Below are 72,089 nucleotides of genomic sequence, written 5' to 3'. Positions count from 1 at the left end.
GGTTAATAAAGTCCGAGGAAATAAAGTTAAAATCCGGAGCACAACGATATGGAAATAAATAAGGAAAATGTTATAAAAACACTATTAAAATGATGTTGTGTATACAGTACATGGTCTATTGTATAACAAAATCCACCTCCTATAACCTCGCTCTATCCTATGATCGGGACTGCAAAAAGAAGTAAACGCAACCATAAAAGAAAGAATAATACACAATGCAGGATGAGCTTTTCTGAGGCAGAAATATCCCACAATGGCGACTCTTCCTCTTATCCCACAATGGCGACTCTTCCTCTTATCCCACAATGGCGACTCTTCCTCTTATCCCACAATGGCGACTCTTCCTCTTATCCCACAATGGCGACTCTTCCTCTTATCCCACAATGGCGACTCTTCCTCTTATCCCACAATGGCGACTCTTCCTCTTATCCCACAATGGCGACTCTTCCTCTTATCCCACAATGGCGACTCTTCCTCTTATCCCACAATGGCGACTCTTCCTCTAACCATAACCAGGACCTGATGGCCACATTGTCCACAGAAGCAAGTGACCTGGTGGCAGGAATCAGGGATCCCCATCACCCAAAGGACGTAGAAGGAGAGCGGGGTGTAAGCGCCAATGACAAAAGCCACCATCTACATTCTCAGACCCCACACAAGTAAGATCCTCTGTGATCAGCTATAATTTATCACCGCACAGATCCAGAGTTTAAAGGGGTACTCCGGTGCTAAGACATCTTATCCCCTATCCAAGCAATAGGGTATAAGATGCCTGATCGCGGGGGTCCTGCCGCTGGGGACCCTCGTGATCTTGCACGCAGCACCCCGTTAGAATCAGTCCCCGGAGCGTGTTAGCTCCGGGTCTGATTACTGGCGATCACGGGGAACAGGGACAGAGCGTTGTGATGTCACAGCTCCGCCCCCATGTGCCATCACGCTCCGCCCCCTCAATGCAAGCCTATGGGAGGGGGCGTGGCAGCTGTCAGCTGATGACTGGCGATCTCGGGGCCGGAGTATTGTGACATCACGGCCCCGCCCCCGTGTTATGTCATGCTCTGCCCCCTCAATGCAAGCCTATGGGAGGGGGCGTGACAGCGGTGGGACCCCCACGATCAGCCAACTTATTCCCTATCCTTTGGATAGGGGATAAGAGGTCTTAATGCCGGAGTACCCCTTTAACCCCTTAAGGATCTGGGTTTTTTCCGTTCTTGCATTTTCGTTTTTTGCTCCTTGCCTTTAAAAAATCATAACTCTTTAAATTTTGCATCTAAAAATCCATATGATTGCTTTTTTTCTGCGCAACCAATTCTACTTTGTAATGACGTCAGTCATTTTGCCCAAAAATCGGTGAAACGGAAAGAAAAATCATTGTGCGACAAAATTGAAAAAAAAACGCCGTTTTGTAACTTTTGGGGGCTTCCGTTTCTACGTAGTACATTTTTCGGTAAATATGACACCTGATATTTATTCTGTAGGTCCATACGATTATAATGATCCCCGACTTATATAGGTGATTTTGTCGCACTTCTGGAAATAATCATAACTACATGCAGGAAAATTTATACGTTTAAAATTGTCATCTTCTGACCCCTATAACTTTTTTATTTTTCCGTGTATGGGGCGGTATGAGGGCTCATTTTTTACGCCGTGATCTGAAGTTTTTAACGGAACCATTTTTGCATTGATCGGACTTATTGATCGCTTTTATTCATTTTTAAATGTATAAAAAGTGACCAAAAATGCACTATTTTGGACTTTTGAATTTTTTTGCGCGCACGCCATTGACCGAGCGGTTTAATTAACAATATATTTTTATAATTCGGACATTTCCGCACGCGGCGATACCACATATGTTTATTTTTATTTACACTGTTTTTTTTTTTTTTTTTTTATGGGAAAAGGGGGGTGATTCAAACTTTTAATAGGGGAGGGGTTAAATGATATTCATTCACTTTTTTCACTTTTTTTTTTCAGTGTTATAGCTGGGACCTATAACACTGCACACACTGATCTCTTATACTGATCATTATTATCCCATAGGAGACTATAACACTGCACACACTGATCTCTTACACTGATCATTGTTATCCCATAGGGACCTATAACACTGCACACACTGATCTCTTATACTGATCATTGTTATCCCATAGGGACCTATAACACTGCACACACTGATCTCTTATACTGATCATTATTATCCCATAGGGACCTATAACACTGCACACACTGATCTCTTATACTGATCATTATTATCCCATAGGGACCTATAACACTGCACACACTGATCTCTTATACTGATCATTATTATCCCATAGGGACCTATAACACTGCACACACTGATCTCTTACACTGATCATTGTTATCCCATAGGGATCTATAGCACTGCACACACTGATCTCTTATACTGATCATTATTATCCCATAGGGACCTATAACACTGTACACACTGATCTCTTACACTGATCATTGTTATCCCATAGGGACCTATAACACTGCACACACTGATCTCTTATACTGATCATTGTTATCCCATAGGGACCTAGAACACTGCACACACTGATCTTTATCATTGATCACTGGTTTCTCATAGGAAACCAGTGATCAACGATTCTGCCGCTTGACTGCTCATGGCTGGATCTCAGGCACTGAGCAGTCAATCGGCGATCGGATAGCGAGGAGGCAGGTAGGGACCCTCCCGCTGTCCTGTAAGCTGTTCGGGATGCCGCGATTTCGCTGCGGCTATCCCCAACAGCCCACTGAGTTAACCGGCATGGTTTCACTTTCGCTAAAGGGTTAATAGTGCGCGGCGCCGCGATCGGCGCTGCGCACTATTAGCGGCGGGTCCCAGCTTCACTATGACGCCGGGCCTGCCGTGATATGATGCGGGGTTACTGTGTAACCCCGCGTTATATCACGGGAGCAGGACCAAGGACGTACCGGTACGTCCTTGGTCCTTAAGGGGTTAAGCAGAGGCCTGAACTCTGGTCCAACATTTGGATTTAGATTTTTTTTTTAACCATTCTGGACATTAATAAATGTGCAAGAAATTTAACGTTACAGAGACACTTTTCGAAATGTGATGGAAATGTTCAAAAGGCGGACGTGTCTCAGTCACCTGATAGGAATTATCTGATGTGTTGATTTTGTGGAGCAGAGTTATATACTCTCACTATATGGATTACAACTTCTTATATTATCCTGGTTTTTATCCTATAACATCCAGACCTGGTGTTTTGGGACAGACACCTAGAATCAGTCAAAAAAGACTTGGTTAACCCCTTAAGGACCCAGCGTTTTTCTGTTTTTGCACTTTCATTTTTTCCTCCTCACCTTTTAAAAATCATAACCCTTTCAATTTTGCACCTAAAAATCCATATGATGCTTATTTTTTGCGCCACCAATTCTACTTTGTAATGACGTCAGTCATTTTACCCAAACATCTATGGCAAAACGGGAAAAAAAATCATTGTGCGACAAAATGGAAGAAGAAAATGTCATTTTGTAACTTTTGGGGGCTTCCGTTTCTACGTAGTACATTTTTCGGTAAAAATGACACCTTCTCTTTATTCTGCAGGTCCATACGATTAAAATGATCCCCGACTTATATAGCAATGAAGAAATAGATGGTCCAACGCAGGATAATGTGCAATAAAAGCCAAAATGTATTGTAGATTCAAGCCATAGGATAGCAGGACACAAGGTTACGTGTTTCAGCCGGAAAAACCAGCCTTAATCTACAAAAAATGTTGGCTTTTATTGCACGTTATCCTGCGCTTGACCATCTATTTCTTCATTGCTATCTTGTTAGTTCACACGGTGCCGTGCGGCAGGCGTCTGGCTGGAAGGGTGAGCTGAGTTACCATATATTCCCCTACTTATATAGGTGATTTTGTCGCACTTCTGAAAAAAATCATAACTACATGCAGGAAAATGTATACGTTTAAAATTGTCATCTTCTGACCCCTATAACTTTTTATTTTTCCACGTACGGGGCGGTATGAGGGCTCATTATTTGCACCGTGATCGGAAGTTTCTAGCCATTTTAGTACCATTTTGTTTTGATCAGACTTTTTGATCGTTTTTTTATACATTTTTTTATGGTATACAAAGTGACCAGAAATATGCAATTTTGGACTTTGGAATGCGGCAATACCACATATGTTTATTTTAATTTACACAGTTTTTTATGGGAAAAGGGGGGTGATTCAAACTTTTATTAGGGAAGGGGTTAAATGATCTTTTTTAACTTTTTTCCCCCCAGTGTTATAGCTCCCATAGGGGGCTATAACACTGCACACACTGATCTTTTACACTGATCATTGTTATCCGATAGGGGACTATAACACTGCACACACTGATCTCTTATACTGATCATTGTTATCCCATAGGAACCTATAACACTGCACACACTGATCTCTTATACTGATCATTGTTATCCCATAGGGGGCTATAACACTGTACACACTGATCTTTTACACTCATCATTGTTATCCCATAGGGGACTATAACACTGCACACACTGATCTTTTACACTGATCATTGTTATCCCATAGGGGGCTATAACACTGCACACACTGATCTCTTATACTGATCATTATTATCCCATAGGAGACTATAACACTGCACACACTGATCTCTTATACTGATCATTGTTATCCCATAGGGGGCTATAACACTGCACACACTGATCTTTTACACTGATCATTGTTATCCCATAGGGGACTATAACACTGCACACACTGATCTCTTATACTGATCATTGTTATCCCATAGGGGGCTATAACACTGTACACACTGATCTTTTACACTCATCATTGTTATCCCATAGGGGACTATAACACTGCACACACTGATCTTTTACACTGATCATTGTTATCCCATAGGGGGCTATAACACTGCACACACTGATCTCTTATACTGATCATTATTATCCCATAGGAGACTATAACACTGCACACACTGATCTCTTATACTGATCATTGTTATCCCATAGGGGGCTATAACACTGCACACACTGATCTTTTACACTGATCATTGTTATCCCATAGGGGACTATAACACTGCACACACTGATCTCTTATACTGATCATTGTTATCCCATAGGGGGCTATAACACTGCACACACTGATCTTTTACACTGATCATAGTTATCCCATAGGGGGCTATAACACTGCACACACTGATCTTTTACACAGGTGACTGCAAAGCCATAGCTGTGCATTGATCAGTGTTATCGGCGGTTGATTGCTCAAGCCTGGATTTCAGGCTTGGAGCAACCAATCAACAATCAGATGCACAGGAGGCAGGTAAGCCACCCTCCTGCTGCGTCCTAGCTGATCGGAACATCGCGATTTTATTGTGGTGGTCCTGATCAGCCCGACAGAGCAGCCGGGATGCTTCTACTTCAACTTTTAGACGCGGTGTTCAGCCCAATCGGCGATGTCCGGCATTAGGGTGGTCCTGGTTGCTTATAGCAACCGGAACCCACCAGGTATGATGTGCGCTCACCTCATGAGTGTGCATTATATCTGGGGACGCGCATATGAACATTAATAAATGTCCATTTGTGCTAAGTGTTTAAAGGGGTACTCCGGTGGAAAACATTTTTTTTTTCTTTTTTAAATCAACTGGTGCCAGAAAGTTAAACAGATTTATAAATGACTTCTATTAAAAAAATCTTTACCCTTCCAGTACTTTTTAGCAGCTGTATGCTACAGAGGAAATTCTTTTCTTTTTGAATTTCTTTTTTGTCTTATCCACAGTGCTTTCTGCTGACACCTGATGTCCGTATCAGGAACAGTCCAGAGCAGGAAAAAATCCCCATTGCAAACCTATCCTGCTCTGGATAGTTCCTGACACGGACAGAGGTGTCAGCAGAGAGCACTGTGGACAAGACAAAAAAGAAATTCAAAAAGAAAAGAATTTCCTCTGTAGCATACAGCTACTAAAAAGTACTGGAAGGATTAAGATTTTTTTAATAGAAGTCATTTACAAATCTGTTTAACTTTCTGGCACCAGTTGATTTAAAAAACAAAAATGTTTTCCACCGGAGTACCCCTTTAACCTCTTAAGGACCCATGACGTATGCATACGTCATGGTCTTTTTCTGGTCTCCGCCGCTCACCCGGCGGAGATCGGAAGCGGATCTCTGCTGAAATCCTTCAGCAGGGATCCAGGGCAGATGCCGAGGGGGGTCCCGGGACCCCCACATATCGGCGATCGTCACAGATCGCTTGCGAAATCAGGCAAGCGATCTGCTCCGATTCCGGGTATTCGGGTCACTTGTGACCCGATGACCCGCAAAAAAGAAGGTGATCAGCGGTGTACGATACACCGCCAATCACCTTCGGTTGCTGGGAGCGGTGACAATACTGTCACCGCCCCAGCAATGCTGCTATTGGCCGGCGATCGTCCGGCCAATAACAGCGCGGCAGAGGAGGGGTTAACGGACCTCTCACGCAGCTCTGCGCGCTCGCTGAGATCAGTCAGCGGGCAAAGCTGTGTGAAGAGGACCGGGGCCCCCCCTCTGTGCTCCAGAGCCCCCTCACAGAAGACGATTGCCCCCCTAGTGCAGGGAAAGTGTGTCCCTTAGGGAAAGTTAGGTAAACTGAAAGTAAAAGTAACATAAAAGTTAAAAAAAATAAAAATCCCCCCCCCACCTGACCCCCTAATAGGCCCCTAGGGCCCTGTGATCAGTGTCACCCGGGACCTATTAGGGGTTCAGGGCGCTGCGTGCGCCACCCCTTTTTTTTTGGCCGCAGCGTGTTTTTTTTTTTTTTCCATTATAACGGTGTGTGAGTGATAATCACACACCGTTATATAAAGTATTACACCAAGCACAACACTAAATACTTCCCTGCCCCCCCCCCCCCCCGCTCACACCCCCTCCCCCCGCCATCGCCCCTCCCCCCGCCACTGTAGAAAAAGGCGATGGCTCGCCGGGCATTTTCGGCAGTGGAGGCTTACGCTTTTTTAGCCTCCGACTCCGAATCTGCCAGTGAGGACGATGAAGATCCTACATTTTTGTGTTCTTCATCGTCCTCCTCATCATCTAGCAGTGATGATGAGTCCCCTGTACGGCGGCGGAGACCACGCACCCCCCATGATAGTGACCCAGTGGCCGACACTAGTACGGGTGGCAATGCTGCTCGTAATCGGAGTCCGGCCCCTCAGACAAGTGCATCGGAGCCCCCTTCCGATGACCCTGTCTGGAGCCCCCAAGAGGGTTATCAGCCACGGATTCCTGAGTTTGTTGGCGACTCAGGAATCCGGATTGACACGTCTGGCTTCACTGATCTGGACTTTTATCAGTTTTTTTTCAGTGACGGCCTGGTCAATCTAATGGTGGAGCAAACAAAGTTGTACGCCCAGCAGTTCATTGCCCACCACCCAGATTCGTTTTTGGCCAGGTCCAATTAAAGGCGCGCCATTGATGCAGCGGAAATGAGGACATTTTGGGGCCTCACGCTGCATATGGGCCTGGACAAAAAAACATGTGCTCGTCAATACTGGAGGGGGGACGTCCTCTACCAGACCCCGCTTTACAGTATGGCGATGACACGGAAGCGGTACGAGGCGATTCGGAAATGCCTGCATTATGCAGATAATGCGGCATGTCCGCCCCGAGGGGATCCCGCCCATGACCGGCTTTTCAAAGTGAGGCCGGTCATCGATCACTTTGGGGCCAAATTTTTGGAGGCCTATGTACCGCTCAGGGACCTCTCGGTAGATGAGTCTCTCATCAGTTTTTCGGGGAGACTCATCTTCCGCCAGTATATTCCCTCGAATCTGGCGCGGTATGGCGTGAAGCTCTATAAACTTTGTGAGAGTACCTCCGGGTACACTTACAAGTTAAGAGTGTATGAGGGACAAGATTCCCGTATTGAACCCCCAGATTGTTCCCCCACTCTGGGTGTTAGCGGGAAAATCGTTTGAGACCTTATGCACCCATTGCTGGATAAGGGTTACCACGTGTATGTGGATAACTTTTATACCAGCATCCCTCTGTTCACATCCCTTGCCGCCAGATCCACGTCCGCTTGTGGGACTGTGCGGAGGAAACAGAGAGGCCTCCCTCTAAATTTGGTCAAGACGCCTATCCCCAAGGGTGAGTCCCGTGCCCTGACCCATGATAACCTGTTGTTGGTCAAGTATAAGGATAAGAGGGATGTCCTTATACTCACCACTATTCATGGTAACGGCAGCACCCCTGTCCCTGTGCGAGGTACCGCGGGACCGGTCCTCAAGCCCGATTGTATTCTGGACTACAATCGGTATATGGGGGGAGTTGATCTCTCAGATCAAGTCCTCAAGCCATACAACGCCATGCGGAAAACACGGGCATGGTACAAAAAAGTTGCGGTCTACATCGTACAGGTTGCCATGTACAACGCTTTTGTACTATCCCAGTACGCTGGCAACACAGGGACATTCCTCCAGTACCAAGAAGAAGTCTGATCTTTGCTGACCGGGAAAGATCAGGCCGGAGTTCCCAAGGGTCTGGAGTTGTAGGCGCCAGGATCGTCCCAGGCCAACACTTTCCAGGTGAGATCCCCCACAGTGGAAAGAAGGGACGATCCCAGAAAAGATGCAGAGTGTGTTACAGGAGGGGGATTCGGAGGGACATTAGGTACCAATGTGACACTTGCCCAGATAATCCGGGCCTCTGCATAGGCTGCTTCAGGGAGTATCACACTTCCATGGAGCCCTACATTTTCCCTTTACATTTTAATTTTCCATAATTTGACCAATGTACAAAGTCCAGAGTACATTCCAAATTTTAACCCCCATAAACCACTAAATTGCCCCAAAAAACTGAAAAAAAAAAATAAGATAAGACCTCTGGGGGTGTTTTTTTTCAGAAATGGGTCATAGGTCACTGAGTCACTATCATCGGGGACTTTTTTTTTATGTTGCCTCAAATGTGCAGCGCCCTCTCTCCACCTGAGCGGGTGCGCATTTAAGGCAACAGGTTAGGGACGGCCACACACATCACATTCCCAGAATGATGACTCAGAGCATAGGGTTTGGGGCGGGCATATTTTTTTTAGTTTTGGCTATGCTCTGGGTCATCATTCTGGGAACATATCCTGTTTTATTATTTTATGATTTATAGTTTTCTGGCCCACTGTACCCCATATTACGGGCCTCTGTACCCCACCTGTCTACCCCAGTTACGGCCCGTTGTCCCCCATAGTGTTCCCCTATTTTAGGGCTCAGTGCTCCCCCCCATTAATGCTCCTTGAGGGGGGATCCCACATCCTGGCTGCTATAATAAGCTCAAGGCCCCTGACTGACTTCCCACTCCAAGACCTGGTGTGCACCCGCAGATCGAAAATCATAAAAAATTAAGGTATGTCCTTATTCCAAAGAAATGTATTTACAAATTTTGGGGTGTCTTTTCTGCTATTAACCCTTGTAAAAATGTAAAATTTGGGGGAAAACCCACATTTTAGTGACATTTTTATTTTTTTTATTTTACATATGCAAAAGTCGTGAAACCCCTGTGGGGTATTAAGGCTTACTTTACCCCTTGTTATGTTCCTCAAGGGGTCTAGTTTCCAAAATGTGATGCCATGTGTTTTTTTTTTTTGCTGTCCTGGCACCATAGGGGCTTCCCAAATGCGACATGTCCCCCCCCCCCCCCCCCCCCCACATTTCAGCAAAGTTTGCAAATGTGACTCCTTCTCTTCTGAGCATTGTGGCGCTCCTGCAGTGCACTTGACTTCCACTTATGGGGTACCTCCATACTCAGAAGAGATGGGGTTACAAATTTTGGGGGGTATTTTCTTCTATTAACCCTTGCAAAAATGTGAAATTTGGGGGGAAACACACATTTTAGTGAAAAAAAATAAACACATTTTACATATGGAAAAGTCGTGAAACCCCTGTGGGGTTTAAAGGCTCACTTAATTCCTTGTTACGTTCCTCAAGGGGTCTAGTTTCCAAAATGGTATGCCATGTGGGGTTATTTTGCTGTTCTGGCACCATAGGGGCTTCCTAAATGCGACAGGCCCCCCTAGCAAAATTTGCTCTCAAAAAGCCAAATATTACTCCTTCTCTTCTGAGCATTGTAGTTCGCCCGTAGTGCACTTCAGGGGAACTTATGGGGTACCTCCATACTCAGAAGAGATGGGGTTACAAATTTTGGGGGGTATTTTCTGCTACTAATCCTTGCAAAAATGTGAAATTTGGGGGGAAACACACATTTTAGTGAAAAAAAATTTTACATATGGAAAAGTCGTGAAACCCCTGTGGGGTATTAAGGCTCACTTAATTCCTTGTTACGTTCCTCAAGGGGTCTAGTTTCCAAAATGGTATGCCATGTGGGGTTATTTTGTTGTTCTGGCACCATAGGGGCTTCCTAAATGCGACATGCCCCCCTAACAAAATTTGCTCTCAAAAAGCCAAATATTACTCCTTCTCTTCTGAGCATTGTAGTTCGCCCGTAGTGCACTTCAGGGGAACTTATGGGGTACCTCCATACTCAGAAGAGATGGGGTTACAAATTTTGTGGGGTATTTACTGCTATTAATCCTTGCAAAAATGTGAAATTTGGGGGGAAACACATTTTAGTGAAAAAAATAAAAAAAATTTACATATGGAAAAGTCGTGAAACCCCTGTGGGGTATTAAGGCTCACTTAATTCCTTGTTACATTCCTCAAGGGGTCTAGTTTCCAAAATGGTATGCCATGTGTTTTTCTTTTGCTGTTCTGGCACCATAGGGGCTTCCTAAATGCAATATGCCCCCCAAAAACCATTTCAGAAAAACGTACTCTCCAAAATCCCCTTGTCGCTCCTTCGCTTCTGAGCCCTCTACTGCGCCCGCCGAACACTTTACATAGACATATGAGGTATGTGCTTACTCGAGAGAAATTGGGCTACAAATATAAGTATAAATTTTCTCCTTTTACCCCTTGTAAAAATTCAAAAATTGGGTCTACAAGAACATGCCAGTGTAAAAAATTAAGATTGTGAATTTTCTCCTTCACTTTGCTGCTATCCCTGTAAAAAACACCTAAAGGGTTAAAACGCTGACTGAATGTCATTTTGAATACATTGGGGGGTGCAGTTTTTATAATGGGGTCATTTGTGGGGTATTTCTAAGATGAAGACCCTTCAAATCCACTTCAAACCTGAACTGGTCCCTGAAAAATAGTGAGTTTTGAAATTTTGTGAAAAATTTGAAAATTGCTGCTGAACTTTGAAGCCTCTGATGTCTCCAAAAGTAAAAACTCATCAATTTTATGATACAAACATAAAGTAGACATATTGTATATGTGAATAAAAAAAATGTATTTGGAATATCCATTTTCCTTACAAGCAGAGAGCTTCAAAGTTAGAAAAATGCTAAATTTTCAAATTTTTCCACAAATTTTGGGATTTTTCACCAAGAAAGGATTCAAGTTACCAAAAAATTTAACCACTAAGTAGAATATGTCAGGAAAAAACAATCTCGGGAATCAGAATGATAACTGAAAGCATTCCAGAGTTATTAATGTTTAAAGTGACAGTGGTCAGATGTACAAAAAATGTCCGGGTCCTAAGGTGTAAAATGGCCTGGTCCTTAAGGGGTTAAGGACGCAGCCCATTTGGCCCTTAAGGACGCAGCCAATTTTTACGTTTTCGTTTTTTCCTCCTCGCCTTCAAAAAATCATAACTCTTTTATATTTTCATCCACAGACTAGTATGAGGGCTTGTTTTTTGCGCGACCAGTTGTCCATTGTAATGACATCACTCACTTTACCAAAAAATGTACGGCGCAACCAAAAAAATACTATTTGTGTGGGGAAATTAAAAAGAAAACCACAATTTTGCTAATTTAGGAAGGTTTCGTTTTCACGCCGTACAATTTACGATAAAAATTACATGTGTTATTTATTCTTTGGGTCAATACACTGAAAATGATTCCCATGATAATATACTTTTCTATTACTGTTGCGCTTAAAAAAAAATCACAAACTTTTTAACCAAATTAGTGCGTTTAAAATCCCCCTATTTTGAAGACCTATAACTTTTTCATTTTTCCGTATAAGCGGCGGTATGAGGGCTCATTTTTTCCGCCATGATCTGTACTTTTTATTGATACCATATTTGCTTATATAAAACTTTTAATACATTTTTTTATTATTTTTTGGGAGAATAAAATGTTATTAAAAAAAGCATCTATTTTGGACTTTATTTTTTATTTTTACGTTCACGCTGTTCACCGTACGGTATCATTAACATTTTATTTTAATAGTTCAGATATTTACGCGGCGATACCAAATATGTATATAAAATATTTTTTAAACATTTTTTGAGGGTGAAATAGGGAAAATGGGACAATTTACATTTTTATTGGGGGAGGGGGTTTTTCACATATTTTTTACTTTATTTTTTTACTTTTTTTTACTTTTATTTTTACAGTTTAATAGTCCCCATAAGGGACTATTTATAGCAATCACTCGATTGCTAATCCTGTTCAGTGCTATGTATAGGACACAGCACTGATCAGCGTTATTGGTCATCTTCTGCTCTGGTCTGCGGGAAGGCAGATCAGAGCAGAAGACTCCTAGAAGACAGCGGAGGCAGGTGAGGGGACCTCCGGCTGCCATGCAGGATGATCGGATTGCCGCGGCAGCGCTGCGGGCGATCCGATCATCCATTTTAGTGTCCGCAATGCTGCAGATGCCGTGATCTGTATTGATCACGGCATCTGAGGGATTAATGGCGGACATCCGCGGGATCGCGGGTGTCCGCCATTACTGGCGGGTCCCTGGCTGCGATCAACACCCGGGACCTGCTGCGCATGATCCGGGCATCGCTCCGATGCTCGCGGTTATGCTTAGGACGTAAATGTACGTCCTTGTGCGTTAAGTACCATGTCACCAGGACGTACATTTATGTCCTTTGTCGTTAAGGGGTTAAGCTGAATGATCAAATTATAAAGCACAAAGTCACAAGAATTTAAAGATGGAGAAATTAGTGGATTTGATGGAACTACGGAACAACCCTGATATAATCATCCGCCATGCGGATAGGGAGGGTTCTGTTAAATGCAGATTTATATGGTAAACTTCAGGGGGTACTCCGGCGCTAAGACATCCATCCAAAGGAGAGGGGATAAGATGCCTGATCGCGGAGGTCCCGCCGATGGGAACCCCCGTGATCTTGCACGCAGCACCCCGTTACAATCAGTCCTCGGAGCATGTTCGCTCCGGGACTGATGACTGGCGATCACGGGGGCCCCGTGATCGCCAGTCATCAGACCCGGAGCGAACATGCTCTAGGGACTGATTCTAATGGGGTGCAAGATCATCCAGCGGCGGGACCCCCGCGATCAGGCATCTTATAAGATGTCTTATGAGATGTCTTAGCGTCGGAGTACCCCTTTAATACTCCCCGTCCTATGCAAATATTTATAGAATTTACTGGGAGGAATAATTCATATTTTTCTCACATTAACCCTTTTGTCCAGTACATTATTAAGAATGATCTCAATTTAAAATTCCTGTCTTCTTATTGTGAAGAAAGTATCTGGTTTGTGGACGTTACTCTCCAGTAATGGAAATAGGGTCAAAGTCTCCTCATACAGGGAAGAAGCAGCTGGTGATACTATATTACAAGCCTCATCCTGTCCCCCCGTATAGTCAGGAATATTCCCTATGGAGAATGGATGAGGTGAAAGAAGATTAATAAAATAAAAATGGAATCTACTCTGTTGTGTCACAGGTTGGAGAGTAGAGGATATAATGAGAAGAATCTTCTGGAGGCCGAGGATAGAGCCATGAGTCTGGATCCCAACAGGTTGGAGAGTACAGGATATAATGAGAAAAATCTTCTGGAGGCCGAGGATAGAGCTATGGGTCTGGATCCCAGCAGGTTGTAGAGTAGAGGATATAATGAGAAGAATCTTCTGGAGGCCGGGGATAGAGCCATGGGTCTGGATCCCAACAGGTTGGAGATTAGAGGATATAATGACAGGAATCTTCTGGAGGCCGAGGATAGAGCCATGGGTCTGGATCCCAACAGGTTGTAGAGTAGAGGATATAATGAAGGAATCTTCTGGAGGCCGGGGATAGAGCCATGGGTCTGGATCCCAACAGATTGTAGAGTAGAGGATATAATGAGAAAAATCTTCTGGAGGCCGAGGATAGAGCTATGGGTCTGGATCCCAACAGGTTGGAGAGTAGAGGATATAATAAGAATCTTCTGGAGGCCGGGGATAGAGCCATGGGTCTGGATCCCAACAGGTTGGAGAGTAGAGCATATAATGAGAAGAATCTTCTGGAGGCTGAGGATAGAGCTATGGGTCTGGATCCCAGCAGGTTGGAGAGTAGAGGATATAATGATAGGAATCTTCTGGAGGCCGGGGATAGAGCCATGGGTCTGGATCCCAACAGGTTGGAGAGTAGAGGATATAATGAGAAGAATCTTCTGGAGGCCGGGGATAGAGCCATGGGTCTGGATCCCAACAGGTTGGAGAGTAGAGGATATAATGACAAGAATCTTCTGGAGGCCGGGGATAGAGCCATGGGTCTGGATCCCAACAGGTTGGAGAGTAGAGGATATAATGAAGGAATCTTCTGGAGGCCGGGAATAGAGCCATGGGTCTGGATCCCAACAGGTTGGAGAGTAGAGGATATAATGAAGGAATCTTCTGGAGGCCGGGGATAGAGCCATGGGTCTGGATCCCAACAGGTTGTAGAGTAGAGGATATAATGACAGGAATCTTCTGGAGGCCGGGGATTGAGCCATGAGTCTGGATCCCAACAGGTTGGAGAGTAGAGGATATAATAAGAATCTTCTGGAGGCCGGGGATAGAGCCATGGGTCTGGATCCCAACAGGTTGTAGAGTAGAGGATATAATGATAGGAATCTTCTGGAGGCCGGGGATAGAGCCATGGGTCTGGATCCCAACAGGTTGTAGAGTAGAGGATATAATGACAGGAATCTTCTGGAGGCCGGGGATTGAGCCATGAGTCTGGATCCCAACAGGTTGGAGAGTAGAGGATATAATAAGAATCTTCTGGAGGCCGGGGATAGAGCCATGGGTCTGGATCCCAACAGGTTGTAGAGTAGAGGATATAATAAGAATCTTCTGGAGGCCGGGGATAGAGCCATGGGTCTGGATCCCAACTGGTTGTAGAGTAGAGTATATAATGACAGGAATCTTCTGGAGGCCAAGGATAGATGTCACACAGGGGCGGAGCATGTTTGCTCCGGGTCTGATGACTGGCGATAAAGGGGCCAGAGCATTGTGACATCACAGCTCCACCCCCATGTGACATCACATTCCGCCCCCACTATGCAAGCCATAGGCTTGCATTGAGGGGGCGGAGTGTGACGTCACACAGGGGCGGAGCATGTTCACTCCGGGTCTGATGACTGGCGATCACAGGGCGTCATAGGCTTGCATTGAGGGGCGGAGCGTGATGTCACACAGGGGCGGAGCATGTTCGCTCCGGGTCTGATGACTGGCGATCACGGGGCCAGAGCATTGTGACATCACAGCTCCGCCCCCGTGTGACATCACGCTCCGCCCCCACGATGACTGGCGATCACGGGGCGTCATAGGCTTGCATTGAGGGGGCAGGGCGTGATGTCACACGTGGGCGGAGCCGTGACGTCACAATGCTCCGGCCCCGTGATCGCCAGTCATCAGACCCGGAGCGAACATGCTCCGGGGACTGATTGTAACGGGGTGCTGCATGCAAGATCGCTGGGGACCCTCTTGATCTTGCATGCAGCACCCCGTTACATCCTTTGGATAGGGGATAAGATGTCTTGGGGTACCCCTTTAATCCAGTCTTATTAGATGAGTCCGATCCTTTATTATATATACATGTAGATATATTTACTATTATCCATAATATCTTTTCTTATTGGATATTGGTGTATAGATATTATACGTTCTCATGGATCTACAGAACGCGTTTGTTATGTATTGGGATCCAATCTTTGTGGTACGACGTCTCCTGCATGTGATGTCTTACATGGAACATAAATTTTTGTAAAGTTTTATTTATTTATTCTTATGCCATGACTAAGGATCCTGTTGGGTCCAAAATGCGTCGGTGTTAATGTTCCGCATGAGGTTTTGATGCAATAAAAGTTACTCCTGCTTTTTACTTACAATCTTCATGCCAGACATCTTCTGTGTCTGAATATGATTTCTCCTCTAGGCCCCCAGGACTGTGACCCCCGAGACTAAAGATGTCCTCCCATCCCCCACCATTCGGGACTGGCTTCAGTAAATGTCACATCTGCATCATATGGAGGATTCCCCAGAATTACATCAATGGGAAGGTAATTTATAGAAATCTGGGATATGTGACCCTAGTGTGTAACCTGAGTGTAACCCCGGCCTCAGCCATAAAGGAGCGGGGGCGTATGTGAGCTGTGCGGAGGACATCAGATAAAAAGAGCAACAACGACTAGAAGTCCCAGGACATGCTGCATACGTTCACCATATGGGACCTGTCTATCTCACTCCTGACCACATGAACCAGTTCTCCCAGTCACCTACAAGAGCACTATCCTGACTGATGGACGGGATTGGTTACCCCCCACTTCACTCCAGTGTCTCTTCCCTATACACAGGTCCATACTGATCAGTCTGCTCCTCCATTTACAGAATTGTATCAGACCACGTCAGTCGCTGTACAGTTCTGTAAATCAGAGAAGACATCACACCCCATACACACTAATAACACCGCATCACATGACTAATCCCATTATAAGAAGAATTCTAACACAATATGACCAAAATCCTGTGTGTGACCCCGGCCTAAGGGTTGACAACACAGAAGTGTCCTGATCCTGATAGGACAGAAGTGACACATGAGATACAATCAGTAATATTTCTAATGGAAATGAGGCCGAGGTAATACATAGTAATCACCAATCATTATCATCCATAGAAATCATCCAATCATACTGTAGTGTAGAGCTACAAGTCACTACTAAATGATACACAATAGCATTACATATTACTTCTCATTACCGCTATTTACCTACAAAGGTCACATGACCCCAGGTGCTGATGACCAAGAGATGATGTTGGCTTTAGCTTCTGCTTAGGTTTCATTATGAAGTTTATTCGAGGGTTAATTCTCACAACAGAACTTAGAAACATCACATTTTACTGTTACCTCAGATCTCCATTCTCCATATTATTATATATTTATGATTACTTAATTTGTAAGTCTCCCGTGTGTATTCTCTCATGTTTAGTAAGATTTCCTTTAGTTGTAAAACATTTACCACATTCTGAACATGAATATGGCTTCTCTTCTGTGTGAATTCTCTCATGTGTAACAAGACTTGATTTTTGTGCAAAACATTTACCACATTCTGAGCATGAATATGGCTTCTCTCCTGTATGAATTCTTTCATGTTTAACAAGCTTTGACTTATCTAAAAAACATTTACCACATTCTGAGCATGAATATGGTTTCTCTCCCGTATGAATTCTTTCATGTATAACAAGCTTTGACTTATTTAAAAAACATTTACCACATTCTGAGCATGAATAGGGTTTCTCTCCCGTATGAATTCTTTCATGCATAACAAGATTTGACTTATTTATAAAACATTTATCGCATTCTGAACATGAATATGGCTTCTCTCCCGTGTGACTTCTCTCATGTCCAGAAAGTTGGGATTTATTTATAAAACATTTCCCACATTCTGAACATGAAAATGGCTTCTCTCCTGTGTGAATTCTCTCATGTATAACAAGATTTGATTTTTGTGTAAAACATTTACCACATTCTGAACATGAATACAGCATTTCTCCTGTGTGAATTCTGTTATGTATCACAAGATCTGGTTTACCTTTAAAACATTTACCACATTCTGAACATGAATATGGCTTTTCTCCAGTGTGAATTCTGTTATGTATCACAAGATCTGATTTACCTTTAAAACATTTACCACATTCTGAACATACATATGGCTTTTCTCCTGTGTGAATTCTGTTATGTATCACAAGATCTGGTTTAACTTTAAAACATTTACCACATTCTGAACATGAATACGGCTTCTCTCCTGTGTGACATCTCTCATGCTTAATAAGATCTGATTTACTTGTAAAACATTTCTTGCATTCTAAACATGAAAATGGCTTCTCTCCTGTGTGAATTTTCTCATGTATAACAAGATTTGATTTATGTGTAAAACATTTCCCACATTCTGAACATGAAAATGGCTTCTCTCCTGTGTGAATTCTCTCATGTATAACAAGATTTGATTTTTGTGTAAAACATTTCCCACATTCGGAGCATAAATATGGCTTTTCTCCTGTGTGAATTCTGTTATGTATCACAAGAGCTGGTTTACCTTTAAAACATTTACCACACTCTGAACACGAATATGGCTTTTCACCTGTGTGAATTCTCTCATGTACAACAAGAGCTGTTTTTTGTGAAAAGCATTTCCCACATTCTGAACATGTGTATGGCTTCTCTCCTGTGTGAATTCTCTCATGTATCATAACGTCTGATTTACTTATAAAATATTTTCCACATTCAGAACATGAATATGGCTTCTCCCCTGTGTGAATTTTCATATGTCCAAAAAGACTTGATCTTTTAGTAAACTCTTTCCCACATTCATCACATTGAATCCTTTTCCTCCCTTTCTGATCTGTCCTTGTGGTAACAATGTGTGGTTGGTCAGGAGAAGGTTCCTCATGATCAGGTGGATTATTATAGGATAGATCTGGATGGACATTAGGGGTAAGGAGGTCTTCTCCTGAGGAGCGCTCCATCATATCTTCATCTTCTCCTTTATCATTCAGGGATAACATGAAGTTTCCCTCAGAATTCTTACTGGGATTTTCTGCTGAAACAAAAAGTATATTTTTGATACTTATTTCAAATGATTTAAAATGATTGGTCACTTAAAATATTTTAACAGGTTAAACTGAGTTTTCTCCGATCTCCGTTCATCACATCTGAGCCCCAAATCCTGATGCTGCCCCTAGTGTTCTACCTGGAGCATGACAGGACCCATAGATGACCCTGGAGAGGATCTCTATATAGTCACCTCCCTCAGGTCCTGACTATACATAACACAGGGGATCACTGGGGCCTGAAGGGTTAATGTCATGTAGATCTAAGTTGGAGCCTCCCCTGAAGACACCTCGGAATTCCCTCTGTAATCCATTACTACATACCTGGGGTAACACCTCCTGGAAATATTACATATCTGGGACAACACCTCCTGGAATTATTACATACCTGGGACAACATCTCCTGGAAATATTACATACCTGGGACAACACCTCCTGGAAATATTACATACCTGGGACAACACCTCCTGGAAATATTACATACCTGGGACAACACCTCCTGGAAATTTTACCTACCTGGGACAACACCTCCTGGAAATATTACCTACCTGGGACAACACCTCCTGGAATTATTACATACCTGGGACAACACCTCCTGGAATTATTACATACCTGGGACAACATCTTCTGGAAATATTACATACCTGGGACAACACCTCCTGGAAATATTACATACCTGGGGTAACACCTCCTGGAAATATTACATACCTGGGACAACACCTCCTGGAAATATTACCTGGGACAACACCTCCTGGAAATATTACATACCTGGGGTAACACCTCCTGGAAACATTACATACCTGGGGGTAACACCTCCTGGAAACATTACATAACTGGGACAACACCTCCTGGAAACATTACATAACTGGGACAACACCTCCTGGAATTAGTACATACCTGGGACAACACCTCCTGGAATTATTACATACCTGGGACAACACCTCCTGGAATTATTACATACCTGGGGTAACACCTCCTGGAACTATTACATACCTGGGACAACACCTCCTGGAATTATTACATACCTGGGACAACACCTCCTGGAAATATTACATACCTGGGACAACACCTCCTGGAATTTCCTCCTTCACTTCCCTCATACACGGGTGATGGCCCCTCATCCTCTCTTCTTCATCATCCACTTTATTATCAGTCAGATCTCCCCCCTGATTTGACATATAGAACAATTCACTACAATACAGCAGACAGGAGGAGCAACAGAGACCCCCAAAATCTATCCCCACATCTATGACTGCAGGATCCCCCTATAGAGATATAGGATCAGCCTCATCTACCTGATGCTTCTCTGGGACATTTCCCTCTGGACAGTCCTGGGAATACAGAGGACGGGGACACCTCTTGGGTGGATTTCTATCATTGACTTCATCTGTAAGGAACACACAGGAAATGAATACATCAGTGATGGATATATTTCTATGTTACTAGGTAGTGAGAGTGATATCTATATATATATATATGTCTCTTCTTACCTTGTGATGTGAGGGGCCGGTGATCCTCCATCATGACTATGTCCTGGTACAGATCCTTGTGTCCTTCTACATACTCCCACTCCTCCATGGAGAAATAGACCGCCACATCCTGACACCTTATAGGAACCTGACACACAATGATACCGTCATCACCAGACCCCTCCATTACTGTATAATGTCCCAGCAGTGTCACCTCTCTAATCATCACCAGACCCCTCCATTACTGTATAATGTCCCAGCAGTGTCACCTCTCTAATCATCACCAGACCCCTCCATTTCTGTATAATGTCCCAGCAGTGTCACCTCTCCAGTCATCACCAGACCCCTCCATTACTGTATAATGTCCCAGCAGTGTCACCTCTCTAATCATCACCAGACCCCTCCATTACTGTATAATGTCCCAGCAGTGTTACCTCTCTAATCATCACCAGACCCCTCCATTACTGTATAATGTCCCAGCAGTGTCACCTCTCTAATCATCACAAGACCCCTCCATTACTGTATAATGTCCCAGCAGTGTCACCTCTCCAGTCATCACCAGACCCCTCCATTACTGTATAATGTCCCAGCAGTGTCACCTCTCCAGTCATCACCAGACCCCTCCAATACTGTATAATGTCCCAGCAGTGTCACCTCTCTAATCACCACCAGACCCCTCCATTACTGTATAATGTCCCAGCAGTGTCACCTCTCTAATCATCACCAGACCCCTCCATTACTGTATAATGTCCCAGCAGTGTTACCTCTCTAATCATCACCAGACCCCTCCATTACTGTATAATGTCCCAGCAGTGTCACCTCTCTAATCATCACAAGACCCCTCCATTACTGTATAATGTCCCAGCAGTGTCACCTCTCCTGTCATCACCAGACCCCTCCATTACTGTATAATGTCCCAGCAGTGTCACCTCTCCAGTCACCACCAGACCCCTCCATTACTGTATAATGTCCCAGCAGTGTCACCTCTCCAGTCATCACCAGACCCCCTCCATTACTGTATAATGTCCCAGCAGTGTCACCTCTTCAGTCATAACCAGACCCCTCCATTACTGTATAATGTCCCAGCAGTGTCACCTCTCTAATCATCACCAGACCCCTCCATTACTGTATAATGTCCCAGCAGGGTCACCTCTCCAGTCATCACCAGACCCTTCCATTACTGTATAATGTCCCAGCAGTGTCACCTCTCCAGTCATCACCAGACCCCTCCATTACTGTATAATGTTCCAGCAGGGTCACCTCTCCAGTCATAACCAGACCCCTCCATTACTGTATAATGTCCCAGCAGTGTCACCTCTCCATTCATCACCAGACCCCTCCATTACTGTATAATGTCCCAGCAGGGTCACCTCTCCAGTCATCACCAGACCCCTACATTACTGTATAATGTCCCAGCAGTGTCACCTCTCCAGTCATCACCAGACCCCTCCATTACTGTATAGTCTCCCAGCAGTGTCACCTCTCCAGTCATCACCAGACCCCGCCATTACTGTATAATGTCCCAGCAGTGTCACCTCTCCAGTCATCACCAGACCCCTCCATTACTATATAATGTCCCAGAAGTCACCTCACTAGTCATCACCAGACCCCTCCATTACTGTATAATGTCCCAGCAGGGTCACCTCTCTAATCATCACCAGACCCCTCCATTACTGTATAATGTCCCAGCAGTGTCACCTCTCCAGTCATCACCAGACCCCTCCATTACTATATAATGTCCCTGCAGTGTCACCTCTCCAGTCACCACCAGACCCCTCCATTACTGTATAATGTCCCAGCAGTGTCACCTCTCCAGTCATCACCATACCCCTCCATTACTGTATAATATCCCAGCAGTGTCACCTCTCCAGTCATTCCCAGACCCCTCCATTACTGTATAATGTCCCAGCAGTGTCACCTGTCCAGGCATCACCAGACCCCTCCATTACTGTATAATGTCCCAGCAGGGTCACCTCTCCAGTCATCACCAGACCCCTCCATTACTGTATAATGTCCCAGCAGTGTCACCTCTCTAATCATCACCAGACCCCTCCATTACTGTATAATGTCCCAGCAGTGTCACCTCTCCAGTCATCACCAGACCCCTCCATTACTGTATAATGTCCCAGCAGTGTCACCTCTCCAGTCATCCCCAGACCCCTCCATTACTGTATAATGTCCCAGCAGTGTCACCTCTCCAGTCATCACCAGACCCCTCCATTACTGTATAATGTCCCAGCAGTGTCACCTCTCCAGTCATCACCAGACCCCTCCATTACTGTATAATGTCCCAGCAGTGTCACCTCTCTAGTCATCACCAGATCCCTCCATTACTGTATAATGTCCCAGCATTCCCAGCAGTGTCACCTCTCCAGTCATCACCAGACCCCTCTATTAGTGTATAATGTCCCAGCAGTGTCACCTCTCCAGTCATCACCAGACCCCTCCATTACTGTATAATGTCCCAGCAGTGTCACCTCTCCAGTCATCACCAGACCCCTCCATTACTGTATAATGTCCCAGCAGTGTCACCTCTCCAGTCATCACCAGACCCCTCCATTACTGTATAATGTCCCAGCAGTGTCACCTCTCCAGTCATCACCAGACCCCTCCATTACTGTATAATGTCCCAGCAGTGTCACCTCTCCGGTCATCACCAGACCCGTCCATTACTGTATAATGTCCCAGCAGTGTCACCTCTCTAATCATCACCAGACCCCTTCATTACTGGATAATGTCCCAGCAGTGTCACCTCTCCAGTCATCACCAGACCCCTCCATTACTGTATAATGTCCCAGCAGTGTCACCTCTCCAGTCATCACCAGACCCCTCCATTACTATATAATGTCCCAGCAGTGTCACCTCTCCAGTCATCACCAGACCCCTCCATTACTGTATAATGTCCCAGCAGTGTCACCTCTCCAGTCATCACCAGACCCCTCCATTACTGTATAATGTCCCAGCAGTGTCACCTCTCCGGTCATCACCAGACCCGTCCATTACTGTATAATGTCCCAGCAGTGTCACCTCTCTAATCATCACCAGACCCCTTCATTACTGGATAATGTCCCAGCAGTGTCACCTCTCCAGTCATCACCAGACCCCTCCATTACTGTATAATGTCCCAGCAGTGTCACCTCTCCAGTCATCACCAGACCCCTCCATTACTATATAATGTCCCAGCAGTGTCACCTCTCCAATCATCACCAGACCCCTCCATTACTGTATAATGTCCCAGCAGGGTCACCTCTCCAGTCATCACCAGACCCCTCCATTACTGTATAGTCTCCCAGCAGTGTCACCTCTCCAGTCATCACCAGACCCCTCCATTACTGTATAATGTCCCAGCAGTGTCACCTCTCCAGTCACCACCAGACCCCTCCATTGCTGTATAATGTCCCAGCAGTGACACCTTTCTAATCATCACCAGACCCCTCCATTACTGTATAATGTTCCAGCAGTGTCACCTCTCCAGTCATCACCAGACCCCTCTATTAGTGTATAATGTCCCAGCAATGTCACCTCTCTAGTCATCACCAGACCCCTCCATTACTGTATTATGTCCCAGCAGTGTCACCTCTCCAGTCATTACCAGACCCCTCCATTACTGTATAATGTCCCAGCTTTGTCACCTCTCCAGTCATCACCAGACCCCTCCATTACTGTATAATGTCCCAGCAGTGTCACCTCTCCAGTCATCACCAGACCCCTCCATTACTGTATAATGTCCCAGCTTTGTCACCTCTCCAGTCATCACCAGACCCCTCCATTACTGTATAATGTCCCAGCAGTGTCACCTCTCCAGTCGTCACCAGACCCCTCCATTACTGTATAATGTCCCAGCAGTGTCACCTCTCCAATCATCACCAGACCCCTCCATTACTGTATAATGTCCCAGCAGTGTCACCTCTCCAGTCATCACCAGACCCCTCCATTACTGTATAATGTCCCAGCAGTGTCACCTCTCCAATCATCACCAGACACCTCCATTACTGTATAATGTCCCAGCAGTGTCACCTCTCCAGTCATCACCAGACCCTTCCATTACTGTATAATGTCCCAGCAATGTCACCTTTCCAGTCATCACCAGACCCCTCCATTACTGTATAATGTCCCAGCAGTGTCACCTCTCCAGTCATCACCAGACCCCTCCATTACTGTATAATGTCCCAGCAGTGTCACCTCTCCAGTCATCACCAGACCCCTCCATTACTATATAATGTCCCAGCAGTGTCAACTCTCCAGTCATCACCAGACCCCTCCATTACTGTATAGTCTCCCAGCAGTGTCACCTCTCTAATCATCAGACCCCTCCATTACTGTATACTGTCCCAGCAGTGTCACCTCTCCAATCATCACCAGACCCCTCCATTACTGTATAATGTCCCAGCAGTGTCTCCTCTCCAGCCATCACCAGACCCCTCCGTTACTGTATAATGTCCCAGCAGTGTCACCTCTCCAGTCATCACCAGACCCCTCCATTACTGTATAATGTCCCAGCAGGGTCACCTCTCCAGTCATCACCAGACCCCTCCATTACTGTATAGTCTCCCAGCAGTGTCACCTCTCCAGTCATCACCAGACCCCGCCGTTACTGTATAATGTCCCAGCAGTGTCACCTCTCCAGTCATCATCAGACCCCTCCATTACTGTATAATGTCCCAGCAGTGTCACCTCTCCAGTCATCACCAGACCCCTCCATTACTGTATAATGTCCCAGCAGTGTCACCTCTCCAGTCATCACCAGACCCTCCATTACTGTATAATGTCCCAGCAGTGTCACCTCTCCAGTCATCACCAGACCCCTCCATTACTGTATAGTCTCCCAGCAGTGTCACCTCTCTAATCACCAGACCCCTCCATTACTGTATAATGTCCCAGCAGTGTCACCTCTCCAGTCATCACCAGACCCCTCCATTACTGTATAATGTCCCAGCAGTGTCTCCTCTCCAGCCATCACCAGACCCCTCCGTTACTGTATAATGTCCCAGCAGTGTCACCTCTCCAGTCATCACCAGACCCCTCCATTACTGTATAATGTCCCAGCAGGGTCACCTCTCCAGTCATCACCAGACCCCTCCATTACTGTATAGTCTCCCAGCAGTGTCACCTCTCCAGTCATCAACAGACCCCTCCATTACTATATAATGTCCCTGCAGTGTCACCTCTCCAGTCACCACCAGACCCCTCCATTGCTGTATAATGTCCCAGCAGTGACACCTTTCTAATCATCACCAGACCCCTCCATTACTGTATAATGTCCCAGCAGTGGCACCTCTCCAGTCATCACCAGACCCCTCCATTACTGTATACTGTCCCAGCAGTGTCACCTCTCCAATCATCACCAGACCCCTCCATTACTGTATACTGTCCCAGCAGTGTCACCTCTCCAGTCATCACCAGACCCCTCCATTACTGTATAATGTCCCAGCAGTGTCACCTCTCCAGTCATCACCAGACCCCTCCATTACTGTATAATGTCCCAGCAGTGTCACCTCTCCAGTCATCACCAGACCCCTCCATTACTGTATACTGTCCCAGCAGTGTCACCTCTCCAGTCACCACCAGACCCCTCCATTACTGAATAAAGTCCCAGCAGTGTCACCTCTTCAGTCATCACCAGACCCCTCCATTACTGTATAATGTCCCAGCAGTGTCACCTCTCCAGTCACCACCAGACCCCTCCATTACTGTATAATGTCCCAGCAGTGTCACCTCTCCAGTCATCACCAGACCCCTCCATTACTATATAATGTCCCAGCAGTGTCACCTCTCTAATCATCACCAGACCCCTCCATTACTATATAATGTACCAACAGTGTCACCTCTCCAGTCATCACCAGACCCCTCCATTACTGTATAATGTCCCAGCAGGGTCACCTCTCCAGTCATCACCAGACCCCTCCAATACTATATAATGTCCCAGCAGTGTCACCTCTCCAGTCATCACCAAGCCCCTCCATTACTGTATAATGTCCCAACAGTGTCACCTCTCCAGTCATCACCAGGCCCCTCCATTACTGTATAAAGTCCCAGCAGTGTCACCTCTTCAGTCATCACCAGACCCCTCCATTACTGTATAATGTCCCAGCAGTGTCACCTCTCCAGTCATCACCAGACCCCTCCATTACTGTATAATGTCCCAGCAGTGTCACCTCTCCAGTCATCACCAGACCCCTCCATTACTGTATAATGTCCCAGCAGTGTCACCTCTCCAGTCACCACCAGACCCCTCCATTACTGTATAATGTCCCAGCAGTGTCACCTCTCCAGTCATCACCAGACCCCTCCATTACTTTATAATGTCCCAGCAGTGTCACCTCTCCAATCATCACCAGACCCCTCCATTACTATATAATGTACCAACAGTGTCACCTCTCCAGGCATCACCAGACCCCTCTATTACTGTATAATGTCCCAGCAGTGTAACCTCTCCAGTCATCACCAGACCCCTCCATTACTGTATAATGTCCCAGCAGTGTCACCTCTCCAGTCATCACCGGACCCCTCCATTACTGTATAATGTCCCAGCAGTGTCACCTCTCCAGTTATCACCAGACCCCTCCATTACTATATAATGTCCCAGCAGTGTCACCTCTCCAGTCATCACCAGACCCTCCATTACTGTATAATGTCCCAGCAGGGTCACCTCTCCAGTGATCACCAGACCCCTCCATTACTGTACAATGTCCCAGCAGTGTCACCTCTCCAGTCATCACCGGACCCCTCCATTACTGTATAATGTCCCAGCAGTGTCACCTCTCCAGTCATCACCAGACCCCTCCATTACTGTGTAATGTCCCAGCAGTGTCACCTGTCCAGGCATCACCAGACCCCTCCATTACTGAATAATGTCCCAGCAGTGTCACCTCTCCAGTCATCACCAGAGCCCTCCATTGCTGTATAATGTCCCAGCAGTGACACCTTTCTAATCATCACCAGACCCTTCCATTACTGTATAATGTCCCAGCAGTGTCACCTCTCCAGTCATCACCAGACCCCTCCATTACTGTATAATGTCCCAGCAGGGTCACCTCTCCAGTCATCACCAGACCCCTCCATTACTGTATAATGTCCCAGCAGTGTCACCTCTCCAGTAATCACATGACCCCTCCGTTACTGTATAATGTCCCAGCAATGTCACCTCTCCAGTCACCACCAGACCCCTCCATTACTGTATATTGTCCCAGTAGTGTAACCTCTCCAGTCATCACCAGACCCCTCCATTACTATATAATGTCCCAGCAGTGTCACCTCTCCAATCATCACCAGACCCCTCCATTACTGTATAATGTCCCAGCAGTGTCACCTCTCCAGTCATCACCAGACCCCTCCATTACTGTATAATGTCCCAGCAGTGTCACCTCTCCAGTCATCACCAGACCCCTCCATTACTGTATAATGTCCCAGCAGTGTCACCTCTCCAGTCATCACCAGACCCCTCCATTACTGTATAATGTCCCAGCAGTGTCACCTCTCCAGTCATCACCAGACCCCTCCATTACTGTATAATGTCCCAGCAGTGTCACCTCTCCAGTCATCACCAGACCCCTCCATTACTGTATAATGTCCCAGCAGTGTCACCTCTCCAGTCATCACCAGACCCCTCCATTACTGTATAATGTCCCAGCAGTGTCACCTCTCCAGTCATCACCAGACCCCTCCATTACTGTATAATGTCCCAGCAGTGTCACCTCTCCAGTCACCACCAGACCCCTCCATTGCTGTATAATGTCCCAGCAGTGCCACCTCTCCAGTCATCACCAGACCCCTCCATTACTGTATAATGTCCCAGCAGTGTCACCTGTCCAAGCATCACCAGACCCCTCCATTACTGAATAATGTCCCAGCAGTGTCACCTCTCCAGTCATCACCAGACCCCTCCATTACTGTATAATGTCCCAGCAGTGTCACCTCTCCAGTCACCACCAGACCCCTCCATTGCTGTATAATGTCCCAGCAGTGCCACCTCTCCAGTCATCACCAGACCCCTCCATTACTGTATAATGTCCCAGCAGTGTCACCTGTCCAAGCATCACCAGACCCCTCCATTACTGTATAATGTCCCAGCAGTGACACCTTTCTAATCATCACCAGACCCCTCCATTACTGTATAATGTCCCAGCAGTGTCACCTCTCCAGTCATCACCAGACCCCTCCATTACTGTGTAATGTCCCAGCAGTGTCACCTGTCCAGGCATCACCAGACCCCTCCATTACTGTATAATGTCCCAGCAGTGTCACCTCTCCAGTCATCACCAGACCCCTCCATTACTGTATAATGTCCCAGCAGGGTCACCTCTCCAGTCATCACCAGACCCCTCCATTACTGTATAATGTCCCAGCAGTGTCACCTCTCCAGTAATCACATGACCCCTCCATTACTGTATAATGTCCCAGCAATGTCACCTCTCCAGTCATCACCAGACCCCTCCATTACTGTATAATGTCCCAGCAGTGTCACCTCTCCAGTAATCACATGACCCCTCCATTACTGTATATTGTCCCAGTAGTGTAACCTCTCCAGTCATCACCACACCCCTCCATTACTGTATAATGTCCCAGCAGTGTCACCTCTCCAATCATCACCAGACCCCTCCATTACTGTATAATGTCCCAGCAGTGTCACCTCTCCAGTCATCACCAGACCCCTCCATTACTGTATAATGTCCCAGCAGTGTCACCTCTCCAGTCACCACCAGACCCCTCCATTGCTGTATAATGTCCCAGCAGTGCCACCTCTCCAGTCATCACCAGACCCCTCCATTACTGTATAATGTCCCAGCAGTGTCACCTGTCCAGGCATCACCAGACCCCTCCATTACTGAATAATGTCCCAGCAGTGTCACCTCTCCAGTCATCACCAGAGCCCTCCATTGCTGTATAATGTCCCAGCAGTGACACCTTTCTAATCATCACCAGACCCCTCCATTACTGTATAATGTCCCAGCAGTGTCACCTCTCCAGTCATCACCAGACCCCTCCATTACTGTATACTGTCCCAGCAGTGTCACCTCTCCAGTCATCACCAGACCCCTCCATTACTGAATAATGTCCCAGCAGTCTCACCTCTCCAGTAATCACCAGACCCCTCCATTACTGTATAATGTCCCAGCAGTGTCACCTCTCCAATCATCACCAGATCCCTCCATTACTATATAATGTACCAACAGTGTCACCTCTCCAGTCATCACCAGACCCCTCCATTACTGTATAATGTCCCAGCAGTGTCACCTCTCCAGTCATCACCAGACCCCTCCATTACTGTGTAATGTCCCAGCAGTGTCACCTGTCCAGGCATCACCAGACCCCTCCATTACTGAATAATGTCCCAGCAGTGTCACCTCTCCAGTCATCACCAGAGCCCTCCATTGCTGTATAATGTCCCAGCAGTGACACCTTTCTAATCATCACCAGACCCCTCCATTACTGTATAATGTCCCAGCAGTGTCACCTCTCCAGTCATCACCAGACCCCTCCATTACTGTATAATGTCCCAGCAGGGTCACCTCTCCAGTCATCACCAGACCCCTCCATTACTGTATAATGTCCCAGCAGTGTCACCTCTCCAGTAATCACATGACCCCTCCATTACTGTATAATGTCCCAGCAATGTCACCTCTCCAGTCACCACCAGACCCCTCCATTACTGTATATTGTCCCAGTAGTGTAACCTCTCCAGTCATCACCAGACCCCTCCATTACTATATAATGTCCCAGCAGTGTCACCTCTCCAATCATCACCAGACCCCTCCATTACTGTATAATGTCCCAGCAGTGTCACCTCTCCAGTCATCACCAGACCCCTCCATTACTGTATAATGTCCCAGCAGTGTCACCTCTCCAGTCACCACCAGACCCCTCCATTGCTGTATAATGTCCCAGCAGTGCCACCTCTCCAGTCATCACCAGACCCCTCCATTACTGAATAATGTCCCAGCAGTGTCACCTCTCCAGTCATCACCAGAGCCCTCTATTGCTGTATAATGTCCCAGCAGTGACACCTTTCTAATCATCACCAGACCCCTCCATTACTGTATAATGTCCCAGCAGTGTGAACTCTCCAGTCATCACCAGACCCCTCCATTACTGTATACTGTCCCAGCAGTGTCACCTCTCCAGTCATCACCAGACCCCTCCATTACTGTATACTGTCCCAGCAGTGTCACCTCTCCAGTCATCACCAGACCCCTCCATTACTGAATAATGTCCCAGCAGTCTCACCTCTCCAGTAATCACCAGACCCCTCCATTACTGTATAATGTCCCAGCAGTGTCACCTCTCCAGTCATCACCAGACCCCTCCATTACTGTATAATGTCCCAGCAGTGTCACCTCTCCAGTCATCACCAGACCCCTCCATTACTGTATAATGTCCCCGCAGTGTCACCTCTCCAGTCATCACTAGACCCCTCCATTACTGTATAATGTCCCAGCAGTGTCACCTCTCCAGTCATCACCAGACCCCTCCATTACTGTATAATGTCCCAGCAGGGTCACCTCTCCAGTCATCACCAGACCCCTCCATTACTGTATAATGTCCCAGCAGTGTCACCTCTCCAGTCATCACCAGACCCCTCCATTACTGTATAATGTCCCAGCAGTGTCACCTCTCTAATCATCACCAGACCCCTCTATTACTATATAATGTCCCAGCAGTGTCACCTCTCCAGTCATCACCAGACCCCTCCATTACTATATAATGTACCAACAGTGTCACCTCTCCAGTCATCACCAGACCCCTCCATTACTGTATAATGTCCCAGCAGTGTCACCTCTCCAGTCATCACCAGACCCCTCCATTACTGTATAATGTACCAGCAGTGTCACCTCTCCAGTCATCACCAGATCCCTCCATTACTGTATAATGTCCCAGTAGTGTCACCTCTCCAGTCATCACCAGACCCCTCCATTACTATATAATGTACCAACAGTGTCTCCTCTCCAGTCATCACCAGACTCCTCCATTACTGTATAATGTCCCAGCAGTGTCACCTCTCCAGTCATCACCAGATCCCTCCATTACTGTATAATGTCCCAGCAGTGTCACCTCTCCAGACATCACCAGACCCCTCCATTACTGTATAATGTCCCAGCAGTGTCACCTCTCCAGTCATCACCAGACCCCTCCATTACTGTATAATGTCCCAGCAGTGTCACCTCTCCAGTCATCACCAGACCCCTCCATCACTGTATAATGTCCCAGCAGGGTCACCTCTCCAGTCATCACCAGACCCCTCCATTACTGTATAATGTCTCAGCAGTGTCACCTCTCTAATAATCACCAGACCCCTCCATTACTGTATAATGTCCCAGCATTGTCACCTCTCCAGTCATCACCAGACCCCTCCATTACTGTATAATGTCCCAGCAGTGTCACCTCTCCAGTCATCACCAGACCCCTCCATTACTGTATAATGTCCCAGCAGTGTCACCTCTCCAGTCATCACCAGACCCCTCCATTACTGTATAATGTCCCAGCAGTGTCACCTCTCCAGTCACCACCAGACCCCTCCATTACTGTATAATGTCCCAGCAGTGTCAACTCTCCAGTCACCACCAGACCCCTCCATTACTGTATAATGTCCCAGCAGTGACACCTTTCTAATCATCACCAGACCCCTCCATTACTGTATAATGTCCCAGCAGTGTCAACTCTCCAGTCATCACCAGACCCCTCCATTACTGTATACTGTCCCAGCAGTGTCACCTCTCCAGTCATCACCAGACCCCTCCATTACTGTATACTGTCCCAGCAGTGTCACCTCTCCAGTCATCACCAGACCCCTCCATTACTGTATAATGTCCCAGCAGTGTCACCTCTCCAGTCATCACCAGACCCCTCCATTACTGAATAATGTCCCAGCAGTCTCACCTCTCCAGTAATCACCAGACCCCTCCATTACTGTATAATGTCCCAGCAGTGTCACCTCTCCAGTCATCACCAGACCCCTCCATTACTGTATAATGTCCCAGCAGTGTCACCTCTCCAATCATCACCAGACCCCTCCATTACTATATAATGTACCAACAGTGTCACCTCTCCAGTCATCACCAGACCCCTCCATTACTGTATAATGTCCCAGCAGTGTCACCTCTCCAGTCATCACCAGACCCCTCCATTACTGTATAATGTACCAGCAGTGTCACCTCTCCAGTCATCACCAGATCCCTCCATTACTGTATAATGTCCCAGTAGTGTCACCTCTCCAGTCATCACCAGACCCCTCCATTACTATATAATGTACCAACAGTGTCTCCTCTCCAGTCATCACCAGACTCCTCCATTACTGTATAATGTCCCAGCAGTGTCACCTCTCCAGTCATCACCAGACCCCTCCATTACTGTATAATGTCCCAGCAGTGTCACCTCTCCAGTCATCACCAGACCCCTCCATTACTGTATAATGTCCCAGCAGTGTCACCTCTCCAGTCATCACCAGACCCCTCCATTACTGTATAATGTCTCAGCAGTGTCACCTCTCTAATAATCACCAGACCCCTCCATTACTGTATAATGTCCCAGCATTGTCACCTCTCCAGTCATCACCAGACCCCTCCATTACTGTATAATGTCCCAGCAGTGTCACCTCTCCAGACATCACCAGACCCCTCCATTACTGTATAATGTCCCAGCAGTGTCACCTCTCCAGTCATCACCAGACCCCTCCATTACTGAATATAGTCCCAGCAGTGTCACCTCTCCAGTCATCACCAGACCCCTCCATTACTGTATAATGTCCCAGCAGTGTCACCTCTCCAGTCATCACCAGACCCCTCCATCACTGTATAATGTCCCAGCAGGGTCACCTCTCCAGTCATCACCAGACCCCTCCATTACTGTATAATGTCCCAGCAGTGTCACCTCTCCAGTCGTCACCAGACCCCTCCATTACTGTATAATGTCCCAGCAGTGTCACCTCTACAGTCATCACCAGACCCCCCATTACTGTATAATGTCCCAGCAGTGTCACCTCTCCAGTCATCACCAGACCCCTCCATTACTGTATAATGTCCCAGCAGTGTCACCTCTCCAGTCATCACCAGACCCCTCCATTACTATATAATGTACCAACAGTGTCACCTCTCCAGTCATCACCAGACCCTTCCATTACTGTATAATGTCCCAGCAGGGTCACCTCTCCAGTCATCACCAGACCCCTCCATTACTGTATAATGTCCCAGCAGTGTCACCTCTCCAGTCATCACCAGACCCCTCCATTACTGTATAATGTCCCAGCAGTGTCACTTCTCCAGTCATCACCAGACCCCTCCATTACTGTATAATGTCCCAGCAGGGTCACCTCTCCAGTCATCACCAGACCCCTCCATTACTATATAATGTCCCAGCAGTGTCACCTCTCCAATCATCACCAGACCCCTCCATTACTGTATAATGTCCCAGCAGTGTCACCTCTCCAGTCATCACCAGACCCCTCCATTACTGTATAATGTCTCAGCAGTGTCACCTCTCTAATAATCACCAGACCCCTTCATTACTGTATAATGTCCCAGCAGTGTCACCTCTCCAATCATCACCAGACCCCTCCATTACTGTATAATGTCCCAGCAGTGTCACCTCTCCAGTCATCACCAGACCCCTCCATTACTGTATAATATCCCAGCAGTGTCACCTCTCCAGTCATCAACAGACCCCTCCATTACTGTATAATGTCCCAGCAGTGTCACCTCTCCAGTCATCACCAGACCCCTCCATTACTGTATAATGTCCCAGCAGTGTCACCTCTCCAGTCATCACCAGACCCCTCCATTACTGTATAATGTCCCAGCAGTGTCACCTCTCTAATCATCACCAGACCCCTCCATTACTGTATAATGTCCCAGCAGTGTCACCTCTCCAGTCATCACCAGACCCCTCCATTACTGTATAATGTCTCAGCAGTGTCACCTCTCTAATCATCACCAGACCCCTTCATTACTGTATAATGTCCCAGCAGGGTCACCTCTCCAGTCATCACCAGACCCCTTCATTATTGTATAATGTCCCAGCAGGGTCACCTCTCCAGTCATCACCAGACCCCTTCATTACTGTATAATGTCCTTGCAGTGTCACCTCTCCAGTCATCACCAGACCCCACCATTACTTTATTATGTCCCAGCATGTCCTTACTACTGGGGTGAGACACTGTAACAAACCTCCTCCTAAAAAAAACTCCTTACCACTGGGGTGACACACTGTAACAAACCTCCTCCTCATGTAATCTCCTTACTACTGGGGTGACACACTGTAACAAACCTTCTCCTCATGTAATCTCCTTACTACTGGGGTAACACACTGTAACAAACCTCCTCCTCATGCAATCTCCTTACTATTGGGGTGACACACTGTAACAAACCTCCTCCTCATGTAATCTCCTTGCTACTGGGGTGACACACTGTAACAAACCTCCTTCTCATGTAATCTCCTTACTACTGGGGTGACACACTGTAACAAACCTCCTCCTTATGTAATCTCCTTACTACTGGGGTGGCACACTGTAACAAACCTCCTCCTCATGTATTCTCCTTATTACTTGGGCGACACACTGTAACAAACCTCCTCCTCATGTAATCTTACTACTGGGGTGACACACTGTAACAAACCCCCTCCTCATGTAATCTCCTTACTACTGGGGTGACACACTGTAACAAACCCCCTCCTCATGTAATCTCCTTACTACTGGGGTGACACACTGTAACAAACCCCCTCCTCATGTAATCTCCTTACTACTGGGGTGACACAATGTAACAAACCTTCTCCTCATGCAATCTCGTTACTACTGGGGTGTCACACTGTAACAAACCTCCTCCTCATGTAATCTCCTTACTACTGGCGGTGAAACACTGTAACAAACCTGCTCCTCATGTATTCTACTTACTACTGTGGTGACACACTGTAACAAAACTCCTCCTCATGTAATCGCCTTACTACTGTGGTGACACACTGTAACAAACCTCCTCCTCATGTAATCTCCTCACTACTGTTGTGACACATTGTAACAAACCCCCTCCTCATGTAATCTCCTTACTACTGGGGTGACACACTGTAACAATACTCCTCCTCATGTAATCTCCTTACTACTGTGGTGACACATTGTAACAAACCTCCTCCGCATGTAATCTCCTTATTACTGGGGTGACACACTGTAACAAACCTCCTCCTCATGTAATCTCCTTACTACTGGGGTGACACACTGTAACAAACCTCCTCCTCATGTAATCTCTTTACTACTGGGTTGACACACTGTAACAAACCTCCTCCTCATGTATTCTACTTACTACTGTGGTGACACACTGTAACAAAACTCCTCCTCATGTAATCGCCTTACTACTGTGGTGACACACTGTAACAAACCTCCTCCTCATGTAATCTCCTCACTACTGGGGTGACACACTGTAACAAACCTCCTCCTCATGTAATCTCCTTACTACTGTGGTGACACATTGTAACAAACCTCCTCCTCATGTAATCTCCTTATTACTGGGGTGACACATTGTAACAAACCTCCTCCTCATGTAATCATCTTACTACTGGGGTGACACACTGTAACAAACCTCCTCCTCATGTAATCTCCTTACTACTGGGGTGACACACTGTAACAAACCTCCTCCTCATGTATTCTACTTACTACTGTGGTGACACACTGTAACAAAACTCCTCCTCATATAATCGCCTTACTACTGTGGTGACACACTGTAACAAACCTCCTCCTCATGTAATCTCCTCACTACTGTTGTGACACATTGTAACAAACCCCCTCCTCATGTAATCTCCTTATTACTGGGGTGACACATTGTAACAAACCTCCTCCTCATGTAATCTCCTTATTACAGGGGTGACACATTGTAACAAACCTCCTCCTCATGTAATCTCCTTACTACTGGGGTGACACATTGTAACAAACCTCCTCCTCATGTAATCTCCTTATTACTGGGGTGACACATTGTAACAAACCTCATCCTCATATAATCTCCTTATTACTGGGGTGACACATTGTAACAAACCTCCTCATGTAATCTCCTTACTACTGGGGTGACACATTGTAACAAACCTCCTCCTCATGTAATCTCCTTATTACTGGGGTGACACATTGTAACAAACCTCCTCCTCATGTAATCTCCTTATTACTGGGGTGACACACTGTAACAAACCTCCTCCTCATGTAATCTCCTTATTACTGGGGTGACACATTGTAACAAACCTCCTCCTCGTGTAATCTCCTTACTACTGGGGTGACACACTGTAACAAACCTCCTCCTCATGTGAGCTCTTTACTCTCCGTAGCCGTTGTCTTTACAATGGAATTATCTGGAAGCTGTGATGTCACAGGAAGGGGCGGGGTTTGTACATTATTTTAATTTTTTTTTCATTGAAGAACACAGCCCCACTATGGACAGGAAACATGTGACCTCCACCAAATTTTTTTTTATAATCAACTTTATTGTAATAACCAATAGACACAATAATTCTGAGACCTTTTTGGCGCTTTCCTCTTGTTAACCCCTTAATGCCTCTTCCTGTTCGGCCCATTTGTCAGATCGGATCGGTGTCTCTTCTTGTGGTAATAATTCTGACGTTTTTATTGATCCCATCGATTCTGAGGTTGTTTCTTAAAGGGGTACTCCAGTGCTAAGACATCTTATCCTCTATCCAAAGGATAGGGGATAAGATGCATGTTCACTCCGGGTCTGATGACTGGCGATCACGGCTCCGCCTCCGTGTGATGTCATGCTCCGCCCCCTCAATGCAAGCCATAGTGGGGCGGAGCCGTGACGTCACAATGCTCCGGCCCTGTGATCACTAGTCATCAGACTCGGAGCAAACATTCTCTGGGGACTGATGGTAACGAGGTGCTGAATGCAAGATCACGGGGGTACCTCTTAGCGCCGGAGTACCCCTTTAATTTATTGCCCTTTATATTAGCGGTAAAATGTGGTCGATATATTCTGTGTTTTTTGTGAAATAATCCCAGATTTCCTTCCTGTAGCGTTGGCAGAGGACTGACTGATCTTATCACTTACCCAGTTGGGACACTACCCACAATCCCCGGTATCATCCAGTAATATGGCTCCTTGTCTCATGTTAATCACTTGATATCTGGTATTTTGAAGTTCTCCGTCCTATCTGCCCAAGTTTCCGGTATAAACGCAGCGATCCCCGTATGATGGCGGCTCATAGCATTATCTATTCAGGTGTCTCACTGCCCGTCTCCCCTGATACATTGTGCGCCCTAAACTACCTTCCCCCATGTCCTCTCTATATAAAATCCCTTTCCTATCCCGCTCCAAACATATATAGTTCCCTCATATCTTCTGAGAATGGTTCCCATTGCAGTGCCATCTAATCACCTTCTTCAGGGGAAACATCTATTTACCTCATTCTTCAGGGGAAACATCTATTTACCTCATTCTTCAGGGGAAACATCTATTTACCTCATTCTTCAGGGGAAACATCTATTTACCTCATTCTTCAGGAGAAACATCTATTTACCTCATTCTTCAGGGGAAACATCTATTTACCTCATTCTTCAGGGGAAACATCTATTTACCTCATTCTTCAGGAGAAACATCTATTTACCTCATTCTTCAGGGGAAACATCTATTTAGCTCATTCTTCTGGGGAAACATCTATTTACCTCATTCTTCTGGGGAAAAATCTATTTGCCTCATTCTTCAGATCTATTTACTTCATTCTTCTGGGGAAACATCTATTTACCTCATTCTTCAGGGGAGACATCTATTTACCTCATTCTTCTGGGGAAAAATCTATTTGCCTCATTCTTCTGGGGAAACATCAATTCTTCAGGGGAAAAATCTATTTGCCTCATTCTTCTGGGGAAACATCTATTTGCCTCATTCTTCAGGGAAACATCTATTTGCCTCATTCTTCTGGGGAAACATCTATTTACCTCTTCTTCAGGGGAAAAATATATTTACCTCATTCTTCTGGGGAAACATCTATTTACCTCATTCTTCAGCGGAAACATCTATTTACCTCATTCTTCAGGGGAAACATCTATTTACCTCATTTTTCAGGGGAAACATCTAGTTTTCCTCATTCTTCAGTGGAAACATCTATTTACCTCATTCTTCTGGGAAAAACCTCTATTTACTTCATTCTTCAGGGTAAACATCTATTTAGCTCATTCTTCTGGGGAAACATCTATTTAGCTCATTCTTCTGGGGAAACATCTATTTAGCTCATTCTTCTGGGGAAACATCTATTTGCCTCATTCTTCAGGGGAAACATCTATTTGCCTCATTCTTCAGGGGAAACATCTATTTACCTCATTCTTCAGGGGAAACATCTATTTACCTCATTCTTCAGGGGAAACATCTATTTACCTCATTCTTCAGGGAAAACATCTATTTACCTCATTCTTCAGGAGAAACATCTATTTACCTCATTCTTCAGGGGAAACATCTATTTACCTCATTCTTCAGGGGAAACATCTATTTACCTCATTCTTCAGGAGAAACATCTATTTACCTCATTCTTCAGGGGAAACATCTATTTAGCTCATTCTTCTGGGGAAACATCTATTTGCCTCATTCTTCAGATCTATTTACTTCATTCTTCTGGGGAAACATCTATTTACCTCATTCTTCAGGGGAGACATCTATTTACCTCATTCTTCTGGGGAAAAATCTATTTGCCTCATTCTTCTGGGGAAACATCAATTCTTCAGGGGAAAAATCTATTTGCCTCATTCTTCTGGGGAAACATCTATTTGCCTCATTCTTCAGGGAAACATCTATTTGCCTCATTCTTCTGGGGAAACATCTATTTACCTCTTCTTCAGGGGAAAAATATATTTACCTCATTCTTCTGGGGAAACATCTATTTACCTCATTCTTCAGCGGAAACATCTATTTACCTCATTCTTCAGGGGAACCATCTATTTACCTCATTTTTCAGGGGAAACATCTAGTTTTCCTCATTCTTCAGTGGAAACATCTATTTACCTCATTCTTCTGGGAAAAACCTCTATTTACTTCATTCTTCAGGGTAAACATCTATTTAGCTCATTCTTCTGGGGAAACATCTATTTAGCTCATTCTTCTGGGGAAACATCTATTTAGCTCATTCTTCTGGGGAAACATCTATTTGCCTCATTCTTCAGGGGAAACATCTATTTGCCTCATTCTTCAGGGGAAACATCTATTTACCTCATTCTTCTGGGGAAAAATCTATTTGTCTCATTCTTCTGGGGAAGCATCTATTTGCCTCATTCTTCTGGGGAAACATCTATTTGCCTCATTCTTCAGCGGAAACATCTATTTACCTCATTCTTCAGGGGAAACATCTATTTACCTCATTTTTCAGGGGAAACATCTAGTTTTCCTCATTCTTCAGTGGAAACATCTATTTACCTCATTTTTCTGGGAAAAACCTCTATTTACCTCATTCTTCAGGGTAAACATCTATTTAGCTCATTCTTCTGGGGAAACATCTATTTAGCTCATTCTTCTGGGGAAACATCTATTTAGCTCATTCTTCTGGGGAAACATCTATTTAGCTCATTCTTCTGGGGAAACATCTATTTGCCTCATTCTTCTGGGGAAACATCTATTTGCCTCATTCTTCTGGGGAAACATCTATTTACTTCATTCTTCTGGGGAAACATCTATTCACCTCATTCTTCAGCGGAAACATCTATTTACCTCATTCTTCAGAGGAAACATCTATTTACCTCATTTTTCAGGGGAAACATCTATTTACCTCATTCTTCAGGGGAAACATCTATTTACCTCATTCTTCAGTGGAAACATCTATTTACCTCATTCTTCAGGGGAAACATCTATTTACCTCATTCTTCAGGGGAAACATCTATTTACCTCATTCTTCAGTGGAAACATCTATTTACCTCATTCTTCAGGGGAAACATCTATTTGCCTCATTCTTCAGGGGAAACATCTATTTGCCTCATTCTTCTGGGGAAACATCTATTTGCCTCATTCTTCTGGGGAAACATCTATTTGCCTCATTCTTCTGGGGAAACATCTATTTACTTCATTCTTCTGGGGAAACATCTATTCACCTCATTCTTCAGCGGAAACATCTATTTACCTCATTCTTCAGGGGAAACATCTATTTACCTCATTTTTCAGGGGAAACATCTATTTACCTCATTCTTCAGGGGAAACATCTATTTACCTCATTCTTCAGTGGAAACATCTATTTACCTCATTCTTCAGGGGAAACATCTATTTACCTCATTCTTCAGGGGAAACATCTATTTACCTCATTCTTCAGTGGAAACATCTATTTACCTCATACTTCAGGGGAAACATCTATTTTCCTCATTCTTCAGGGGAAACATCTATTTACCTCATTCTTCTGGGGAAACATCTATTTACCTCATTCTTCAGGGGAAACATCTATTTACCTCATTCTTCTGGGGAAACATCTATTTACCTCATTCTTCAGGGGAAACATTTATTTACCTCATTCTTCTGGGGAAACATCTATTTACCTCATTCTTCTGGTGTATGACAAGACCCATAGTCTACCCCAGTGGTTTTCAACCTGCGGACCTCCAGATGTTGCAAAACTACAACTCCCAGCATGCCCGGACAGCCGTTGGCTATGTCAGACATTGTGCTGCTCTGCAGAGCCGACCATTAGCAGCGTTGGGTAGAGATGGTGTCGGGAACGACTCTTTAGCGCATCTGGTGGCACCTGGAATCTCTGCCACTCATGCTTTATATAAAAGAGAACAGGGTGCGCGCCCCTGGGTGGAACCTGATGGATGAGATAGTGAAGAGCCCAATCAAAACGCACTCACCTATGCAAGTTGTGCGAATGGAGGCACAACACTCAATGCACTTGATCAGAAATCCTGTAATCGCGGCTGCTGCGGCTCCCAGCGTCCAGGCGCAAATGTAGATAAAAGGAGATCCAAGAAAAGGGAGATGAATCGCGCTGCCACAAGAAGTATATATGGGTAAATTTATTGCACACAAAGGATCCACGCAACGCGTTTCAAAGCCGTTCCGGCTTTTTCGTCAGGCTTTTTCTCCTGACGAAAAAGCCGGAACAGCTTTGAAACGCGTTGCGTGGATCCTTTGTGTGCAATAAATTTACCCATATATACTTCTTGTGGCAGCGCGATTCATCTCCCTTTTCTTGGATCTCCTTTTATCTACTCATGCTTTATGGCTCCCATCTCCCCATAACAAGCCCCCTACTGAGTGGTCCTTTACTTGTAAAGAAGGAGAAGACAAGCGGAGGTGACCGCACACTTTATCACCGCTGCTGCCGAGTTCCTGGGCAACACAGACTTTCAACTGCCTCCAAAGATTTTCTATGGGGTGGAGATCTGGAGACTGGCTAGGCCACTCCAGGACCTTGAAAGGCTTCTTACGAAGCCACTCCTTCGTTGCCTGGGCGGTGTGTTTGGCATCATTGTCATGCTGACAGACCCAGCCACGTTTCATTTTCAATGCCCTTGCTTATGTATTGTGAGATATTGAGTAAAAACCTCATTCCATGGCCCCTGTTACACACTGCGCACACGCCGGCCATGAGCGCATCTCCCTTTTTATGTCTCCTGCTGGAGGGGCTGGGATTTGCATCGCGGGACGTGCCGGCATGCGAGTCCCAGCCCATCACTCACATCCGCCTTCTGCCTCTGCCTCCTAGGGCACGCACCCCGTAGCTCCTAAATTAAAAGGGCCAGTACGCCCATACGCCTGTCCCATTGTTATAAGTTTCTGCACCTCCCACATACCTTTGCCGGATCTTTGTTTGCCACTGTGACTAAGAGAAAGCATTTCCTGAGTTGTCTTGTCGTGTTCCTGACCTTTGCATTCCGTGACCTGACTGTGTTCCTTGCCGCCTGCCTATTGACCTACTGCTACGTTCTTTACTACGCTCCTGTGCCGCCTGCTCTGACCTCCTGCTATCCTGACTACGTCCTGTCTCATCCCTTCTGTGCCTCGCTTCACCTCAGCCACCTGTGTGATTGAGTCGTGCCAGGGTTAGCGATCTGGGTGCCACCTGCCGCAGCAAGACCATCCCGCTTTGCAACAGGCTCTGGTGAAAACCAGCGGCAACCTTAGACTCCGCTCCCTGGCATGGCCCGCGTCATCAGCCACACAGGACCAGCGGATCTACTACCTCTCTTGTTTAGACTACGGCGGTCCAGCGGATCTTCTACCTCCGGAGTTCCAGTCAACTGTGGTGAGTCTAACAGCCCCATTCATTCTTTCCTTTACACGGATCAGTTGTCCTGGTCCCTTTGCTGAAAAACAGCCCCAAAGCATGATGTTTCCACATCTCACAGAAAAGGATTGCAGTAACACATACATACACATGCTTATTCCCTTTGTGTGTATTGGAACTAAACCAAAAAAGGGAGGAAAAAAGCAAATTGGACATAATGTCACCAAATTCCAAAAATGGGCCGGACAAAATTATTGGCCCCCTTAACTTAATATTTGGTTGTACACCCTCTGGAAAAAATAAGTGAAATCAGTGTCTTCTTATAACCATCAATAAGCTTCTTACACCTCTCAGCCGGAATGTTGGAGCACTCTTCCTTTACAAACTGCTCTCTGTCTCTCTTATTGGAAGGCGCCTTTTCCCAACAGTAATTATAAGATCTCTCCACAGGTGATCAATGGGATTTAGATCTGGACTCATTGCTGCCACTACAGAACTCTCCAGCGCTTTGTTGTCGTCCATTTCTGGGGGCTTTTTGATTTATGTTTGGGGTCATTGTCCTGCTGGAAGACCCAAGATCTCAGACACAAACCCAGCTTTCTGACACTGGGCTGTACAGTGCGATCCAAAATCCATTGGTAATCCTCAGATTTCATGATGTCTTGTACACATTCAAGGCCCCCAGTGCCAGAGGCAGCAAAACAACCCAAAACATCACTGACCTCCCCCATATGTCACTGTAGGTTCTGTGTTCTTTTCTTTGTAGGCCTCATTCCGTTTTCGGTAAACAGTAGAATGATTTGCTTTACCAAAAAGATCTATCTTGGTCTCATCTGTCCACAAGACGTTTTCCCAGAAGGATTTTGGTAACTCAAGTTCATTTTGGTAAAATGTAGTCTTGTTTTTTTCTGTCTCTGTGTCAGCAGTGGGGTCATCCTGGGTGTCAGGATTTGGCAGGCTGGATGTGGATCCTCTGTGTCAGCGAGGGATTGGCGTGGACCGTGTCGGTGGACCGGTTCTAGGTTGCTACTGGTATTCCACAGAGCCCGCCGCAAAGCGGGATGGTGTTGCTGCGGCGGTAGCAACCAGGTCGTATCCACCGGCAACGGCTCAACCTCGCTGACTGCTGAGAAGGCGTGGGACAGAAGGACTAGGCAGAGGCAAGGTCAGACGCAGCAGAAGGTCGGGGCAGGCGGCAAGGTTCGTAATCAATAGCAATAGCAAGAGGTCAGGAACACTGGTAAGGCAAACACTGTAACGCTTTCTCTGGCACAAAGGCAACAAGATCCGGCAAGGAAGTGAAGGGGAAGTGAGGTTAAATAGACAGGGAGCAGGTGGAGGCTAATTAGACAGATTGGGCCAGGCACCAATCATTGGTGCACTGGCCCTTTAAATCTTAGAGAGCTGGCGCGCGCGCCCTAAGGAGCGGAGCCGCGCGCGCCAGGACGAGACAGTCGGGGACCGGGACAGGTGAGAGACTTGGGATGCGATTCGCGAGCGGGCGCGTCCTGCTATGCGAATCGCATCCCCGCCGGCAGTGTCAGTGCAGCGCTCCCAGTCAGCGGGTCTGACCGGGGCGCTGCAGAGAGAGGAACGCCGCGAGCGCTTCGGGGAGGAGCAGGGACCCGGAGCGCTCGGGGTAACAGTACCCCCCCCTTAGGTCTCCCCCTCTTTTTGTCCGGATGTCGCTCCACATGGGACGAGGACATTGGGAGCGATTGTAGAGTCTCCTTCTGGAGGACAGTGAAGTCCTGGGTATACTCATCAACGGCAGGCAGTTCAGAAGGAATGGGAATGGGGAGGGGGGGCAGAGGGTGAAGCTTGGTACGGGGCAGAGTGTTACCAGGACGGGGGCTATGAGGAGGCAAAGCATAGTCCTGATAGGCCTTGGGGAGACCAGGTGTAGGAGGAGGCACTGAGGCTTGCCTGACGGGACTGGGAGCAGACGTGAGGCATTTTTTGTGGCAAGAAGTACCCCAGCACTTGATTTCCCCGGTGGTCCAGTCAAGGGTAGGAGAGTGGCGTTGGAGCAGACCGAGGAGGACTTCAGAGGTGCAGTTGGGCAAAACAAAAATTTTTATTTTTTCGTGATGCAGTCCAATGCTCATGAGCAGGAGTTCTGTGCGGTAAGGCACGGTGCAGTCCAATTTAACTCCGTTGACCGAGGAAATGTAGAGCGGCTTGACGAGACGGGTCACAGGGATGTTGAACTTATTAACAAAAGAGGCCAAAATAAAATTTCCCGCAGAACCAGAGTCCAAGAAGGCCATAGCTGAGAAGGAAGAGTTGTCAGAAGGAGAAATCCGTACGGGCACAGTCAGACGTGGAGAAGCAGACTTCAGACCAAGAGACGCCACATCCACGTGAGCTGGGTGCGTGCGTTTCCCAGACGTGGAGGACGAATATGGCAATCCACCAAGAAATGTTCGTTACTAGCGCAGTACAGACATAAATTTTTATCTCTGCGGCGAGTCCTCTCTTCATGGGTCAGGCGAGACCGATCCACTTGCATAGCCTCCTCGGCGGGAGGCACAGGGGTAGGTTGCAAAGGATACTAGGAGAGAGGTGCCCAGAGATCAAGGTCTTTTTCCTGGCGGAGTTCCTGGTGTCTTTCAGAAAAACGCATGTCAATGCGGGTGGCCAAATGGATAAGTTCATGCAGGTTGGCAGGAATTTCTCGTGCGGCCAGCACATCTCTGATGTTACTGGATAGGCCTTTTTTAAAGGTCGCGCAGAGGGCCTCGTTGTTCCAAGATAGTTCTGAGGCGAGGGTACGAAATTGGATGGTGTACCCGCCTACAGAAGAATTTCCCTGGACCAGGTTCAGCAAGGCAGTTTCGGCAGAAGAAGCTCGGGCTGGTTTCTTGAAGACACTACGAACCTCAGCAAAGAAGGACTGTACAGTGGCAGTGACAGGATCATTGCGGTCACAGAGCGGTGTGGCCCATGACAAAGCCTTCCCAGACAGGAGACTGACCACGAAAGCCACCTTCGACCGTTCTGTAGGAAATTGGTCCAACAACATCTCCAAATGTAGGGAACATCGTGACAGGAAACCACGGCAAAGTCTAGAGTCCCCATCAAATTTGTCCGGCAGGGACAAGCGGAGGCCAGGAGCGGGCACCGCTGCGGAGGAGGTGCAGGAGCTGGCGGAGGAGATGGTTGCTGCTGTAGCTGTGGCAGAAGTTGCTGTAGCATGGCGGTCAACTGCGACAGCTGCTGTCCTTGTTGGGCGAACTGTTGTCCAAGTTGCTCTATCTGTTGAGACTGCTGGGCGACCACCGTGGTAAGGTCAGCGACAACTGGCAGCGGGACCTCAGCGGGATCCATGGCCGGATCTACTGTCAGGATTCGGCAGGCTGGATGTGGATCCTCTGTGTCAGCGAGGGATTGGCGTGGACCGTGTCGGTGGACCGGTTCTAGGTTGCTACTGGTATTCACCAGAGCCCGCCGCAAAGCGGGATGGTGTTGCTGCGGTGGTAGCAACCAGGTCGTATCCACCGGCAACGGCTCAACCTCGCTGACTGCTGAGAAGGCGTGGGACAGAAGGACTAGGCGGAGGCAAGGTCAGACGTAGCAGAAGGTCGGGGAAGGCGGCAAGGTTTGTAGTCAATAGCAATAGCAAGAGGTCAGGTACACTGGTAAGGCAAACACTGTAACGCTTTCTCTGGCACAAAGGCAACAAGATCCGGCAAGGAAGTGAAGGGGAAGTGAGGTTAAATAGACAGGGAGCAGGTGGAGGCTAATTAGACAGATTGGGCCAGGCACCAATCATTGGTGCACTGGCCCTTTAAATCTTAGAGAGCTGGCGCGTGCGCCCTAAGGAGTGGAGCCGCGCGCGCCAGGACGAGACAGCCGGGGACCGGGACAGGTGAGAGACTTGGGATGCAATTCGCGAGCGGGCGCGTCCCGCTATGCGAATCGCATCCCCGCCGGCAGTGTCAGTGCAGCGCTCCCGGTCAGCGGGTCTGACCGGGGCGCTGCAGAGAGAGGAACGCCGCGAGCGCTCCGGGGAGGAGTAGGGACCCGGAGCGCTCGGCGTAACACTGGGTCTCCTCCATAGTGGGGTCCTCCTGGGTCTCCTCCGTAGTGGGGTCCTCCTTGGTCTCCTCCATAGTGGGGTCCTCCTGGATCTCCTCCATAGTGGGGTCCTCCTTGATCTCCTTCATAGTGGGGTCCTCCTGGGTCTCCTCCATAGTGGGGTCCTCCTGAGTCTCCTCCATAGCGTTTCATTTTTTTAAAGTGTGGACGGATAGTTTGCGCTGACACTGATGCTCCCTGAGCCTGCAGGGCAGCTTCAATATCTTTGGAACTTGTTTGGGGCTGCTTATCCACCATCCAGACTATCCTACGTTGACACCTTTCATCAATTTTTCTCTTCCGTCCACGTCCAGGGAGATTACCTACAGTGCCATGGGTTGTAAACTTCTTGATAATGTTGCGCACTGTGGACAAAGGCAAATCTAGATCTCTGGAGATGGACTTGTAACCTTGAGATTGTTGATATTTTTCCACAATTTTGGTCCTCAAGTCCTCAGACAGTTCTCTTCTCCCCTTTCTGTTGTCCATGCTTAGTGTGGCACACACAGACACACAATGCAAAGACTAAGTGAACTTCTCTCCTTTTTATCTGCTTTCAGCTGTGATTTTTATATTGCCCACACTTGTTAATTGCCCCAGGTGAGTTTAAAGGAGCATCACATGCTTGAAACAATCTTATTTATCCACAATTTTGAAAGGGTGCCAATAATTTTGTCCAGACCATTTTTGGAGTTTGGTGACATTATGTCCAATTTTTTTTTCCTCCTTTTTTGGTTTAGTTCCAATACACACAAAGGGAATAAACATGTGTATAGCAAAACCTGTGTTACTGCAATCCTTTCCTGTGAGAAATACTTAATTTTATAGAAATATTTCAGGGGCGCCAATATTTACGGCCAGGACTGTATCTGTATTTTTTTCTAAAGCAGATAGAGCTTTTGTTTGTTCTTTATTTAGATTCAGTTGAGGTTTGTATCTGGACTTCATGTTCCTAAAATCTTCAGCTACCATGGATGGATGATGTACAGTAGATTCTCCCTTAGCGGACACCTCCCAGTAGGGGACACCTCCAAATAGTGGACAGTTTTTAATTCCCCGGCAGAGTCCCATAAGACAATGTATTTGCACCCTCCGAATAGGGGACACTCCCAATAGGGGACACTCCCAATAGCGGGCGCGGACACACACCGAAAGGGGACAAAACACTCCCAATAGGGGACACTCCCAATAGCGGGCGCGGACACACACCGAAAGGGGACAAAACACTCCCAATAGGGGACACTTTTTTTGATTCCCCATGAGTGTCCGCCATTGGGAGATTCTACTGTATTGTCCCTTGTGAGGGACCATGGAAGAGGCTTCAGATTGGTTTGGATAGGTCTAATGACCTGGTGGGAGCATTTTTCGTGGTCGTCCCAGAAGTAGAGTCCCTGCCAGTGCAAAATGCCTCGTTATGGTCAGATTCCGGATCCACGTGTTCAATCTACAAACAGGTGAAATTCATTGACACTGTCAGTAGGGCAGAAGAAGAGACCCTTGTAGAGAACCTCTCTTTACACTTGTGTGAGAACATGGAGGAAAGGTTGAAAATTGTTATCATAGTTTTTGGTTCTTCTTTGTGGTTGTGACACTTTTAGCAACATTCACCCGAACCCAGATTCCACCCCAAAGTCCTCTAAGTAATTAATAACCGAACACAGACCCCTCCCCGTGTTAGCTAAGAGCAGGAGGTCATCCACAAAAAGGGCAAGCTTAACAGAGGTAGAGCCCAGCGGGATGCCCTCGATATCAGGCACTGATGACAGTACCCAAGATAGCGGCTCAATAGCCAAATTGAAAAGCAGGGGGGACAGTGGGCACCCCTTTCGTGTCCCCTTCTGCGGATGAAATGCTGGTGAAATAAAGCGTATGGATCCTAGCTCTCCGAGAGGTATATAATGCCTGTATATAGGTAAAAAAGGGTCCTCGAAATCCCATGGTCTGCATAACTTTCCACAACCATCCCCAGTTGACGTTATCGAAAGCCTTTTCAATGTCAATCGATGGGATTGCTGGGGATGGATGTGAGTGGGGTCTCAGATGGATGTCGTATAAGACCGCCCGACCTTTCGAAGGTTTGCCACTGCTGACCTATCCTGAATGAAACCGACATGGTTCAGGGATATAAGCAAAATACAGGCCAGCCGGTCAGCTAATATTTTGGCCACTATTTTCAGATCCACATTTATAAGAGAAATAGGCCTATACCCCCCTGACAATAATGGGTCCCTCCCCGGTTTAGGTAACACCTTGATGTATGTATTTGTGTCAGAGGGTATCTGTGCCGGATAAGTCTCCATTGTATAGGGATAACAATGATGAGGTAATGTTCGGGAACAGGATCCTAAAGAAGTCCCCAGTGTACCCATCCGGGCCGGGCGCCTCGTGAGCCTTCAGGGCCTTTACCACTCTCTTCAACTCCTCAGAGATCGGCGCATTAAGGCGCGGTCTATCGTCATCGTCTAGACAGGGTAGGTCACAATGGCCAACCAGTCCCTCAGGGGTAAAGAAGAGGAGGTCGGAGCGGAGTAACGGTCACTGTAAAAATCTTTGAGGAGCATGTCAATGTGTTTTGGGTCCTGCAGCAGAATCCCCCCCCTATCATGGAGCACCGGGATATGGCAAGGTGGAAGCCATTGGCAAAGGTTTTTATTATTTTTTTTACTGCATTCATCATGCGGGTTCAATAATGTGATAGTTTTATTGCTTGGGTTGTTATGGAGGCGGTAATACCAAATATGTGTATATCGTTTTTTGGGGGAGTGAAAGGGAGATTGTGTATCTTGAATTTATTTATTTTTATTTACTGTATTTATTTTTTTTTACTTTATTTTCCTTTTCCTTTTTGCTGTCCCTCTTGGGGACCTGACACATATAATAACTGCAGATCTGTATTACAATGTATTATATATTACTATCAGTGTTTCACTCCCTCGGGCAGAGCCTGATCGGTTTCCGGAGCCAGGTACCCAGAGGCCATTTGGAGGTCTCTGGTTGCCATGGCTACTAATGAGAACTCGCAATCGCTTGTGGGGTCTTAATAGAGAACAGAGGGAACTCCCACCCTCACAATGACCGCAGCACTGAAGGGTTAACTGTCAAGATCGGAGCCCAGCGGTCACCGCCCATACAACTGCAGCGGCCTGATCATGAATGGACATTATATATATATATATATATATATATATATATACACACACAGTAGTTTGCAGGAAGGGGTTAAAGTGGAAGAATTGTTCTCCTGGTCCAGGAAAGTGGACGTCACAACTACCTGTTTAATGGGGTCAGGACTTATTGGGGTCTATGGTCAAACTGATCCCTTGTCTTATAGAAGATCTCTAGATTTACCTAAAAATACCGACAAAATCCTGTGTGTGACCCCGGCCTAAGGGTTATTGGTGACAACACAGAAGTGTCCTGATCCTGATAGGACAGAAGTGACACATGAGATACAATCAGTAATATTTCTAATGGAAATGAGGCCGAGGTAATACATAGTAATCACCAATCATTATCATCCATAGAAATCATCCAATCATACTGTAGTGTAGAGCTACAAGTCACTACTAAATGATACACAATAGCATTACATATTACTTCTCATTACCGTTATTTACCTACAAAGGTCACATGACCCCAGGTGCTGATGACCAAGCGATGATGTTGGCTTTAGCTTCTGCTTAGGTTTCATTATTAAGTTTATTCGAGGGTTAATTCTCACAACAGAACTTAGAAACATCACATTTTACTGTCACCTGAGATCTCAGATTTCCATTCTCCATATTATCATATATTTATGATTACTTAAAGGGGTAGTCCAGTGGTGAAAAACTTATCCCCTATCCTAAGGATAGGGGATAAGTTTGAGATCGCGGGGGGTCCGACCGCTGGGGCCCCCTGCGATCTCTCTGTACGGGGCCCCGACTCTCCGCCGAGATAGCGGGTGTCGACCCCCGCACGAAGCGGCGGCCGACACGCCCCCTCAATACATCTCCATGGCAGAGCCGGAGATTGCCGAAGGCAGCGCTTCGGCTCTGCCATAGAGTTGTATTGAGGGGGCGTGTCGGCCGCCGCCTCGTGCGGAGGTCGACACGCCCCCTTCCAGCGGGCTGTCGGGGCTCCGTACAGGAGATCGCAGGGGGCCCCAGCGGTCGGACCCCCCGCGATCTGCAACTTATCCCCTATCCTTATGATAGGGGATAAGTTGCTCACCACTGAATCACCACTGGACTACTCCTTTAATTTGTAAGTCTCCCGTGTGAATTCTCTCATGTGTAATAAGATTTCCTTTAATTGTAAAACATTTCCCACATTCTGAACATGAATATGGCTTCTCTCCTGTGTGAATTCTCTCATGTGTAACAAGATCTGATTTTTGTGTAAAACATTTACCACATTCTGAGCATGAATATGGTTTCTCTCCCGTATGAATTCTTTCATGTATAACAAGCTTTGACTTCGTTAAAAAACATTTCCCACATTCTGAACATGAAAATGGCTTCTCTCCTGTGTGAATTCTTTCATGTCCAGAAAGTTGTGATTTATTTATAAAACATTTCCCACATTCTGAACATGAATATGGCCTCTCTCCTGTGTGAATACTCTCATGTGTAACAAGATTTGATTTATGTGTAAAATATTTCCCACATTCTGAACATAAATATGGCTTCTCTCCCGTGTGAATTTTCTCATGTATAACAAGATTTGATTTATGTGTAAAACATTTACCACATTCTGAACATGAATATGGCTTCTCTCCCGTGTGAATTTTCTCATGCATAACAAGATTTGATTTATGAGTAAAACATTTACCACATTCTGAACATGAATATGGCTTCTCTCCTGTGTGAATTCTCTCATGTACAACAAGAGCTGATTTATATGTAAAACATTTCCCACATTCTAAGCATAAATATGGCTTTTCTCCTGTGTGAATTCTGTTATGTATCACAAGAGAAGGTTTACCTTTAAAACATTTACCACATTCTGAACATGAATATGGCATCTCTCCTGTGTGATTTCTCTCATGTCTAGAAAGTAGTGATTTAATAATAAATGATTTACCACACTCTGAACATGAATATGGCTTTTCTCCTGTGTGAATTCTCTCATGTGCAACAAGAGCTGATTTTTGTGAAAAGCATTTCCCACATTCTGAACATGTATATGGCTTCTCCCCTGTGTGAATTCTCTCATGTATAACAAGTCCCAATTTACTTTTAAAACATTTCCCACATTCTGAACATGAATATGGCTTTTCTTCCATGTGAATTCTCTCATGTATCATAAGATCTGATCTACTTATAAAAACATTTCCACATTCAGAACATGAATTTGGCTTCTCCTCTATGTGAATTTTCCTGTGTCTAAAAACACTTGATCTTTTTGTAAATTCTCTTCCACATTGAAAAATGTTCCCTCCTTCCTGATCTGTCCTTGTGGTAACAATGTGTGGTTGGTCAGGAGAAGGTTCCTCATGATCAGGTGGATTATTATAGGATAGATCTGGATGGACATTAGGGGTAAGGAGGTCTTCTCCTGAGGAGCGCTCCATCATATCTTCATCTTCTCCTTTATCATTCAGGGATAACATGAAGTTTCCCTCAGAATTCTTACTGGGATTTTCTGTTGGGATAAAAATATATTTCTGGTGTACACAAAATAAATATTTTAAGTATAATCAAATGATTTAAAATGATTTGTCATATAAAATATATTTCTCCAAGTTTTCTCCGATCTCCGTTCATCACATCTGAGCCCCAAATCCTGATGCTGCCCCTAGTGTTCTACCTGGAGCATGACAGGACCCATAGATGACCTTGGAGAGGATCTCTATATAGTCACCTCCCTCAGGTCCTGACTATACATAACACAGGGGATCACTGGGGCCTGAAGGGTTAATGTCATGTAGATCTAAGGTGGAGCCTCCCCTGAAGACACCTCCGAATTCCCTCTGTAATCCATTACTACATACCTGGGGTAACACCTCCTGGAAATATTACATACCTGGGACAACACCTCCTGGAATTATTACACACCTGGGACAACACCTCCTGGAAATATTACACACCTGGGAAAACACCTCCTGGAAATATTACATACCTGGGACAACACCTCCTGGAAATATTACATACCTGGGACAACACCTCCTGGAAGTATTACATACTTGGGACAACACCTCCTGGAATTATTACATACCTGGGGTAACACCTCCTGGAAACATTACATACCTGGGAAAACACCTCCTGAAATTATTACATACCTGGGACAACACCTCCTGGAATTGTTACATACCTGGGACAACAGCTGGAATTATTACATACCTGGGAAAACACCTCCTGGAATTATTACATACCTGGAACAACACCTCCTGGAATTGTTACATACCTGGGACAACACCTCCTGGAAACGTTACATACCTGGGACAACACCTCCTGGCATTATTACATATCTGGGACAACACCTCCTGGAAATATTACATACCTGGGACAACACCTCCTGGAATTATTACATACCTGGGACAACACCTCCTGGAATTATTACATACCTGGGACAACACCTCATGGAAATATTACATACCTGGGACAACACCTCCTGGAATTACTACATACCTGGGACAACACCTGGAATTATTACATACCTGGGAAAACACCTCCTGGAATTATTACATACCTGGAACAACACCTCCTGGAATTGTTACATACCTGGGACAACACCTCCTGGAAACATTACATACCTGGGACAACACCTCCTGGCATTATTACATATCTGGGACAACACCTCCTGGAAATATTACATACCTGGGACAACACCTCCTGGAATTATTACATACCTGGGACAACACCTCCTGGAATTATTACATACCTGGGACAACACCTCATGGAAATATTACATACCTGGGACAACACCTCCTGGAATTATTACATACCTGGGGTAACACCACCTGGAAATATTACATACCTGGGACAACACCTCCTGGAATTATTACATACCTGGGACAACACCTCCTGGAATTATTACATACCTGGGACAACACCTCCTGGAATTATTACATACCTGGGACAACACCTCCTGCAATTATTACATACCTGGGACAACACCTCCTGGAATTATTACATACCTGGGACAACCCCTCCTGGAATTATTACAAACCTGGGGTAGCACCTCCTGGAATTATTACATACCTGGGACAACACCTCCTGGAATTATTACATACCTGGGACAACACCTCCTGGAATTATTACACACCTGGGACAACCCCTCCTGGAATTATTACATACATGGGGTAAAACCTCCTGGAATTATTACATAAATGGGGTAAAACCTCCTGGAATTATTACATACCTGGGACAAAACCTCCTGGAATTATTACATACCTGGAGTAACACCTCCTGGAATTATTACATACCTGGGGTAACACCTCCTGGAATTATTACATACCTGGGGTAACACCTCCTGGAATTATTACATACCTGGGGTCACACCTCCTGGAATTATTACATACCTGGGGTAACACCTCCTGGAATTATTACATACCTGGGGTAAAACCTCCTGGAATTATTACATACCCGGGACAACACCTCCTGGAATTATTACATACCTGGGACAACACCTCCTGGAATTATTACATACCTGGGACAACACCTCCTGGAATTATTACATACCTGGAGTAACACCTCCTGGAATTATTACATACCCGGGACAAAACCTCCTGGAATTATTACATACCTGGGGTAACACCTCCTGGAATTATTACATACCTGGGGTAAAACCTCCTGGAATTATTACATACCTGGGACAACACCTCCTGCAATTATTACATACCTGGGGTAACACTTCCTGGAATTATTACATACCTTGGGTAACACCTCCTGGAATTATTACATACCTGGGGTAACACCTCCTGGAATTATCACATACCTGGGGTAACACGTCCTGGAATTATTACATACCTGGGTTAACACTTCCTGGAATTATTACATACCTGGGGTAACACCTCCTGGAATTATTACATACCTGGGGTAATTCCTCCTGGAATTAATACATACCTGGGGTAACACCTTCTCGAATTATTATATACCTGGGGTAACACCTCCTGGAATTATTACATACCTGGGGTAACACCTCCTGGAATTTCCTCCTTCACTTCCCTCATACACGGGTGATGGCCCCTCATCCTCTCTTCTTCATCCTCCACTTTATTATTAGTCAGATCTCCCCCCTGATGTGACATATAGAACAATTCACTACAATACAGCAGACAGGAGGAGCAACAGAGACCCCCAAAATCTATCCCCACATCTATGACTGCAGGACCCCCCTATAGAGATATAGGATCAGCCTAATTAACCTGATTATTCTCTGGGACATTTCCCTCTGGACAGTCCTGGGAATACAGAGGGCGGGGACACCTCTCGGGTGGATTTCTATCAATGACTTCATCTGTAGGGAACACACAGGGAATGAATACATCTGTGCTGGATAGATTTCTATGTTACTAGGTAGTGAGAGTGATATCTATATATAAGTCTCTTCTTACCTTGTGATGTGAGGGGCCGGTGATCCTCCATCATGACTATGTCCTGGTACAGATCCTTGTGTCCTTCTACATACTCCCACTCCTCCATGGAGAAATAGACCGCCACATCCTGACACCTTATAGGAACCTGACACACAATGATACCGTCATCACCAGACCCCTCCATTACTGTATAATGTCCCAGCAGTGTCACCTCTCTAATCATCACCAGACCCCTCCATTACTGTATAATGTCCCAGCAGTGTCACCTCTCCAGTCACAACCCGACCCCTCCATTACTGTATAATGTCCCAGCAGTGTCACCTCTCTAATCATCAACAGACCCCTCCATTACTGTATAATGTCCCTGCAGTGTCACCTCTCTAATCATCACCAGACCCCTCCATTACTGTATAATGTCCCAGCAGTGTCACCTCTCCAGTCATCACCAGACCCCTCCATTACTGTATAATGTCCCAGCAGTGTCACCTCTCTAGTCATCACCAGACCCCTCCATTACTGTATAATGTCCCAGCATATGGGTCTGTAGGTGGAAAACGGAAAACATTGTGATTTTTTTAAAGGTGAGAGGAAAAAACGAAAGTGCAAAAAAACGGAAAAAAACACGGAATAATAAAAAAAAAAACACACGGAATAAGAAAAGTTATGGGGTCCGTGAGGAGCAAAAGACGTGAGCCCAAAAAAATAAAATCCTGGGTCATGAGGGGGTTAATTAGGGTGGGACCTAGGGTACCATAATCATGGGTTCAATCACTTTATGATCATATTTTGGAGACTCTAATGCATCTACCTGATGCTTCTCTGGGACATTTCCCTCTGGACAGTCCTGGGAATACAGAGGACGGGGACACCTCTCGGGTGGATTTCTGTCAATGACTCCATCTGTAGGGAACACACAGGGAATGAATACATCAGTACTGGATAGATTTCTATGTTACTAGGTAGTGAGAGTGATATATATATATATATATATATATATATATATATGTCTCCTCTTACCTTGTGATGTGAGGGGCCGGTGATCCTCCATCATAACTATGTCCTGGTACAGAACCTTGTGTCCTTCTACATACTCCCACTCCTCCATGGAGAAATAGACCGCCACATCCTGACACCTTATAGGAACCTGACACACAATGATACCGTCATCACCAGACCCCTCCATTACTGTATAATGTCCCAGCAGTGCCACCTCTCTAATCATCACCAGACCCCTCCATTACTGTATAATGTCCCAGCAGTGTCACCTCTCCAGTCATCACCAGATCCCTCCATTACTGTATAATGTCCCAGCAGTGTCACCTCTCTAATCATCACCAGACCCCTCCATTACTGTATAATGTCCCAGCAGTGTCACCTCTCTAATCATCACAAGACCCCTCCATTACTGTATAATGTCCCAGCAGTGTCACCTCTCCAGTCATCACCAGACCCCTCCATTACTGTATCATGTCCCAGCAGTGTCACCTCTCTAATCATCACCAGACCCCTCCATTACTGTATAATGTCCCAGCAGTGTCACCTCTCCAGTCATCACCAGACCCCTCCATTACTGTATAATGTCCCAGCAGTGTCACCTCTCCAGTCATCACCATACCCCTCCATTACTGTATAATGTCCCAGCAGTGTCACCTCTCCAGTCATCACCAGACCCCTCCATTACTGTATAATGTCCCAGCAGTGTCACCTCTCCAGTCATCACCAGACCCCTCCATTACTATATAATGTCCCAGCATTGTCACCTCTCCAGTCATCACCAGACCCCTCCATTACTGTATAATGTCCCAGCAGTGTCACCTCTCCAGTCATCACCAGACCCCTCCATTACTATATAATGTCCCAGCATTGTCACCTCTCCAGTCATCACCAGACCCCTCCATTACTGTATAATGTCCCAGCAGTGTCACCTCTCTAATCATCACCAGACCCCTCCATTACTGTATAATGTCCCAGCAGTGTCACCTCTCCAGTCATTACCAGACCCCTCCATTACTGTATAATGTCCCAGCAGTGTCACCTCTCCAGTCATCACCAGACCCCTCCATTACTGTATAATGTCCCAGCAGTGTCACCTCTCTAATCATCACCAGACCCCTCCATTACTGTATAATGTCCCAGCAGTGTCACCTCTCCAGTCATCACCAGACCCCTCCATTACTGTATAATGTCCCAGCAGTGTCACCTCTCCAGTCATCACCAGACCCCTCCATTACTGTATAATGTCCCAGCAGTGTCACCTCTCCAGTCATCACCAGACCCCTCCATTACTGTATAATGTCCCAGCAGTGTCACCTCTCTAATCATTACCAGACCCCTCCATTACTGTATAATGTCCCAGCAGTGTCACCTCTCCAGTCATCACCAGACCCCTCCATTACTGTATAATGTCCCAGCAGTGTCACCTCTCCAGTCATTACCAGACCCCTCCATTACTGTATAATGTCCCAGCAGTGTCACCTCTCCAGTCATCACCAGACCCCTCCATTACTGTATAATGTCCCAGCAGTGTCACCTCTCCAGTCATCACCAGACCCCTCCATTACTGTATAATGTCCCAGCAGTGTCACCTCTCCAGTCATCACCAGACCCCTCCATTACTGTATAATGTCCCAGCAGTGTCACCTCTCCAGTCATCACCAGACTCCTCCATTACTGTATAATGTCCCAGCAGTGTCACCTCTCCAGTCATCACTAGACCCCTCCATTACTGTATAATGTCCCAGCAGTGTCACCTCTCCAGTCATCACCAGACCCCTCCATTACTGTATAATGCCCCAGCAGTGTCACCTCTCCAGTCATCACCAGATCCCTCCATTACTGTATAATGTCCCAGCAGTGTCACCTCTCCAGTCATCACCAGACCCCTCCATTACTGTATAATGTCCCAGCAGGGTCACCTCTCCAGTCATCACCAGACCCCTCCATTACTGTATAATGTCCCAGCAGTGTCACCTCTCTAGTCATCACCAGACCCCTCCATTACTGTATAATGTCCCAGCAGTGTCACCTCTCCAGTCATCACCAGACCCCTCCATTACTGTATAATGTCCCAGCAGTGTCACCTCTCCAGTCATCACCAGACCCCTCCATTACTGTATAATGTCCCAGCAGTGTCACCTCTCCAGTCATCACCAGACCCCTCCATTACTGTATAATGTCCCAGCAGTGTCACCTCTCTAATCATTACCAGACCCCTCCATTACTGTATAATGTCCCAGCAGTGTCACCTCTCCAGTCATCACCAGACCCCTCCATTACTGTATAATGTCCCAGCAGTGTCACCTCTCCAGTCATTACCAGACCCCTCCATTACTGTATAATGTCCCAGCAGTGTCACCTCTCCAGTCATCACCAGACCCCTCCATTACTGTATAATGTCCCAGCAGTGTCACCTCTCCAGTCATCACCAGACCCCTCCATTACTGTATAATGTCCCAGCAGTGTCACCTCTCCAGTCATCACCAGACCCCTCCATTACTGTATAATGTCCCAGCAGTGTCACCTCTCCAGTCATCACCAGACTCCTCCATTACTGTATAATGTCCCAGCAGTGTCACCTCTCCAGTCATCACTAGACCCCTCCATTACTGTATAATGTCCCAGCAGTGTCACCTCTCCAGTCATCACCAGACCCCTCCATTACTGTATAATGCCCCAGCAGTGTCACCTCTCCAGTCATCACCAGATCCCTCCATTACTGTATAATGTCCCAGCAGTGTCACCTCTCCAGTCATCACCAGACCCCTCCATTACTGTATAATGTCCCAGCAGGGTCACCTCTCCAGTCATCACCAGACCCCTCCATTACTGTATAATGTCCCAGCAGTGTCACCTCTCTAGTCATCACCAGACCCCTCCATTACTGTATAATGTCCCAGCAGTGTCACCTCTCCAGTCATCACCAGACCCCTCCATTACTGTATAATGTCCCAGCAGTGTCACCTCTCCAGTCATCACCAGACCCCTCCATTACTGAATAATGTCCCAGCAGTGTCACCTCTCTAGTCATCACCAGACCCCTCCATTACTGTATAATATCCCAGCAGTGTCACCTCTCCAGTCATCACCAGACTCCTCTATTACTGTATAATGTCCTTACTACTGTGGTGACACACTGTAACAAACCTCCTCCTCATAAAATCTCCTTACTACTGGGGTAACACACTGTAACAAACCCCCTCCTCATGTAATCTCCTTACTACTGGGGTGATACATTGTAACAAACCTCTTCCTCATGTAATCTCCTTTCTCTGGGATGACACACTGTAACAAGCCCCCTCCTCATCTGATCTATTACTGGGGTAACACACTGTAACAAACCTCCTCCTCATGTAATCCCCTTACTACTGGGGTGACACACTGTAACAAACCTCCTCCTCATGTAATCTCCTTACTACTGGGGTGACACTCTGTAACAAACCCCCTTGTCATGTAATCTCCTTACTACTGGGGTGACACACTGTAACAAACCTCCTCCTCATATACTCTCCTTACTACTGGGATGACACACGGTAACAAACCTCCTCCTCATGTAATCTCCTTACTACTGGGGTGACAAACTGTAACAAACCTCCCCCTCATGTAATCTCCGTACTACTGGGGTGACTCACTGTTACAAACCTCCCCCTTATGTAATCTCCTTACTACTGGGGTGACACACTGTAACAAACCTCCTCCTCATGTAATCTCCTTACTACTGGGGTGACACACTGTAACAAACCCCTTGTCATGTAATCTCCTTACTACTGGGGTGTCACAATGTAACAAACCTCCTCCTCATGTACTCTCCTTACTACTGGGGTGACACACTGTAACAAACCTCCTCCTCATGTAATCTCCTTACTACTGGGGTGTCACAATGTAACAAACCTCCACCTCATGTAATCTCCTCACTACTGCGGTGACACACTGTAACAAACCTCCTCCTCATGTAATCTCATTACTATTGGGGTGACACACTGTAACAAACCTCCTCCTCATTTAATGTCCTTACTAGTGGGGGTGACACACTGTAACAAACCTTCTCCTCATGTAATCTCCTTACTACTGGGGTGACACACTGTAACAAGCCTCCTCCTCATGTAATCTACTTACTACTGGGGTGACACACTGTAACAAACCTCCTCCTCATGTAATCTCCTTACTACTGGGGTGACACACTGTAACAAACCTCCTCCTCATGTAATCTCCTTACTACTGGGGTGACGCACAGTAACAAACCTCCTCCTCATGTAATCTCCTCACTACTGGGGTGATACACTGTAACAAACCTCCTCCTCATGTAATCTCCTCACTACTGGGGTGACACACAGTAACAAACCTACTCATCATGTAATCTCCTTACTACTGGGGTGACACACTGTAACAAACCACCTCCTCATGTAATCTCCTTACTACTGGGATGACACACTGCAACAAACCTCCTCCTCATGTAATCTCCTTACTACTGGGGTGACACACTGTAACAAACCTCCTCCTCATGTAATCTCCTTACTACTGAGGTGACACACTGTAACAAATCTAATCCTTATGTAATCTCATTACTACTGGGGTGTCACACTGTAACAAACCTCCTCCTCATGTAATGTCCTTACTACTGGGGTGACACACTGTAACAAACCTCCTCCACATGTAATCTCCTTACTATTGGGGTGACACACTGTAACAATCCTCCTCCTCATGTAATCTCCTTACTACTGGGGTGACACACTGTAACAAACCTCCTCCTCATGTAATCTCATTACTACTGGGGTGACACACTGTAACAAACCTCCTCCTCATGTAATCTCCTTACTACTGGGGTGACACACTGTAACAAACCTCCTCCCCATGTAATCTCCTTACTATTGGGGTGACACACTGTAACAATCCTCCTTCTCATGTAATCTCCTTACTACTGGGGTGACACACTGTAACAAATCTCCTCCTTATGTAATCTCATTACTACTGGGGTGACACACTGTAACAAACCTCCTCCACATGTAATCTCCTTACTATTGGGGTGACACACTGTAACAAACCTCTTCCTCATGTAATCTCCTTACTACTTGGGTGACACACTGTAACAATCCTCCTCCTCATGTAATTTCCTTACTACTGGGGTGACACACTGTAACAAACCTCCTCTTCATATACTCTCCCTACTACTGGCATGACACACTGTAACAAACCTCCTCCTCATGTAATCTCCTTACTACTGGGGTGACACACTGTAACAAATCTAATCCTTATGTAATCTCATTACTACTGGGGTGACACACTGTAACAAACCTCCTCCTCATGTAATGTCCTTACTACTGGGGTGACACACTGTAACAAACCTCCTCCCCATGTAATCTCCTTACTATTGGGGTGACACACTGTAACAATCCTCTTCCTCATGTAATCTCCTTACTACTGGGGTGACACACTGTAACAAACCTCCTCCTCATGTAATCTCATTACTACTGGGGTGACACACTGTAACAAACCTCCTCCTCATGTAATGTCCTTACTACTGGGGTGACACACTGTAACAAACCTCCTCCCCATGTAATCTCCTTACTATTGGGGTGACACACTGTAACAATCCTCCTTCTCATGTAATCTCCTTACTACTGGGGTGACACACTGTAACAAATCTCCTCCTTATGTAATCTCATTACTACTGGGGTGACACACTGTAACAAACTTCCTCCACATGTAATCTCCTTACTATTGGGGTGACACACTGTAACAAACCTCTTCCTCATGTAATCTCCTTACTACTTGGGTGACACACTGTAACAATCCTCCTCCTCATGTAATTTCCTTACTACTGGGGTGACACACTGTAACAAACCTCCTCCTCATATACTCTCCCTACTACTGGCATGACACACTGTAACAAACCTCCTCCTCATGTAATCTCCTTACTACTGGGGTGACAAACTGTAACAAACCTCCCCCTCATGTAATCTCCTTACTACTGGGGTGACACACTGTAACAAACCTCCTCCTCATGTAATCTCCTTACTACTGGGGTGACACACTGTAACAATCCTCCTCCTCATGTAATCTCCTTACTACTGGGGTGACACACTGTAACAAACCCCCTTCTCATGTAATCTCCTTACTACTGGGGTGTCACAATGTAACAAACCTCCTCCTCATGTACTCTCCTTACTACTGGGATGACACACTGTAACAAACCTCCTCTTCATGTAATCTCATTACTACTGGGGTGACACACTGTAACAAACCTCCTCCTCATTTAATGTCCTTACTAGTGGGGGTGACACACTGTAACAAACCATCTCCTCATGTAATCTCTTTACTACTGGGGTGACACACTGTAACAAGCCTCCTCCTCATGTAATCTACTTACTACTGGGGTGACACACTGTAACAAACCTCCTCCTAATGTAATCTCCTTACTACTGGGGTGACGCACTGTAACAAACCTCCTCCTCAAGTAATCTCCTTACTACTGGGGTGACACACTGTAACAAACCTCCTCCTCATGTAATCTCCTTACTACTGGGGTGACGCACTGTAATAAACCTCCTCCTCATGTAATCTCCTTACTACTGGGATGACACACTGTAACAAACCTCCTCCTCATGTAATCTCCTTACTACTGGGGTGACACACTGTAACAAATCTAATCCTTATGTAATCTCATTACTACTGGGGTGACACACTTTAACAAACCTCCTCCTCATGTAATCTCATTACTACTGGGGTGACACACTGTAACAAACCCCCTCTTCATGTAATCTCCTTACTACTGGGGTGATACATTGTAACAAACCTCTTCCTCATATAATCTCCTTTCTCTGGGCTGACACACTGTAACAAGCCCCCTCCTCATCTGATCTATTCCTGGGGTGACACACTGTAACAAACCTTCTCCTCATGTAATCTCCTTACTACTGGGGTGACACACTGTAACAAACCTCCTCCTCATGTAATCTCCTTACTACTGGGGTGACGCACAGTAACAAACCTCCTCCTCATGTAATCTCCTCACTACTGGGGTGATACACTGTAACAAACCTCCTCCTCATGTAATCTCCTCACTACTGGGTGACACACAGTAACAATCCTCCTCCTCATGTAATCTCCTTACTACTGGGGTGACACACTGTAACAAACCACCTCCTCATGTAATCTCCTTACTACTGGGATGACACACTGTAACAAACCTCCACCTCATGTAATCTCCTTACTACTGGGGTGACACACTGTAACAAATCTAATCCTTATGTAATCTCATTACTACTGGGGTGACACACTGTAAAAAACCTCCTCCCCATGTAATCTCCTTACTATTGGGGTGACACACTGTAACAATCCTCCTCCTCATGTAATCTCCTTACTACTGGGGTGACACACTGTAACAAACCTCCTCCTCATGTAATCTCATTACTACTGGGGTGACACACTGTAACAAACCTCCTCCTCATGTAATGTCCTTACTACTGGGGTGACACACTGTAACAAACCTCCTCCTCATGTAATCTCCTTACTATTGGGGTGACACACTGTAACAAACCTCCTCCTCATGTAATCCCCTTACTACTGGGGTGACACACTGTAGCAATCCTCCTTCTCATGTAATTTCCTTACTACTGGGGTGACACACTGTAACAAATCTCCTCCTTATGTAATCTCATTACTACTGGGGTGACACACTGTAACAAACCTCCTCCACATGTAATCTCCTTACTATTGGGGTGACACAATGTAACAAACCTCTTCCTCATGTAATCTCCTTACTACTTGGGTGACACACTGTAACAATCCTCCTCCTCATGTAATTTCCTTACTACTGGGGTGACACACTGTAACAAACCTCCTCTTCATATACTCTCCCTACTACTTGCATGACACACTGTAACAAACCTCCTCCTCATGTAATCTCCTTACTACTGGGGTGACACACTGTAACAAATCTAATCCTTATGTAATCTCATTACTACTGGGGTGACACACTGTAACAAACCTCCTCCTCATGTAATGTCCTTACTACTGGGATGACACACTGTAACAAACCTCCTCCCCATGTAATCTCCTTACTATTGGGGTGACACACTGTAACAATCCTCTTCCTCGTGTAATCTCCTTACTACTGGGGTGACACACTGTAACAAACCTCCTCCTCATGTAATCTCCTTACTACTGGGGTGACAAACTGTAACAAACCTCCCCCTCATGTAATCTCCTTACTACTGGGGTGACACACTGTAACAAACCTCCTCCTCATGTAATCTCCTTACTACTGGGGTGACACACTGTAACAATCCTCCTCCTCATGTAATCTCCTTACTACTGGGGTGACACACTGTAACAAACCCCCTTCTCATGTAATCTCCTTACTACTGGGGTGTCACAATGTAACAAACCTCCTCCTCATGTACTCTCCTTACTACTGGGATGACACACTGTAACAAACCTCCTCCTCATGTAATCTCATTACTACTGGGGTGACACACTGTAACAAACCTCCTCCTCATTTAATGTCCTTACTAGTGGGGGTGACACACTGTAACAAACCATCTCCTCATGTAATCTCCTTACTACTGGGGTGACACACTGTAACAAGCCTCCTCCTCATGTAATCTACTTACTACTGGGGTGACACACTGTAACAAACCTCCTCCTCATGTAATCTCCTTACTACTGGGGTGACGCACTGTAACAAACCTCCTCCTCAAGTAATCTCCTTACTACTGGGGTGACACACTGTAACAAACCTCCTCCTCATGTAATCTCCTTACTACTGGGGTGACACACTGTAACAAACCTCCTCCTCATGTAATCTCCTTACTACTGGGGTGACACACTGTAACAAACCTCCTCCTCATGTAATCTCCTTACTACTGGGGTGACACACTGTAACAAACATCCTCCTCATGTAATCTCCTTACTACTGGGGTGACACACTGTAACAAACCCCCTCCTCATGTAATCTCCTTACTACTGGGGTGACACACTGTAACAAACATCCTCCTCATGTAATCTCCTTACTACTGGGGTGACACACTATAACAAACCTCCTCCTCATGTAATCTCCTTACTACTGGGGTGACGCACTGTAACAAACCTCCTCCTCATGTAATCTCCTTACTACTGGGATGACACACTGTAACAAACCTCCTCCTCATGTAATCTCCTTACTACTGGGGTGACACACTGTAACAAATCTAATCCTTATGTAATCTCATTACTACTGGGGTGACACACTTTAACAAACCTCCTCCTCATGTAATCTCATTACTACTGGGGTGACACACTGTAACAAACCCCCTCTTCATGTAACCTCCTTACTACTGGGGTGATACATTGTAACAAACCTCTTCCTCATGTAATCTCCTTTCTCTGGGCATACACACTGTAACAAACCCCCTCCTCATCTGATCTATTCCTGGGGTGACACACTGTAACAAACCTCCTCCTCATGTAATCTCCTTACTACTGGGGTGACACACTGTAACAAACCTCCTCCTCATGTAATCTCCTTACTACTGGGGTGACACACTGTAACAAACCCCCTTGTCATGTAATCTCCTTACTACTGGGGTGACACACTGTAACAAACCTCCTCCTCATGTAATCTCCTTACTACTGGGGTGACACACTGTAACAAACCCCCTTGTCATGTAATCTCCTTACTACTGGGGTGACACACTGTAACAAACCTCCTCCTCATATAATCTCCTTACTACTGGGGTGACACACTGTAACAAACCTCCTCCTCATGTAATCTCCTTACTACTGGGGTGACAAACTGTAACAAACCTCCTCCTCATGTAATCTCCTTACTACTGGGGTGTCACACTGTAACAAACCTCCCCCTCATGTAATCTCCTTACTACTGGGGTGTCAAACTGTAACAAACCTCCTCCTCATGTAATCTCCTTACTACTGGGGTGACACACTGTAACAAACCCCTTGTCATGTAATCTCCTTACTACTGGGGTGTCACAATGTAACAAACCTCCTCCTCATGTACTCTCCTTACTACTGGGGTGACACACTGTAACAAACCTCCTCCTCATGTAATCTCCTTACTACTGGGGTGACACACTGTAACAAACCTCCTCCTCATGTAATCTCCTTACTACTGGGGTGAAACACTGTAACAAACCTCCTCCTCATGTACTCTCCTTACTAGAGGGGCTTACACACTGTAACAAACCTTCTCCTCATGTAATCTCCTTACTACTAGGGTGACACACTGTAACAAATCTCCTCCTCATGTAATCTCCTTACTACCGTGGTGACTCACTGTAACAAACCTCCTCCTCATGTAATCTCCTTACTACTGGGGTGTCACACTGTAACAAATCCCCTTCTCATGTAATCTCCTTACTACTGGGGTGTCACAATGTAACAAACCTCCTCCTCATGTAATCTCCTAACTACTGCGGTGACACACTGTAACAAACCTCCTCCTCATGTAATCTCATTACTACTGGGGTGACACACTGTAACAAACCTCCTCCTCATTTAATGTCCTTACTAGTGGGGGTGACACACTGTAACAAACCTTCTCCTCATGTAATATCCTTACTACTGGGGTGACACACTGTAACAAGCCTCCTCCTCATGTAATCTACTTACTACTGAGGTGACACACTGTAACAAACCTCCTCCTCATGTAATCTCCTTACTACTGGGGTGACACACTGTAACAAACCTCCTCCTCATGTAATCTCCTTACTACTGGGGTGACACACTGTAACAAATCTCCTCCTTATGTAATCTCATTACTATTGGGGTGACACACTGTAACAAACCTCCTCCTCATGTAATCTCATTACTACTGGGGTGACACACTGTAACAAACCTCCTCCTCATGTAATCTCCTTACTACTGGGGTGTCACAATGTAACAAACCTCCTCCTCATGTTCTCTCCTTACTACTGGGATGACACACTGTAACAAACCTCCTCCTCATGTAATCTCATTACTACTGGGGTGACACACTGTAACAAACCTCCTCCTCATTTAATGTCCTTACTAGTGGGGGTGACACACTGTAACAAACCTCCTCCTCATGTAATCTCCTTACTACTGGGATGACACACTGTAACAAACCTCCTCCTCATGTAATCTCCTTACTACTGGGGTGACACACTGTAACAAACCTCCTCCTCATGTAATCTCATTACTACTGGGATGACACACTGTAACAAACCTCCTCCTCATGTAATGTCCTTACTACTGGGGTGACACACTGTAACAAACCTCCTCCCATGTAATCTCCTTACTATTGGGGTGACACACTGTAACAATCCTCCTCCTCATGTAATCTCCTTACTACTGGGGTGACACACTGTAACAAATCTCCTCCTTATGTAATCTCATTACTACTGGGGTGACACACTGTAACAAACCTCTTCCTCATGTAATCTCCTTACTACTTGGGTGACACACTGTAACAATCCTCCTCCTCATGTAATTTCCTTACTACTGGGGTGACACACTGTAACAAACCTCCTCCTCATATACTCTCCTTACTACTGGGATGACACACTGTAACAAACCTCCTCCTCATGTAATCTCCTTACTACTGGGGTGACAAACTGTAACAAACCTCCCCCTCATGTAATCTCCTTACTACTGGGGTGACACACTGTAACAAACCTCCTCCTCATGTAATCTCCTTACTACTGGGGTGACACACTGTAACAAACCCCTTGTCATGTAATATCCTTACTACTGGGGTGTCACAATGTAACAAACCTCCTCCTCATGTACTCTCCTTACTAATGGGGTGACACACTGTAACAAACCTCCTCCTCATGTAATCTCCTTACTACTGGGGTGACACACTGTAACAAACCTCCTCCTCATATACTCTCCTTACTAGAGGGGGTTACACACTGTAACAAACCTCTTCCTCATGTAATCTCCTTACTACCGGGGTGACTCACTGTAACAAACCTCTTCCTCATGTAATCTCCTTACTACCGGGGTGACACACTGTAACAAACCTCCTCCTCATGTTATCTCCTTACTACTGGGGTGATACACTGTAACAAACCTCCTCCTCATGTAATCTCCTTACTACTGGGGTGACTCACTGTAACAAACCTCCTCCTCATGTAATCTCCTTACTACTGGGGTGTCACACTGTAACAAACCCCCTTCTCATGTAATCTCCTTACTACTGGGGTGTCACAATGTAACAAACCTCCTCCTCATGTACTCTCCTTACTACTGGGATGACACACTGTAACAAACCTCCTCCTCATGTAATCTCCTTACTACTGGGGTGACACACTGTAACAAACCTCCTCCTCATGTAATCTCATTACTACTGGGGTGACACACTGTAACAAACCTCCTCCTCATTTAATGTCCTTACTAGTGGGGGTGACACACTGTAACAAACCTTCTCCTCATGTAATCTCCTTACTACTGGGGTGATACACTGTAACAAACCTCCTCCTCATGTAATCTCCTTACTACTGGGGTGACACACTGTAACAATCCTCCTCCTCATGTAATCTCCTTACTACTGTGGTGACGCACTGTAACAAACCTCCTCCTCATGTAATCTCCTTACTACTGGGATGACACACTGTAACAAACCTCCTCCTCATGTAATCTCCTTACTACTGGGGTGACACACTGTAACAAACCTCCTCCTCATATAATCTCCTTACTACTGGGGTGACACACTGTAACAAATCTAATCCTTATGTAATCTCATTACTACTGGGGTGACACACTGTAACAATTCTCCTCATGTAATCTCCTTACTACTGGGGTGACACACTTTAACAAACCTCCTCCTTATGTAATCTCCTTACAATTGGGGTGACACACTGTAACAATCCTCCTCCTCATGTAATCTCCTTACTACTGGGGTGACACACTGTAACAAACCTCCTCCTCATGTAATCTCCTTACTACTGGGGTGACGCACTGTAACAAACCTCCTCCTCATGTAATCTCCTTACTACTGGGATGACACATTGTAACAAACCTCCTCCTCATGTAATCTCCTTACTACTGGGGTGACACACTGTAACAAATCTAATCCTTATGTAATCTCATTACTACTGGGGTGACACACTGTAACAAACCTCCTCCACCTGTAATCTCCTTACTATTGGGGTGACACACTGTAACAATCCTCCTCCTCATGTAATCTCATTACTACTGGGGTGACACACTGTAACAAACCTCCTCCACATGTAATCTCCTTACTATTGGGGTGACACACTGTAACAAACCTCTTCCTCATGTAATCTCCTTACTACGTGGGTGAAACACTGTAACAATCCTCCTCCTCATGTAATTTCCTTACTACTGGGGTGACACACTGTAACAAACCTCCTCCTCATGTAATCTCCTTACTACTGGGGTGATACACTGTAACAAACCTCCTCCTTGTGTTATCTCCTTACTACTGGGGTGACACACTGTAACAAACCTCCTCCTCATTTAATGTCCTTACTAGTGGGGGTGACACACTGTAACAAACCTTCTCCTCATGTAATCTCCTTACTACTAGGGTGACACACTGTAACAAACCTCCTCCTCATATTCTCTCCTTACTTCTGGGATGACACACTGTAACAAACCTCCTCCTCATGTAATCTCCTTACTACTGGGGTGACAAACTGTAACAAACCTCCCCCTCATGTAATCTCCTTACTACTGGGGTGACTCACTGTAACAAACCTCCCCCTCATGTAATCTCCTTACTACTGGGGTGACACACTGTAACAAACCTGCTCCTCATGTAATCTCCTTACTACTGGGGTGACACACTGTAACAAACCCCTTGTCATGTAATCTCCTTACTACTGGGGTGTCACAATGTAACAAACCTCCTCCTCATGTACTCTCCTTACTACTGGGGTGACACACTGTAACAAACCTCTTCCTCATGTAATCTCCTTACTACGTGGGTGAAACACTGTAACAATCCTCCTCCTCATGTAATTTCCTTACTACTGGGGTGACACACTGTAACAAACCTCCTCCTCATGTAATCTCCTTACTACTGGGGTGATACACTGTAACAAACCTCCTCCTTGTGTTATCTCCTTACTACTGGGGTGACACACTGTAACAAACCTCCTCCTCATTTAATGTCCTTACTAGTGGGGGTGACACACTGTAACAAACCTTCTCCTCATGTAATCTCCTTACTACTAGGGTGACACACTGTAACAAACCTCCTCCTCATATTCTCTCCTTACTTCTGGGATGACACACTGTAACAAACCTCCTCCTCATGTAATCTCCTTACTACTGGGGTGACAAACTGTAACAAACCTCCCCCTCATGTAATCTCCTTACTACTGGGGTGACTCACTGTAACAAACCTCCTCCTCATGTCATCTCCTTACTACTGGGGTGCCACACTGTAACAAACCTCCTCCACATGTAATCTCCTTACTACTGGGGTGACACACTGTAACAAACCTCCTCCTCATGTAATCTCCTTACTACTGGGGTGACACACTGTAACAAACCTCCTCCTCATATAATCTCCTTACTACTGGGGTGACACACTGTAACAATCCTCCTCCTCATGTAATTTCCTTACTACTGGGGTGACACACTGTAACAAACCTCTTCCTCATGTAATCTCCTTACTACTAGGGTGACACACTGTAACAAACCTCCTCCTCATGTAATCTCCTTACTACTGGGGTGACACACTGTAACAAACCTCCTCCTCATGTAATCTCCTTACTACTGGGGTGACACACTGTAACAATCCTCCTCCTCATGTAATCTCCTTACTACTGGGGTGACACACTGTAACAAACCTCCTCCTCATGTAATCTCCTTACTACTGGGGTGACACACTGTAACAATCCTCCTCCTCATGTAATTTCCCTACTACTGGGGTGACACACTGTAACAAACCTCCTCCTCATGTAATCTCCTTACTACTGGGGTGACACACTGTAACAAACCTCCTCCCCATGTGATCTCTTTACTCTCCGTAGCCGTAGTTTTTACGATGGAATCTTCTGGAAGCTGTGATGTTACAGGAAGGGGCGGGGTTTGTACATTATTTTAATATTTTTTGATTGAAGAACACAGCCCCACTATGGACAGGAAACATGTGACCTCCACTCATGTTTTTTTTTTTAATCAACTTTATTGTAATAACCAATAGACACAATAATTCTGAGACCTTTTTGGCGCTTTCCTCTTGTTAACCCCTTAATGCCTCTTCCTGTTCGGCCCATTTGTCAGATCGGATCGGTGTCTCTTCTTGTCGTAATAATTCTGACGTTTTTATTGATCCCATCGATTCTGAGGTTTTTTCTTAAAGGGGTACTCCAGCACTAAGACATCTTATCCTCTATCCAAAGGATAGGGGATAAGATGCATGTTCACTCCGGGTCTGATGACTGGCGATCACGGCTCCGCCTCCGTGTGATGTCATGGTCCGCCCCCTCAATGCAAACCATAGTGGGGCGGAGCCATGACATCACAATGCTCCAGCCCTGTGATCTCCAGTCATTAGACTCAGAGCAAACATTCTCCGGGGACTGATGGTAATGGGGTGCCGCAAAGTACCCCTTTAATTTATTGCCCTTTATATTAGCGGTAAAATGTGGTCGATATATTCAGTGTTGGCAGAGGACTGACTGATCTTATCACTGATCCAGTTGGGACACTACCCACAATCCCCGGTATCATCCAGTAATATGGCTCCTTGTCTCATGTTATTCACTTGATATCTGGTATTTTGAAGTTCTCCGTCCTATCTGCCCACGTTTCCGGTATAAACGCAGCGATCCCCGTACGATGGCGGCTCATAGCATTATCTATTCAGGTGTCTCACTGCCCGTCTCCCCTGATACATTGTGCGCCCTAAACTACCTTCCCCCATGTCCTCTCTATATAAACTCCCTTTCCTATCCCGGTCCAGACATATATAGTTCCCTCATACATTCTGAGAATGGTTCCCATTGCAGTGCCATCTAATCACCTTCTTCAGGGGAAACATCTATTTATCTCATTCTTCAGGGAAAACATCTATTTAGC

General features: G+C 45.9%; 1 protein-coding gene across 8 annotated transcripts; it reads right to left on the bottom strand.

Moving 5' to 3' along the window:
• Positions 1-16,146: 16,146 nt before the first annotated feature.
• LOC130333999 (gastrula zinc finger protein XlCGF26.1-like) lies at positions 16,147-71,109 on the bottom strand. Of its 8 annotated transcripts, none has more exons than XM_056553865.1 (8): positions 71,006-71,109; positions 56,094-56,220; positions 55,885-55,976; positions 55,095-55,221; positions 54,906-54,997; positions 54,668-54,776; positions 50,828-52,180; positions 16,148-18,472 (listed from the first exon to the last, which is right to left on the bottom strand). In XM_056553865.1, the coding sequence occupies exons 2-8, from the start codon at positions 56,179-56,181 to the stop codon at positions 17,175-17,177; spliced, it is 3,159 nt and encodes a 1,052-aa protein (XP_056409840.1). In that variant the 5' UTR covers positions 56,182-56,220; positions 71,006-71,109; the 3' UTR covers positions 16,148-17,174. The 8 variants fall into 8 exon arrangements, with proteins under 8 accessions (XP_056409833.1, XP_056409840.1, XP_056409835.1 ...); XM_056553860.1 differs by lacking the exon at positions 16,148-18,472 and adding an exon at positions 49,542-50,363 and having other exon boundaries at positions 50,798-52,180; XM_056553859.1 differs by lacking the exon at positions 16,148-18,472 and adding an exon at positions 53,708-53,719 and having other exon boundaries at positions 50,770-52,180; positions 54,680-54,776.
• Between the last annotated feature and the right edge of the window lie 980 nt (positions 71,110-72,089).

The sequence above is a fragment of the Hyla sarda genome, unplaced genomic scaffold, assembly GCF_029499605.1.
Source record: "Hyla sarda isolate aHylSar1 unplaced genomic scaffold, aHylSar1.hap1 scaffold_422, whole genome shotgun sequence".
Lineage (NCBI taxonomy): Eukaryota > Metazoa > Chordata > Amphibia > Anura > Hylidae > Hyla > Hyla sarda.
This window is presented reverse-complemented; position numbering and strand designations above follow the sequence as displayed.

Bases quoted from the DNA above. Each gene is read 5' to 3' on its own strand.
- LOC130333999 (XM_056553865.1), bottom strand. From the start codon at position 56,181: ATGGAGGAGTGGGAGTATGTAGAAGGACACAAGGTTCTGTACCAGGAC. The intron at 55,977-56,093 runs GTAAGAGGAGAC...TGTTCCCTACAG, and splicing joins CCGGCCCCTCACATCACAAG to ATGGAGTCATTGACAGAAAT. The intron at 52,181-54,667 runs GTATGTAATAAT...TTATCCCAACAG, and splicing joins TCCAGGAGGTGTTACCCCAG to AAAATCCCAGTAAGAATTCT.